This window comes from Pyrus communis, chromosome 6, assembly GCF_963583255.1.
Source record: "Pyrus communis chromosome 6, drPyrComm1.1, whole genome shotgun sequence".
Lineage (NCBI taxonomy): Eukaryota > Viridiplantae > Streptophyta > Magnoliopsida > Rosales > Rosaceae > Pyrus > Pyrus communis.
In genome coordinates, this window is record NC_084808.1 from 13,278,048 (window position 1) to 13,350,136 (window position 72,089).

Consider the following 72,089-nt stretch of genomic DNA (forward strand, 5'->3'; position numbering starts at 1 on the left):
GAGATTTTATCCTCTTCCCCTTTCTTCCCGCCAACACATCTTCAGTTTGGATAAACAACACTGTGAAGGCAACCGGCGACATCTTCAGTTTGGATAGACAGCATTGGAGCCGTAGACTCAGCTGACCGATGAGCACCTTCAGTTTGGATAGACAGCACTGTTTCAAGGTTGACTGGTTATTTATTTAAGTCTCGGTCAACAAAGATTTTCGAGTCCTTGTTGGTAGAGGTTATCTCATCAGTCTTCTTGGCGAAGTAAGGTGTTACAGGTTATTAGACTCGGCACATTGAATGCCAAGTTTTGCTTTATGATTGGATATTCACAGGTACATTTTAGAGTTCGGCACTTTGGCGACTGAACCACATTTATCATCAAGACATTTATCTCTTTTGAGTATTTGTGTCTGTACAATTTGATACCAGTTCGGTGTATTTATACTCTCATGAACATAATTACTGTGTCCGAGCCTAGCGTTGACGATTTATGAATTTTGCAGAACTAGCAGCCTTGTCTTCAGGCTCTAGAACCCGAAGGCCGAGACATGTTCCTTCCTCACCCGTAATCGCAAGATTAAAAAGCCAACAGCGTGCCTAACGCACATCAACATATTTTACTCTCTGGCCGATCTCAGCCGACGAGTTGGCACGCCCTGCACACAACCGAATGACGTAGTTATCTTATTAGTTACTTGGCCTGTGCACCGCGTAGGTTTGGTAATTTTTAGGGTCAACATTTTGGCACGCCCGGTGGGACCCATTGCTAAAACTACAAAGTTCATGACCATTGAAACACAATCAGTTAAAAAAAAAGAGTCATGGGTAAGTCAACGACTAATCTTCCACCTACAGTTCAAAGCACAGGACAAGATGGCTTGCCACATGCACAGAATCCTTCCGCTACCATGACACCTGAAGCCACAAGTACAACACACCGAGAAACGGAAGTTAATCTCGGCGGTCAGACCCAAGATTCAAAAATCCCCATCAAAATGACAAAAGGCATTTTTGTTAAAAGATTAGTGGAGGATTGTGACAAGGACTGTGATGAGGTCTCTGGTCCACCATCTAGATCTTTTCTCCACAATTTGAAGAAAAATCCCTGTAATTTAAGCAAATGTTCAGCTAAGAGGTAAAAAACATACTTGAAAAAATGCGCGATAATAGCGCTATGCACAACAGATTGCTCGAAGTTCTAGTCAGTAAAGTCCATGACATTGGACCAGCCGATGAATCCAGGCAACCTCTTATTCTGAAGAATAATCACTGCCAGTAACACATGCTAAGACAGGATCTGCTCGGTTTAAAATGATTGACTTAGAGAAAAGTGGTGGATCAAGCAGCAGATCAGACAAATTTGACCAAGGAGCAGAAACGGCATCTATTGACATGGTCGAAATCCAGAGGATGATTGATTCTGCCTTAAAAAAAGGGGCCAAAGCTTCTAAAGTTCATTCACCCATATCGAGCCTTTGTAGAAAGGTTCGAGTATCATAAGGGGTTCAAGATTCCAAAGTTTAGCATTTTCGTTGTAGAATCATCCTTATCCTCATTAGAACATGTGGCTCGATTCACCGCTCAATATGGAGATGTTAACAGTGAATTTTATAAGCTACGACTATTCAATTTCTCGTTGACCAGCTCAACATTCGCATGGTACACCTCCCACCCAACTCTATCCAAAGTTGGGAGGAATTAGTCGAGAAATTTCATGAGCAATTCTATCGGCCAGGGATGGAAATGTCAGTCTCTTCTTTAGCTAGGATGGCTCAATCATCTGACGAGTCACCAATGAACTATCTAACAAGGTTTAAATCAGCCAAAAACTGGTGCCAAGTACCAGTCGCCGAAGTCGAGTTCGTTAGGATTACCTTGAACGGCCTAGATGTGGAGTGCAAAAAGAAATTCTTAGGGGCAAACTTCTGAGATATGTACGAACTGGTTCAACATGTTGAGCAATACGATTATTTTCTCCAAAAAGAAAAGATCTCGAAATCCTCATCCCGAGGAACGATCTACAAGAACCCTACGGTCAGCTATGCATCGGCCGAAGGGGAGGAGTCCTAATATGCCAATATAGATGCGGTCGAGATTATAATTGACAAACCATATGTCTCCAAAATCTACATCTTTGACATCACCAAGTCTGATGCCATCTTTGACCAGTTATTGCTCGTAAAAATTGTCAAGCTTCGGCCAGGGCATAATATTCCCATAGCGGAAGATTTAAAAGGAAAAACATATTGCAAATACCACAACTTAAACAAGCTTACGAGAAATAATTATGTCCTATTTTGCAATGCCATTCAAAGCTGGATCGACAATGTTAAGCTCAAGTTTCTTAAGAAACATATGGTCGTTAACGCCAATCCTTTCCCTACAACGACAGTAAGCATGGTAAATGCTCATCTACCCGAGGGCAAAGGAAAAGGAAAGGCCGAGTTCGTTCTAATGCAGTTTATCCTTAAACAGAACTCTCGACCACGTTTGAAAATTGATCTCTTTTCGAACGAGCCATCCAAATACTTTTCAAACCCAACTTATGTCGAGTCAATGTCAGACTTCAGCATGGAAGAAACTGATAGGCCCATAGTTTTATGTAGTCGGTGCAAATCGAATGTCATCTTAACTGAGCCGAAGGAACAACCACTTTAACCTAAAGCACCACAACTGACACTTGCACCTACAACAATATCTCAGAAAGTGCTCAGTATAGGCCAACGACAAAGAGTTTTCGATAGACTCGACCCTCAAACACAGAATGGTAAGCCACCCTCAGCCAGACGGTGACTTGATTTAGACATGCCATTTTACAATGAAGATTATTAGGTGCACAACTCTAGCAGCTCAGGTTCATATATGAACTAACGAACCTTCAAGCCACCTGACCCACGCGACCAACGTTGGTATAGCTACAACTCCCTTACCTGTGTATATACCGCGTTGTCTAAGTCTCAAAAATGTCGCCGACAGATAATAGATTGTATGGATCACTGATGAGCGGCCCAGGCTACCTCAGCTACCAAATGGCAGCCGAAAGAAACGGTGGATAACGAAGATGAATGACAACCTCTGGCAATCATGGCCGAGCTGCTCCAAGGAAAGAAAGTGATCGATCATGATTTTGAAACCATAATCGAAGAATTCGATAAGCGAATCAAGCTCATTCTTTGGCCTGGAAAGATAAAAACGTGCATCAAACACTTCTGGAAGGAAGCCGAAAGCAAACTTCCTCCATAACCCCCGCAAGAGCCATTAATTAAAGTTTGACAAAATCTCCACCTGCCGTTTCTCGGCGTAGCTCTAGAATACATACGGGAATTTTACAAGAAGCATTTAGCTAATGATTTGTACAACCTACCAAAAGCATGTCAAGAAGGTCTTGATCTGGCATTAACCTGCCTCGATGCCGAATATATCATCCAAAAGACCACGGATCTAGGAATGAAGGCTAGGTTCCAGCATAAACGCGAGGCCCGAGTTCTCGGCTTTGAGGTAAACCCATATGCTGATATTGATGTTGCCGATCTCCATTTCTCTCTCTAGGACCTCCAATATTTGCGATACCATTTTAAAGTTTTCTTGGTCGTTTCCCTCTTCGCCCTTACGACCAACGAAAAAGACCGTGTGGCGCGTTTAGATATTTATCTAGACATAAGGGACATCTGCGTCGCATATCAGGAACGGACTCATAAGGCTTTACAAGCGCAAGACCAAGTCCTACCGCCGAGCAAGCTAGTGATCGACATTCAAAACAAAACAGCTCCGACAGACATGCCGCATGAACGTATTCTGGCAGCAGCTGAAGATGACCAAACAGGTAATATCCATAAGTAAGATATCTTGCCCAGAGATGCAGAGGACAAGGATCCCGACCCGATGGGCTCTTCGGTTCTCGACAACATGGAAATTAGCATGGTCCATGTCTTACCTGTAGAATTCTGGCCAACCACATCCCAACCAAATTTCCTAGATGGCGACGTGAATGTCGAGGAGGCCACGCAGGTTGATTTTGTGGCCACCGAAGAGATTGAGCAAGTAAGCAAGGAAGATAAACTTAAAGAAGCTCTTGTCGAACTGTTTCCCTTTTCTTCATCCATTAATCTTCATCATTTAAAGCCGTTGTATGTCACGGTCAACATCATGCCTGTTTCTACCATGAAAACACTACATCGCTCCAACGACGAACTCATTCCATCAGGGGTAACCATGAACAGCTTTGTCGGTGACAAATCTCAAACTAAGGAAGTGCTTCGTTTAGAGGTGAATATTGCAGGTCGAAATCACATGACCGCGTTTTTTATAGTCAATTCAAAGACCGAGTATAATGCATTGCTCAGTTATGATTGGATCCACCAGACTAGCTTTATCCCTTTATCATTATATCAAGTCCTTATCTTATGGGATGGTAAATCAGTCGTAGTTCATCAAACCAACAATCAGCCATTTGAAGCTAATATAATTTAGGCTCGCTATTACGATGATCACGTCGGCTACATCACCCTGCAAGGTATTAATGAAGAAGGACAGCCGACTCAGAATTTAGTTTAGAAAGCCATCGAGGTTGGACCCAAGACTGATCACCAGGATTCGGCGAGACTTGGGTTGGCCAACATAATTGACGATCCTGATGTCTGATACCAAACAGGATAGACGTTGGGCTGCAGTTTCATATATCATGGAACGTATGTTGGCTCATTGGTATACTATTTCCAAGTAACCGAATTCTGGCATGAACTTAGTCGAGTTCCTTGCCGAATGAGACAACAGTCCAGTCCTGTCGTTGATAAAGTCCAAGCTACCCCAGTTGAGTTACAAAATAGTCGGCCCTAAGTCAAAGATCCATTGGATGAAATAAATGTTGGAACGACTGATGACCCTCGACCTTTGTTTGTTAGTTCTTTGTTGCCTCAACCTATGAAAGTCGAGCTTTGTAAATTACTCGAAGAATTTAAAGATTGTTTTGCTTGGAGTTACCATGAGATATTTGGCTTGGACCGAATACTTGTCAAACACGAATTACGCATCAAGGCTAGTTGTAAACCTTTTTGCCAACCCCCTTCCTCCCTAGGATAATTCTCAACCGAAGTTCAGCTCAGCATAAAAGATGAACTTATTTGACTTTTCAAAGCTATTTTTATTTGGACAGCTCGATACATCGAATGGTTGGCGAATATTGTCCTAGTTTTAAAGAAAAACGGTGCTTTACATATTTGCACTGATTTTCGTAATTTGAACTTGGCAACCCCTAAAGACAAATATACATTGCCAATTTCAAACTTGTTAATTGACACTGTAGCAAACCACGAGATGTTATCTTTCATGGACGGTCATGATGGTTACAACCAGATTTTCATTGCTGAAGTCAATGTCCACAAAACCACTTTTCATTGCCTTAAGGCACTCAGGACATACGAATAGGTCGTCATGCCTTTTAGACTTAAGAACTCCGGTGCCGCATATCAACGCGCTATGAATATTATTTTTCATGACCTAATTGGCACAGTCGTTGAGCTATATATCGATGATGTTGTGATCAAATCAAAGCATCGCCGATCACATTTAGATGACCTTCGGCAAGCTTTCCTTCGTATGCGTCAGCATAACCTTAAAACGAATCTTGCCAAATGCACCTTTGGTGTATCGGCATACAATCCACCATTATAATAATTCAACAATCTGGGACAATGATACATCACCTATAACTCCATTTGATTATAATTACAATTAGATTTTTCTTAAAAGAAAATAAGTTTCCAAACCGACGTTAAAGCTGTCAATTTGCGCATCATGAACATTACTCAATCAGTGAATTTTTGCTCACCACTTAACTATGGTGTATGCTCACCATACACCTAATCATTCGTCATGTGTCATTTTACCTAACTCTAGCTAACTTTCAAATTAAATGTTACTGTTTCAAATTTTACAAAAAGTAACCAATGTTAAGTGAAAGGACACGTGGCAGGTGATTAAGTACATGGTGAGTATGCACTAAAATTTAGGATGGTGAGCACACATCAAAGTCTTGAATGTGTTTCATTTTTCTATAAACCTGTTTTTCTTTTCCTCTTTTCCTCTTTTTTTTTTTTTTTTTTTTTTTTTACCTGCATGTTTTGAAGAGAAAGGGAAATGGGTTTGATGTCTACATGTATCATTGCTATTTCAGTAATTGGAATGGAGTTAACTAAGTTAGGTCAGCTCAGCTCTAAACATTGAAAAACAGCTAATATTTGAAAACCCTAATAATTTGTACCAATCTTATATATACAAATTAGAAATCTCCTTTTCCTCATCGTCATTATCATTAGATGTTAACATAGAAAATCATCAGTGGAAATATTATAGAAAGTGCTTCCGTGATGAAACTGAAGTGGGGTTAGTCGTTGACGTCGAATTCAATATTTCCATTGAGCCACCAACAAGAATCATGGTTAACACCGATGCTCACTGATCCTTTGCTTCCGCTCATCGGTTGTTCCTCTGGTAGCAGTTGTCACCGTCGTTTTGGTTAAAGTTGTCGATGTTCGTCTTCAAATTCTAGGGTTTGGTTGTCGCTGTTCGTCGATCCTCAAAGGTGATATCTTTCGTCTTATTGTTTCACCGATCTATTCTTGGAGTCTTTGTTGTGAATTCTTGGAGATTTTGTTGTGAATTCTTGGAGTTTTTGTTGTGAATTCTTGGTGCGTTTTTTGTGAAGTCTCGGCAATTGTGTGATTTGCTGATTTCTTAGTCTGATTGTGGAGTTTTTCCTATATCTGGAGTATTCAATTTTTCCTTGAACTGGTAGAAAAGGTGACCCCTGCTCAATTAGCATTAACGCAGTCTCCTATTTCTTCCTTGAAATGGTGAAACTTGATGATTCTAACTTTGTAACTTGGAACTTTTAACTTGAATTGGTACTAGATGGAAATGGAATTCTAGGGTTGAGTGATGGATCTATACCCTGTCCTGTTAACTCTGAGCCTGACATTGGAACTATGGTGAATGAAATTGCTATGTCTAATGCATATAAGATTTGAAAAATTCATGATAAAGCCTTGATGATCCTCATTACTGCTACATTGTCTACTACTGCTTTATCGTGTCATTGGGAGTACATGCTCCAAACAAATATGAATAAATATGTGTGAGAGGTTTGCTAATTTGACAAAAACCAACATTGTGCAACTGAAGATTGATCTTCAAAACATAAAGAAAGGTTCTGAGTCCATTGATGATTATCTGCAACACATTAAATATGCTAGAGACCAATTGGGTACTATTGGTGTTATAATTTCTAATGAAGATATTATCATTATTGCATTGCGTGGGCTTCCCTCTGAATATAATACCATCAAGTCTGTCATTCATGGCAGAGAGAATCTTGTATCTCTTCAAGAACTAAGGTCTCAACTAAAAGTTGAAGAAACAATTTTGGATGAAGTTCCGAAACAAGTACCTTTAATGTCAGCCATGCTTGCTCATACTTCTAGTTCTGTGTATGATGCTGAAGGTACCTCTAGTACTAAGTCTCTCTACATAATCTCCCTTTGGTAGTTCTTCCAATTCTCCAATGGTATATTTACCAATTCTGCATCCATATCAACAGATACGACAACTTCAGCAAATGCAATTTCCTCAAATGACAATGCCTCAGTTGCCTATACCTGGTCCATATAAGTTTGTGTCTCAAATTGGCTCGGGAAGCTATAATAACTTCAAGGGGAACAATTTTAAGTCTAAGGGTAAACGAAAGAAATTTCACTTTGGTGGCACTCACTCTCAGCAACAGTATTTGTATAGGGGCAATATATTTCCCTTTCAACAACATTTTGCTTCCTTAGATCATCAACTGCAGTCTTCTCAAGGGTATCGACCATTGCAAAAATGTCAGATTTATGATAAAAAGGGTCATTCAGCAATAAACTATTTTCAACATGGATGCCAGATTTGTCATTGAGTAGGGCACACTGCTGCCACTTGTTTTGATAAAAATCAACATTCTCCACAAGGTTATCCACTGCATCCACCACAGTATCAACAAATTCCATAGGGTTACTTATCCTCTCGACAGTATTATAGTCACACTTAAAATCCTGGAATATCGCCAGTTTCATAACTAACCACATCTATGGTGCAGTCTTCACTGTTTTCTCCACATTAAGTGTCTTCTCCACCTATTGCTATGAATGCTCGCACTAATACAAGTCCAGCAGCACCTGCATAAGAATTTTGGCTTCTGCATTCTGGCGCCACAAATCATATGACCTCTAATTTGTTAAATCTCAACATGGCAGGACCATATCCTTATACTGAAAGAGTCGCCGGAGTTAATGGTGAAGGTTTACATATTGCTCACATTGGCAATTTTAATCTTCCTGCTCCAAATTATAATTTTCAATTAAATTATGTCCTACATGTTCCAAGATTGTCTCAACATCTTTTGTCTATGCATTAGTTATGTATAGACAAAAATTGTAGATGCATTGTTGATGAGTTGTCTATCTCTATACAGGACAAGGTCACCGAGAAAACATTATTCCACGGATTGAGTAATAATGCAGTGTATCCTCTACCTATCATCAAACCTCCAAAAGTCTCACCAGCAGCATTTCTTGGACAGAAAGTCTCTTCTACGCTATGGCATTGTAGATTGGGACATCCTACCAACTCTATTGTTTGAGCAACTCTAAGTAAAGCTTCCATTCCATTCAGTGAAAAATCTAGTCCACACACATGCACTCCTTGTCTCAAAGGCAAGTTCACCAAGTACCCTTTTTTTGTAACTACTTCAAAATCTATCATTCCTTTTGAAGTAATCCATTCAGATGTGTAGGGACCTGCCCCTAGTGTGTCTTTAGAGGGATATAAGTACTATGTGTCCTTTATAGACGAGTGTACTAGATATACTTGGATCTTTCCACTCATTAATAAAGTTGATGTGTTTGATATCTTTGTACAATTTCAAGTTTATGTTTCAAGCTACTTTGGTGCAAATGTAAAAATTCTGCAAAGAAATGGTGGTGGGGAGTATGTGAGTGCTCAATTTCAAAGATTTCTTAGCTTAAAGGGTATTATTCATCAATTTTCTTGTCCCTATACCCCTGAACAAAATGTGACATGCCCCGATCCCGATATTCCCCAAATACCAGGGTAGGTACGTGCTAGTTGACACCCGAAGGTGACGCAAACCATTTAGAATGCATGAGAACAAGAAATAAATAAGATTTATAAATTTAAATATAATTAATATACAAATTAGGAACGTGTTCAGAGCATACAATTAATTCTATACACTAGAAGAGAAATAATATAAAATTGAATGAACAAAGGAATGGGTCCTACACCGAGAGGACTTAAAGATGCCGATCCAGAAGCGCTTCAATGCCGGGATTGTACGCCTTGAATCTAAATCCTAAGGGGGCGCAAAACAAACATGAGTGGATCAAGTTGATATATATATATATATATATATATATATATATATATATATATATAATACTGAAATAGTTATCAACATACTAACCCCAAAAGTTTTATGAAAACTAATAACATAATAAGTGGTAGGTTTTTTGAAAACCCTATCATGCATAAAATAACACATCTCGTATATAGTGTGATAACTAGTGGTATCAAATAATAATATCTCCCGGCACATGGCTAGCTCCATGTCTCTTAACCCGAAGCTAGAGATTATTTCTCCAGGCCCACATGCCAGCACCATAAACCTTGCTCGTGGCGGAATAATGACCGCTAGCAGCTCTATGTCCCTCGACCCGAAGCCATGGATTATTTCTCCCAGCCCACATGCCAGCACCATAAACCTTGCTCGTGGCGGAATAATGACTACTAGATAAACATAAAACCGCTGAACATAGTCTTTCCAAACATCGATACATATATCTCAAAAACATTTTCATAGTATAAAGTCATCCATCATCTATACTATACAAAAGTATTTAAAAACATGTTCTAAATAGTATATCGCCATCCATCAGATACCCTACAAAGAACATGGGTTCGATAGAAAATATGGTATTCCAAAATATTCTAAGTAAGCATAATATCTCATAAAACATAATCATTAAATCATACTTTTCATGTATGCATTTCTACTATTAAAACATGCATTTTAGAAGGGGTCCACTCACAGATACTTCGTCGTCGTAGAGCCGTACGAAATAGGAATGACGTAATCGCCGATAGTAATTGCACCTAAGCACATAAAGGGTACAATTAATAAAACTATATTCAAACGATTAAATTTGGGAAAACAAACGTCATAAATGGGTCCATGACGTTGAAATTAGCCTAGGAAGGGTCCCAAATGAATACCCAAAAAAGTTAATGAAAAGTCAACGTTGACCGTTGACCTGTCAAAGTCAATGCTGACCGTTGACCGGGTCAAAATCAATGGGTTTGGGTTAAACCGGGTCTAGGTTTGGTTCGAGTTAGGCCTTAGGTTTAGTGGGTCAAAAAGGTTTTGGGCTTAAGGTCAGAAAGGTTTAAGGTGTAGGATGAACGGGCAGAAGGCCTTAGGCTACACAAATAAAGGCTTGGGCTTAAACGCCCAGCCCAGTTCCTTTGGGTTTCAAAAAGAAAATAATTAAATTAAAAATTAAATCTAACCGGTTGGGCTTTAAGGGTAACGGGCCTATGGCCTGGGTTTGGCACTGCCCAAAGGGCCTAGTTCGAATAGTTTGGGCTTGAGAGCCCATTTCTCGCCAGGAAAGAAGGCCGGAGCCTTCTGAGCTCCAGTCGACGGCAACATGCCACCCTAGTTGTCGATCTAGGTACCAAAACGAACGATAAGAAAAGATTAATACTTATGATTCGCTGTGAAACGGCAGAGGATGGCCAAATCTTTGTTCAACAACCACTGAGCTTGCCGGAGTCTAGGTTCAATACTTCGCACGAGTTCCACAGAGACTGAGGAGGGTGGGAGAAAGTTCACGAGAATGGTGGTGGCACTGTGTCGTCGTCGGGGTGCCCTTATAGGTGTGTAGATAGGTGCGTGGGTTCGATCGGAACATGGGAAAAAAAAAAGGGTCTGAAAGAGATGAGAGTGAGTGAAAGGGATAGAGAGCTGAGAGGGAGAGATTAGGGAAAGAGAGAGAGTAAGTGGGTTAGTGGGCTACCATGTGGCAGCATAAGGGAGAGAGGAAATCCAGATAGAGGGTCCGGATTAGATTAGGATAAGGAACCAATTTGTACATTTGAAAAACTTTTAGAGATAAAGTGAAATTACAATTTAAAATTGGGGTGAGGTTTCACAAAATGGTTTGGTAGAGAGAAAAAATAGACATATTGTTGGAACAACCATTACTCTTATTCAACAAGCTTCTTTACCTTCCAAGTTTTGGTATCATGCATGTCCATTACCACCTACCTTATAAATAGGATGCCCACATCTATTCTTGGTATGCAATCTCCTTTTGAGGTTTTATGTCACATCCCACCAAGACTTGATCATTTAAAAGTCTTTGGTTGCTTATGTTATCCTTCCATGAAACCTTATAGATGTGATAAGTGTGAACAAAAAACTGTGAAGTGTATTTTCTTGGGGTATGTTGCTAAGTACAAGGGGTATATATGCTATGCTGTGCACAAAAACAAGTTCATTGTCTCTAGACATGTGTTATTTGATGAAACACAATTTTCTTCTTTGTTCCATACCACACCTCATCTGTCTAAACCATCTTACTAAGTCCTCGGGGTTGACTTTTACTTCTATGGTTCATAATAATTCTTTTCAACACATTCCAATTATTCCAATTCTTTTCCCACATGTTTTTGTTCCATTCTCGAATGCTGATGCACCATCTATTACTCAGTCATTTCCTCTCAATAATGGTGATCTTATCTCTAACTCATCTCTTGCAATGTCAAGTTCCACTTCAGCCTCTTCAAGGTCTTCTGGGTTACATATAGATATCAATAAGTTATATCCAGATACAACTATTTCTCAAGCTCCAGACTTACAGTGTGTGACTATTCTTTCAACCAATAGTCATCCCATGCAAACAATATCTAAGTTTGGAATTGTCAAAAAGAAACAGGCCTTCAATACTGTGTTACATTCAGATCCAGATATTGAACCAACTTTATTCATTGCAACATCAAAGTCAATTTAGTGGAAAAAGGCTATGGTTGAAGAAATAGATGCACTTCTTCAGCAACATACATGGTCCTTGGTTTCCTTGCCTCCCAATAAGAATCTGGTGGGATGCAAGTGGATATACAAGAGCAAAAGAAATCCCAATGGTACCATTCCAAGGCATAAGGCTAGGTTAGTAGCTAAAGGTGTCTCTCAAGAGGCTGGTTTAGATTATCATGAAACTTTTAGTTCGGTAGTTAAGCCAACCACAGTGAGATTAATATTGTCTCTTGCTGTAACTAAAGGGTGGAAACTCAAGCAACTTGATGTCAAGAATGCATTCTTACATGGACTTCTTGATGAAAAGGTCTATATGTCATAACCACAGGGTTTCATTGACAAAGAACATCATGAGTATGTCTATAAATTGGAAAGATCTCTTTATCGACTCAAACAAACTCCTCGATCTTGGAATGACAGGTTCACTATTTTCCTACTGTCATTAGGGTTTAAATCATCATTTGCTGATCTTTCCTTGTTTGTTAAATATGATGGCAAGTCTATTATTATGTTGCTGTTATATGTGGACGATATTATTCTTACTAGTGATAATGATGGGTATATACAAACTGTGGTAACTCAATTGACAAGGGAGTTTGACATAAAAGATTTAGGACTCATCCACTATTTTTTGGGATTGCAAATTAAATATTAGTCTCAAGGAATGTTTGTTCACCAAACAAAGTATGTTCAAGATCTTCTCACCAAGACAAATATGTTACATTGCAAACCCTGTGTTACCCCTTGTCAACCAAATCAAAATCTTTTGAATCATGGCAGCTTATCCTTCTCCAATCTAACTTTATACAGAAGCATTGTTGGTGCATTACAATATCTGACTTTTACTCATCCAGATATTGCATATTCTATCAACTAAGTATGTCAATTTATGCACTTTCTTTTGGAATCTCATTTAATTGTTGTCAAGTGGATACTGCAATATCTCAGATGTACCATAGGTTGGGGAGTTTGCTTGTGCCCTGGTTCTTTGGATTTTAAGGCTTACACAGACATTGACTAAGCTGGGGAGCCTCATGATAGGCGTTCTACAACAGGTTTTGGGGTCTTTCTTAGCTCCAATCCTATTTCCTGGAGTTCTAAAAAGCAACACACTGTCAGTCGATCTTCCACTGAAGCCGATCGAGCAATGGCCATTACAACTGCTGAAATTGTTTGGATTCAACATTGCTCAAAGATTTACATGTTAACAGTTCATTCCCTCTCTCCTTCATTGTGACAAAATCTCTGCCATGGCTTTGGCTACAAATCCAGTTCTGCATTCTAAAGCTAAACACATAAAGTTGATTGTCACTTTGTCAGGGAACGTGTACAATAATGAGTCATTTCCCTTCAGTTTGTTGCATCTGTAGATCAGTATGTAGACATTGTGACAACCCATCCCTAAATTTACGTTTTTATTTATTTTAATCGAGGAAATTGACGAAAATACCCCTAGAGGCACGAACTTTGACTTCCGTGAAGTATTGTCTAAAGAAACGTATGACTTATTCCTTTAGCGCATTTGTGTAGTACTCATTTTTACGAACGCATAGGCGAAAGCCTTTTTCGTGTCTGGATTATAATGGTATAGTTACGGATATTTGAAATTGGTTATTTATATTTTAGATTATAAAATGTTAAACTCCCACCTTGTGGGAAGACTGACCAATTAGATTAAAGGGTAAGGACCAATCAGAAAAAAGGGAGAATAGAAGCAACCAATCAAAAGAGAGAGAGAGAGAGAGAAAGAGAGAAACATCCTTCCCCATTTCTTCAACCCGTGCACACCACAACCCACCAGTGACCTGGGTTATTTCTGGCTAATCTCCACCATCTTTTCAGGCCAACTACACCTATCCATTACTTTGAACTTCTTCCACAACCTCTCATCTACCATTTCCACAAAAAATTAAGGGTTTTTAAGGCCTAAACCGAGTAGAACTTCACCAGAGAAGCCAGAGGTTCTCGACAGCTAATCCGTCGTTTCGACGAGTTTCACCACCTACCACCACCCTTAATCAACTCCCCTTAGAGCCAGGAACAAGACCTAACTAGTGATAAGGGCGTTGGAATACCAGAGAAGTCGAATCAAAGCACACCCTTTATGGGGTTTCTAGCAGTTCGAGGAAGAGTTGGGGCATTTCCCGACCAAATTGTTCGTGATGGCTTGATATTCGTGCTAGGGAGTTGTAGCACGGACCTCAGGTGAGTGGGTCTTTTTCCTTTTTATAGTGTGTGTGTGTGTATATATATACACCTTACAGTTTTCCAGTAATGTTTTAAATTGATTATGCATAGCATGCCGTGATTTAAAAATGTTATATTTAAATATTGCATTGTTACACTTGTGAATTGTATTGTGTGATGCTGAGGAGACTCAGATAAGCTTCTGGTTAGTATTATGTGATTGAATGGGTTGTATTGCATTGGTATGCATACATTTATTTAGAGCTCATCATGGCTGCACCTCGGTATTAGTGCTCTTGCTCGGGGCCAGGGCCAACATTCACGTGATTGTTCACCCCCCGCACCGCACTCTCACCTTGGATCCAAGTCTGGTGCTAGCTTGTCATACAGACCATAATAGGTGGTTTTGACTCGTAGGTGACCCGCAATTTATTACATAGCCTTCACGTGATCGTAGCACTTAAGCGTACATATTTATACCCAGCATGTCGTACATGTTACAGTAGGTGACTCTGACTCGTGTGCTAGCCTAGATTGATGAGCTATATATCCAGTCGTACAGGTCACGCAAGGTGGCTTCGACTGGCATACTATTTTATTTTAGTTGCATATTTGGTTGACATCTTTTAGTGCTAAAATATTATGACACGGCATATATCAATTTTCGCTGGTCTTATGCATTGGTTTTTGTACCTACATAGCATTATTTTCTAGAAACTATACGGGTTTTATGGCGAGGGGTTATAACACTTTCAAAAGGTTTTTATTAAAACTTCATTTTCAGGCCCGCTCATCCTTATTTTTCACCCCTCCAGATTTTAGTTGCTAAACGGTTGTATCGTCAAGGATTCTTAATGAATCTCAATATTGGTGGCCACTTCTGAGGGTGTAATCGTTATCCACTCTAATTTACTTTATTTATACTATGACGTCACGTGTGAAATGGGTTCATTCCCGCTCACCAACGCACTATATTATTTAGGCACTTTTAAATTTAAATTTATTCACATTTTCCAGATCATTACACTTTTTGGCTTCGTCACCTTCCAAGTGTCAGCTAGCACAGCTCGATTCGGAGTCCTAGTGGACATATCGGGTCGGGGTGTGTCAGACATTCTCGCCAAAGGGTTATGTTCTCCTTTATTTACTCATCATTATTCCAATCTTATGCTTGGGGATTCCCAACATAAGATTGAGAGGGAATTTTAGAATATAAAGATTGTAGGTTGCTTGTAATATGACATGTGTCAAAATGTTAGTGGTGGATATGTTATGAGGTGGTTATACTATATGTAACTATAAATAGTGAGAAGCCTTGTAATTATTACACATAGAAATAGAAAAGAAGTTGTTACACATCTCTCTCTCTCTCTCTCTCTCTAAATTCTCTCGTGCACTTTCTCTCTCTAGTTTCTCTGGTTTCTTGATTGTGCTTCTCAGTTGGGTTGACAGTAGTGACAATTGTGGGAAAGGTTGTTAAGGCAGCGAAGGTTGGCATGGTGGGTAATAGGGTGACAGTGGAGGTTGTGGTGGCAATAGTAACAATGATGGAACCTGTGGCGGTGATGGGGTGGGGATGGATTCATATATAAATCAAAACTAATCTGATTCAACATAATGTAACATATTGTTTGTTTATTTTTATTGTTTTGAAAATATTATTACTTGTGTGTAATAGTAATTAAGTTTTTTATTCATTCACAAATCATAATACACTTATACTGTTGGAAGAATGATTATAAAGTCACTCATTTGATGTAATAGCCTTTCGAATGCTCATCATGTTAAACTCTTATTTATTTAATAAAGGGGCAAAGCTTATTAATCACTATTTATCGTATCATGTGTTTAAGCAATAATAGAATCCAAAGAATGTATTCAACCTAAGAGAGACGTGATCTAAGTAAGTTAGATTGATGAGGCCTTTCTCTTATGTTCATTCCTAAAACGCTCCTAGCCATATGATTGTCCATTGGGCATTGACAATCGGCTAAGGCAGTATATTTTATGTTAACTCAAGTGAGAGTATGACTAGTCTCAAGTCATTAAGTGTTAGACACTAAGACTAACACATAGATGCTCGAAAGGGTATTAAGTAAACTGAACAACGGTCAACAGAGAGTTCTAACATACATGTCGTGTAAGAACTCATAAGTTGCAATAATGCAAAGTAGTCTTTTGACTCGAGATCAAGGTTCTAAAATACGCTAGGCGCTAGTCAAACGTCGGGCTGGGGCCTAGCGCCTAGGCGTCTAGGCGGGCCCCTAGGCGAAGTAGGTGGATTTAAGTAATTAAATCTATTATATTTCGTGTAAATAAGTGTCTGTTTATAAAGTTTATATAATTTCATCATAAACTACAAAAATAGAATGACATATATATTATGAAATATTGGAACATAATGAAAACATGGGGAACAAGCGTATAATGTGTGTTCATTTAAGTATGGAATACGTTTCTTACAATTTATTGAAAAAAATGCAAAATGAAAGTTATCTATTTTCTGTCTAAGTGAGTCGCAACCTAGACGGGTGCCTAGGCGGGCGCCTCAGTAGGTCTAGGTGCCCCTTCTTAATTTTCAAACGCTTACGCATTAATCAGGATGGTGGCCAACCGCCTAGTGCCGATTGTTAGAACAGCACTTGAGATACATAGTTGTATAGTGGTTAGGTTCTTGATCTTTGACTATGTTAAAGGCATTACATTGAGAATGTCCATGACATTTAAGCTGCCTAGTCATGTAGACAAGTGAATGTAAAACAATGGATCTCTAACCTTTGATAATGGAAGGAGAATACTATGAAATATGATTTAGGGCTCTTTGGCAAAGCATATGAATGAGATTTAAGAAGTACATTCTAAATCACATCGAAAATAATCATATAGAGAAGTATCACATTAGATAGTAGACATGAAATAAACTATTAGTTAAACAATGTGTTCAAGAGTATTGAATTAGGGAATGACCGTATTGTAAAGTCTAATTTTAAGTGTTTGGCTTTCCTTGTCAAATATTGTATTTGTGTACCACATGCTCAATTTAGTTTTAGACTACATTCTCTGATTATGGGATTCTACTACTGGGATTAAACGTTCAAGGACGTGGCTCCCCTAACTTCAATGGTTTGTTCATGCATGTGCATCTCATATCTTTAATTGTGTTGCATTTTGTCTAGTTTAATTGTCTAGTCAGTTTTGCGCGCTGACTTCCAGCTGTCTAGGCACACAAATTAAGGTAACCTACATGGGCTAACTGATACCCTTCTTCTGGTAATCAGTTTTCGACCATTGATCTACCTAGATCTCTTTCGCAGGCGACAAGTGTCCTTGGGACAAGTTGGCAGATGCTGATTTACTTGGGTATATTTGTTCTCTAGGGTTTCAGTTTGAACTTGGGGGTTTAGAATTTATTTTTAGAGAGAGAAAGTTGCTTTTAAGGCTTTGAGCTTGCATCTTCTCCATTTATAAAACCCTAACTGCTAAAGCTTCCTTATGCATTAAACACCCAATCATTATGTATTAGGTTGCATTGCTTTAAGTTTTTGCATTTATATCTTGCTCTGGCTTTAAGCATTAAATCCAGTTTTAGACCAAGATTTTGGATTCAAGTTAGATTTTTCCTTCAACTGTTTCATTGGAGAATCTAACTGGTCATTTGAATCCATATTTCATATGCATATCATAAAATCATATCATATCATTGATCGTGTTGATCTCGGTGACATAAGGTGATGAGGTCAGGAGGAGCTGCCACTTCGTGAAGACCGAAGGAGTCCATTGTGTAAGGCAAGGTTGCACAAAGGTAAAGCTACTCCATAGATAGGGATTTAGAAATTGAGCTTGTGTGGTCTTTGTATGAACCTTTATTTACACTAGTGGATTGGACTCAGTGGAGAGTCCTCGATTTTTTTAACCCAGATGTGGTTTTTCCGGCCAAAATTATCTTGTGTTCAAGTTATTTTTATTGTGTCACACATCTCACATACACATATATGATACATATATCTATCGAACATTTAAATGGTATGTGCTCACAATCTTGCCTACTTGACACATCAATAACTTGCAAAGTACTGTTGCCTTGCTGACTAGGATAGTTTTTGGGAATTGAAATTGGTAATTGAATCTTTGATTTATTGACTAACAAATTTATTTTAGTTGACTAGCAAGCTTGACAAGTCAATAAATTATAATTTTTATATACATGATATTCTATCTGGTACCAATTTCAATTGGTATCAGTTTAATGCATGCCTATTTTAAAATGTTAAATGTATGTTTGCACGCTCAAATGTTCTTGTATGTTCTTAGTTATGACACAACTTTCCTTCATATACCCTGTTTTCCTATTGTGCATATGAAATATTTAATTAAAAATGAAAACTAACGAAAAGTTCAGAAAAAATTCCCTTTTAATGAAAGACCCTTTATAAATGTATAATGAATAGTACCAGGGAAATGTATAAATGTGATTTTTTATTAAAAATGAACAATACCGGGAGTATTTTGTTAAACCTCCCTAATTAAAATAGAATAATATATAAAAAAAATAAAGTTACTAATGATGTTTTAATTTTTTTTACATCTTAAATGAGATCCAATAAAGATCTGATCTGAACCGAAGTTTATCGATTATGGATCGGCAAGTCATATATGATGATTTGAATATGAAGATTCAGATCATAAATGGATACGGACATGAATAAAAGGCGGATACGATTCGAATTTGATCCTTTTACAAGTGTACGACTCGAAAACATAACCGAAAAAGGAAACATGCTTTGGTGGGTCTACCATTACCCGTGTGAAATTTAGATTCATGAACTTTTTTTTTTTTTGAGGTAGAATAACTCCTTGAACTCATTAAAAGTTATCAATTTCATCCATATTAAAAGATTAAGTTATTCTATTCAATTTTTCATCAGTTTAAGTTACATACTTTGAACGTGACACACTCTAGGTACTACTTCGACAGAGAATTGAAGGGAATAGCTTCAAATCTACTAGTAGGAATAGAATTTGCAGTTTTTAATGCCTTTAAGAACTTATTTTTCTATAAAAATAAAATATAAAAATAAAACTTAATTTTCACTTGGGTAATAATTTAGTGACTAAATCAGCATATTACTCAAATAATTATGGAATTTTGAGTTGGAAAACTTTGTGATTTCTTTGATGGTTTCAATAACCCTGAAATTAAATTAAGAATAAAGTTTTCATAAGAAGGTCCGCTCGTAATCAAAAATGGCAAAAAGAACCCTCACAACAAAGCCTCTAAAAAACACTCTTTTGATGTCTATGATCGGAATGAAATGGATAATTCAGTTAACTCAGTGTATTTTGAATGATGAAGTGGATGCCAACTTCCAAAGTTTGTCCAAGTTGAAGATAAAAGATGCATTAGAACGAAGGAAACTTAACCATCGATTCTTACCAGTTTCGCTAGAATTGGAAATGATAAGTTTCTTCGAAACTAATCCATCTTCTACTTTCAACTTACAGACAATTTCTACCAAAATATCTAAGTTCTGGGATCTCCACTGATTTAGCAACACCAGTTCCAACTTGTGATCTAGAAATCAAACCTCCAGTCTATCCCTCACAATGTAAAACAAGCTTATTTTGTTAACCCAATTCCTGCTTCTTTATAGCAGTAGCAGCAACACCAGAAAGAACTGCATTTATGATACTCTATCGTACGAGGATCCAAATTTTGAATCAACAAACCTAGTGAGCATCTGCTAGAAATTAACAACAAATTGACAGATCAAGATACTGAACTTGAACGAAAGTTCCTAGTGAATCCACAGGGCAGAGCAGCTGCGGTGATAGACTCATTCAATAGATGAAAAATGTTGAACTTCTAAGAAACAAATCTTATGCATCTATTATTATAAGGAACACGCGATCATGATTCGACATCAGAAGTATATTGAGTTTTCCCCAATAACCAAATACTTTGGTCGATGAATACTGCATATTTAATTCCATTCATAAATCTATTTTACAGGTGTTGGGAAATAGCAGTGAGCCTCGGTCACGTAGTTATTAAACATTTCAACATGGTCACAAATATGCTCAAGCTTTTAAGGCTTTAAATTAGACGCAACAAGCATAGTTAATCTCAGTTCATTAGAAAGCAATATACTTCAGCTAAACTTCTTTGCAACAGTTTTGATTTTCCAATTTACAACCCGGTCACATGTATAAAACAGAAACACTGCCAAAGCATCTTTATATAGAGATAAGGTGGAAAGAGGAGATACCAGAGAAGCACAGCTTTCAGATGGAATCAAGGGTCTCGATGTATTGATGCGCCTTAACCCTCCTCTGTATAGCCGTAAAGTCATTGAACATACAGCCTTTTGGAAGATCACAAAGCTTCCTTGATGTCTTATGCTTGACATCATATCTGACCACACTCCCAGGTATCGTTAGCACAATACTCAGCTCCTCTTCTTTTTCTTCTCTAATAAGGCTCACTGCAGAAAACACATAAGGGTTACTGGGTTTAAGGGTAACCATCTTCGGGAAAGCAGCTGCTACAGCATCCAAATCACCATTACACTTCACAAACCAACCGGACCTATCCTGCTGCATTTCAAACACAGTGAACAGAGTAGTCCTTGGACTGCAGATCCCAACAAGATGCAGATGGCCACCTGATTCTCCAAAATGGTCGAAAACCATGGGATACGATCCCAGAGAAAGCACTGGCATTCGTAATCTTTCAAGGCAACCGGTATCCAAATCAAAATATGCCAAAGAGTTTTTCATTTGATGATACCAATAAATTGCCCCATTCCAGTAAACCCCATTGTCAAAATCCACATCATAAGGCACAATGTACAGCCCCTTGCTGCTGGGTCTCCAAGCCTCGGTCTCGGATGAGTATATATCAATTTTGATCAGATGGTTCAGTTCCGACCCGGATTCTTCACTAACAAAAACGACATTGTAGAAGGGTGACTTTGAAGGATCAAAAGCCACATTAACAGCCATCAATCTCTTTCTGGTCGAGCTCTCAAGAACCCGAATTCTTTTCGAGTGCCCGGAAGCAGAATTACAAACATAATAAGAAGTAAACTGAGGTGAATCCATGTGAGGCTTGGAAAAACACATCAACCCATTACAGAAATGATGAATTTTGAGATTGGGGGTGCTTAAAAATTTTGGGTCTTTAACAATTTGGCCACAGCCTCTAAGGGAAATGAACGAAAATTCAGAGTATGGACCTTGAATAATCAGCAGCAAACCCAAAAGATCATTAGGGTTCTTTTGGACGTAATCGATTCTAAATTGGGGGTCAGAGATGAGAGAGTACCATTGTTTAGATACGCACTTGAATCGGTGAAGGGGTCTTGCCGGGAGGCGCATCAGGATCTCTAGCAGGAGGTCAACTGCGCTGGCCACGGCAGCTGCTGCACCAGAATCTGTGGCTTTGCCGCTTCTTCCTCCTCCCCCTCTTGCTCTGCTTTTGACCTCCGGTGCCATTTCTCACGCGCGTGGACTGGTTCAGCTTCGTCAAAGTCTTTTTGTTGGGTTGACACCTGTCAAATGTGACTTGCCAACTCTTGTAAGTGCACAATTTGCATGACAAGTCACTGCTCAACACACTCTACCGGTGACAATAGTGACTTTAGCCCTCCGCTTACAGCATATCTACTCAAGTTAACCATGGTTAATCCATGCATGATGCAAACTATGAACTGCAGTTAAGCGTCTATAGTAAATCCAGATATGCATATTATCGTGTACGGTAATTGTAGATATGCGCATTTGTCATGGTTAATATAAGGCATGACACGTCTTACAGACAAGAACAAATTGAAGACATAATGTTTTACGGATAAGAATAAATTAGAGAAATAGAGACATTACGTCTTACAGATAAGAACAAAATATAGACGTCACGTCTTACAGATAAGAACAAACTAGTGACTTCAATGACCAAATGAGAATAATAATAATTTGGTGCATTGTTATAGCATTTCTACTTATGTTAACCATGAAAAAAATCCATTATGGTAACTATGAATTGCGGTTAAGCGTCTATAGTAAATTCGGATATGCATATTATCATGTATGGTAACTATAGATACACGCATTAGCCATGGCCAACGTAAAGCTTGACGCCTTATAGATACGATCAAATTGGAGACTAAAAAAGACAACAGTAAAAAATAAGTTTATGTTATAAACATTATATTTAAGTGTGATTGTGTAAATCCTATATTAGATTTGATACTAGTTATTCTTCCTTATTAGGACTTGTATTCCTTGGAGGAGAATGATTTTTCCCTCCCTTATTATAATATAAATAAAGGTACTACGTAGGGGGAATAACACATTCTCTACATAACCCTACAAACACATATCTCTCTGTCGTGCCTCTCTCCCCCTTGTCAGATTAAAATAAGTCACAACACGTTATCAACACGCTCCTACTACTGTGCTTAGGAATCTGACGTGGAAGTTTTCTGCATCAAACCAGTTCATCAATTTCATCACGCAATTAGGTTTTTCCAAAACAACGGTTTTTATCGCAATATTTTTGCAGCCTTGATAGCATAAACATTCACCATAATGCATGACCCAACTTTACATTTTTCGAATTTTAGATTCTACATAAATTGTGTATGCATGATATCCATAATTGTCGAATTATGTGAATTGATATTGCCATGAATTGCATTAAATACATGTCCATGCATTGAATTATATGATGAATATGCATGAAATTTAATTAACTTTATAATATGGAATTGAATTAAAAATTACAAAAAAAAAAAAAATTTAAGGGTTTCGTTGGAAACCCAACCATGTCGCTAGGCTCCCTTCCCCGAGCTGAGAAACCCAACCCTGGAGCCACAACTCCAGGACCAAACTCAAAACCTGACGCCTAAACGGCGTCACCTCTCTTGAACCGTCATGTGGCCTGTAACCATGCCCAGCCACCATGGCTACTCCTTGACGACCTTAAGTCATCACTGACAAGTCCTTAACTGAAATTCAATGTTTTTTCATTGAAATTCCAATCGAAAATTTCTAAGATTTTACAAAATTATGGGTTGTCATTGAACCAACAGCCTTCGCCGTGATTTTGGTACCACGATACGACCGCCTGAAGCAGTGGCACCAATTTTCTTCTCCGGCGATTTCATCCAGCTTGCGTTAGGGTGTCTGGATCAAAAACCAAAGCCCACTTGGGCTTGGCTTGTTCTCGACTAGCACCAGCCTTTTGGGTTTTGGAGCTACACTCGACCCAACACCGACCTATTGGCCACAGTGTTCCCACTGCACTGGATCCCAGCCTATGTGCTGGTGCATCCGTGTATGCGTTGCACAAGATTGGTGCCCTTATTTGGGCCATGGCCATCTAGGCCTACGTGTGCAACCCACTTTTGTGCACATGGGCTTCTTGCCCAAGCCCAGCCCACGACTGACACCAACCCAAGTGGGCTTTGGTGTCCCCCTTACGCTCGCGTTGCACAGGATCCCAACCCTACGCTAGTGTATCTGTGTCCTCGCATGCACTCGATCCTAGCCTGCAGTTGGAGTATTGATGCATCGCACCGCGCCGCACCTGATCAGTGCCCTTTCTGGGCTTATGTTTTTTGGCCCAGCTTTTTTGCAACCTGTTTGCTGCTATTGGGCCTGCAACCCCTTGGCCTGGTCAACCTATTACAACTTATTTTTTTGGGCCTGGGTCGCACAATCTCAGTTCACTTAGCCCACCCATGGGCTTTGGTCCATGTTTTTTAGCCCCGAGCTTAATTGGTTATTCTTTTTTTTTTTACACAATTGGGGTTTTATAGTTTTTTACCCACACTTTAATTTTGGCCCATAGTCCAAATAATTACTTCAATTATAATTCTAGACCTGAAGATTTATTTGCATATTTTCTTATTGCATATTTTTGTATATATATTTGTGTTTGTTTGCAAGAACATAAGAACATGAAGTTCATAATTCTTTCGAAACCCAAAGTTTCTAGAAATATGCCTTGTTTGAAAACCTAAAGTTTTCATTGAAAACATCACCCATGAAAACCCGAAGTTTTTTCATGAAACTTTAAACAAATAAATGTCTATCAGAACCTGAATGTTCTACTCCTATGTGAATGGATTGATTTTTTCTCCATTACACTAACCACATTCTTGCCTATTTATTTTGTGATAAGGACATATCGAATTTGAACAAACTGACTTCATTGCTTTAGAGGTCTCGGGAAGAAACTACCTCAAGTGGGTCCAAGATGTGAAACTCCACCGCATTGCAAAGAATTTGCATCCCACCATTGAAGATGAGATGGACAACACGGTTGGCAAAGCTAAGAAAGCCACTGCCATGATCTTCATCCGAATACACATTCATGATGCACTGCAAACTGAGTACCTTGTTGAGGAAGATCCACGAGCACTTTGGGTCGCTTTGGTTGATCGTTTTGATCACCAAAAGGACATCTTCTTGCCTAAAGCAATACATGACTGGAAGCATCTGTACTTCCAAGACTTTAAGTCTGTGAATAAATATAATTATAAAGTTTGTCGAATTCGATCACTTCTAAAGTTCTGTAATGAGAACTTGATCAAAGATGATCTCCTAAAGAATATCTATTTGACCTTCTTTGCTACCAATATTGTCCTACAGCAACAATATAGGACTCATAAGTTCACTAAGTTTTCGGATTTGATCTCTGTTTTACTTCTCACTGAAAATTAGAATCAGTTGTTGATGAAAAATCATCAAGCTCGACCTACTAGGGCGATTCTTGTGCCTGAAGCACATTATAGCATAAACCAACACCTAAGACGCTAACACAGGCGTGGTAAAAATGGCCAAAAGCCGTCCCATCAAGGTTAACAGAGCTAAGACCCATCTAAAGGAGGAAACCGAGCCCAGAAGCACCCTAACCTCCCTCACAGGGCCTCAAACTTCAAGAATAAGGGCAAAGCACCTGACACCATGGATGCGGACATGTGTTACCGCTATGGTTCAAATGACTAATGGTCATTTGTTTGCCATGCTCCCCAGAAGGTCGTAGCTGAATATCATTCTCGTCGTACGAAGTTTAAATCACACTTTGTGCAAGTGGATAAACCGGAGAGTACCAAGATTGAGGTTTCTGACTTCCAAGAGGCTATTACCCCTATGGAAGATTAGACTCTTAGATATGAACTATTTTTAGTTGCATTTTAGAATAATTGGGCCGAATTCCACCTAGTGGCAGAATGCCCCCTTGTTTTTTGGTTTAAGTTTGAACAATTTTCCTTTATGTTTAGATTATTTGTTGGTGATTTGTTTTTGGATATTAAGTTTTTTTAATTAACATCCTTGGATACTTAAATTATTTTGAATGGATATTTGTTTTTAGAACTTTTATGCATGTGACCCATTCAAATTAATTTTTATTTCTAGGTATGACTAGTGGAAAAGTTAGTTGTCTGGCAAATAGTGCAACCACACACACCGTTTTACGTGAACGCATCTATTTTACTAACTTTGTTCATGAGATTACAACTCTGACAACCCTCTCAAGCCCATCTAACTTGATCGAAAGATACAGTAAGACACGTATAATGTTGTCCATTGGTACAATTCTTGACCATCGACGAGACACTTTTTTCTCCACGTTCTAGAAGAATGTTGTTGAATTTCAAGGACATTAGAGATAATAATTACCACGCTGAAACTTATGTAGAAAATGGAGTTGAATTTCTACGCATCACTTCCTACGAATATGGGCCAAAAGCATATTCTAGAGAAGATGAAGTGTATACTATGTGGCCGGCTTTACCTTTGGGACCGCGAATGAAATTACACTTGGCATGATCATTTAGAATACCCTAGATGAACAACGATGCACCGTATCCTCAAATCTTCACATTGGCATCCACTCACCCGAAGTTTCGGTTCGATTCAAGGAATTGCATGTCAAACCTACTCCATGGAAAAGTTTATTAATAAGTCTTCTTATGACAAGATTCGTTCGAATCCTCCTATTTTTCTACAAAGGATTCAAGGGGACATTTGTGGACCGATTCACCTTCCCTGCAGACCATTTAGATATTTTATGGTTTTGGTTGACGCTTCTACACATTGGTCACACGTGTGCTTGTTGTCCACAAGGAATCACACGTGTGCTTGTTGTCGACAAGGAACGCTGCATTCTTCAAACTGTTGGCTCAGGTTATCAAGCTCAAGGCTCACAACCCTGATTATCTGATCAAATCTATTCGATTGGATAATGCTGAAGAAGACACATCTAAAACTTTTTAGGACAATTACATGTCGGTTAGGTTTGAATTTGAACATCGAGTACCCCATATTCACGTCTAAAATGGCCTGGCAGAGGCATTTATTAAGTGCTTACAAATGATTGCTCGATCGTTGGTCATACGCACTAAGCTCCCGATCGTTGCTTCGGGCTATCCAATATTGCACGTAGCCATGTTGGTCTGCCTGAGGCCTGTTACGACCTAACCATATAGCACCCTTTAATTGGTTACCGAATACAAACCCGACATATTGCATCTCCGCGTTTTTGGTTGTGTAGTCTATGTGCAGATTTCGCAGCCTTTATGTACAAAAATGAGGTCTCAGCGAATGATGGAAATCTATATCGGATATGATTCTCCTTCAATTATTCGATACTTAGAACCTTTGACAAGTGATTTGTTTACCGCTTGTTTCAAGGATGGTCATTTCTATGAGACGGTCTTCCCGTCGTTAGGGGAGATAAAAACATCACCGATCTTAAGGAACGACGTAAATTATTATGGACGATTCCCACTTTGTCTCATTTAGATCCTCGCACCGCTCAGTCTGAAACTAAAGTGTAGCGCATATTAGAACTTCAGAGTGTAGCTCAGAGCATGCCAGATGCTTTCACAAATCTAGCGCAAGTGACAAGATCACATATTCCAGCTCCAAATATACGACGGACTTCCCTCAGGGGGAGTATCCTGAAGTATACTTTCTTGATCTTAATGTACTCTTTTTCCCTACGATTAGGAGCATTTTTCCCTTTGGGTTTTTGCTACCTAATGAGGTTTTGACGAGGCACCCACCTTGGGCTGATCACATCCCTAATGACGTCTCGTAGACGTTTCATTTGACTTTGCATTTCTCACGCATTTTTCCTTAGACAATGGATTTTGTCCCTACTTGGGTTTTACCATAGCCATTGGGTTTATTGTGAGACTTAGTTCTATATGGAAGTTCCTACTTTACTTTGAGACTAGCTTGTTCCTAGAGTCTGTGGGAATGTTATAAACATTGTATTTATGTGTGATTGTGTAAATCCTAGATTAGATGTGATACTAGTTATTCTTCCATATTAGGACTTGTATTCCTTGGAGGAGAAGGATTTTTCCCTCCCTTATTACTATAAATAAAGGCATTGCATAGGGAGAATAACGCACAACCCTACAAACACATCTCTCTCTACTCTATCTCTCTGTCGTGCCCCCTCTCTCCCTTGTCAAATTAAAATAAGCCACAACAAATTAATAATAATAATTTGGTGTGGTGTGGTGTGTTTTAAAACTAATGAAAACGTTCCACGAAACAATTTTTAAAGAACTGTTTTGGTTTTTTTTTCATTAATGGCTCGTTTACTAATTCATAACCAAAATGAAGGGAAAGGAATTGAGGAAGAATTGGAATAATGTGGAATCATAATGAAATTCTTATTGAAGTTGTTTACTAAAAATTTCTGGAATCATAGTACGAAAGATATTGATCCATATGAATTGTGTACTCATTCACATGAATTAGAATGAAAACTAATGTGATTACTAAAATATCCTTGTGCCAAGTAATCTGTTTTTATATTAATTTTTTTGTCCCAAATGGATTGGATTAAAACACCTCAAAAAGGGGCCAGAGAACAAAGAGGTCATTCGTTTCTCTCTCGGTCGATAATAACATTATGTTTCTTCGTATCTCCATCGGCTCTTCTAACCGAAGCACCTCTTCCCCTAATACCAACCAGTAGCCTACTTCTCGTCGAAATCCATCGCTGTAGTCCTGACGCCCATTCTTTATTCCACAAAATTTGACGTTAGAGCATTTTTTGGACAACCACAGTGGTTCCAACCTGCACAGATTAAAGACAAGCAAGGACCTCTAAGCCGAGCGTCCGAGTTTGGTGGTTCCCGGCGTAGGCACTCCGATGGTCAAGTCAGATTGTGTCTAAGTATGGGTAGAAATAGTGTTTTAGGGCTTAGAGTGTCTAACCCCTTGAGAGAAGTCGGTTTGTCTATTTATAGGCTGAGAAGAGTCAATCTAAACTCCATGATGTTGCTCTGAGTAGATAGCTTGAGTGGGAGTTGGCAGCAGAACCCCTCCATTCAGACATGTTGTTAGTTAGAATAGTAAGGCCTGTCCTCTGCGTGGCCTGGGTAGACATATCTGCCATGCCAGTCAGCCTGAACGAACATCCCATGTTGCCGAGTAAGTAATGCATCGATCGGACATGACAGTCTCCTGTTTGCGTGGGAGAAGTTGGTATAACTAACAGCCGTCAGTCCATTCCACCTAGAGTGACATCATTTCCTTAGCTGAGCGAATAAGTAAGATCATGTCGGGAACCACGGATTAGGTCATCACCCCATAAGAGATGTATGGTTCTATCCCCACACCTAGTTAGTACTTGCGAAGTGGCTCGATTGTTCACTGTTCTGGTAAGGTGAAAATTAGGGTCTTACATTCACCTTCATCTTCAAAAGCATTCTAAAACTTCAAGTCCAGTCCGAGACAGTTCAGTGCAACAAAAGCACCCTAGAGCTTCAAGCATAAGGGACAGTATCCCTAACCTCAACCATTCTACATCCTGTAATAGATCATTGGCTATGCACATGTTTGAGCCCCTCCTAATGTTGTTGAGTAGTACTATCTCCATGGTCAATTTGTGAGACTAATTTTGGCTTAATTTTATGTATTGCGTAACGCCAAACCCTACAAAAATAACACCTTCATTAATTTGTATAAAAGATGTTTCTCTCCCCCACCACCAAGCAGTTCAAGACCGTTTCTCTCCCCGACCAGATTCGTGAAATCTGCGGCTTACTAGCTATACATTGGGCTTTTGATCCGTCGCATTCACCACACTTCAAAATATTTTTGTGTATGGAAGAAGAAGCAACAGGATCAGGATGTACTTTCGAGTCCCAAATCAACGCTTGGAACCCATCTCCAATACTTTACCACCCGAAACTACACTTCAGCATCAACTGACACGGTCATACCGCAATTCCCTTTACTTCGATATGGACACAAACCTTCCCGGAGTTTGACGTGTCTGTGTTATCTTCGGGAGCCTCGAGGCCATCTGCATTTTGTAATCACAAGCCACATAACTGCCCCCGCTGCAGAGCTTGATGGGCTGGAATTGGTTCAAAATTACTCTGCATGGTCTGTAAAGTACCGTGCCAACCTTGCTGTTTTAACGATATGTATGGGGATTCAAGTGTCTGGTTTCAGGCTTCAGTTATGAGTGTCGTTCGCAGAAAGGAAAGAGGAATCGGAAGAGGCACCGTTTGTGTTTGGCACGGTTATGTCCTACAATTCTTACGCGATGGCAAGCTGAAGAAGTTCATGCGTTTACTTCCATGCCAGGAAGCTATTAATCAGGATTTGAACTACACATCGAAGAGTGTCTTACTATTTGCTTTTGATCAAGTGGGGACTTTTCTAAGTTGTTCTTTCAATCGACGCCATGGTTGTAATGTAACAGTGCTACCAGAAGCTTGGCGGTGTTATGGTCACAGAGAAAAAATTCCGCCTTATATTCACAGATTGAATTGAACCATACATTCAGAAACTACATGATCATGTGAACACGAAAAATTCCTGACGACGAGGAACAAGAATACGTGTACAAAATAATATTTTTGTGTTTAATGATTTTTGGGGTTACAATCTCTCTTAAATTTGGTCATCTGATTCTATCTCCGTAAAATGTAGATTTGTTGATCCAAGGGCCGCCGAGGCTTGATCTTGGATGAAAAGTTGTAAGTTTCTTCAAGGGCCTTCGGGGCTTGACCTTGAATGTTGATGGATGAGCGAATCTTCAATGGCTTTTGGGCTTGATCTTGAAGAACAGTTGGTTTTCTTCAAGGGCCGTCGAGGCTTGATCTTGAATGAACAGTTGGTTTTCTTTAAGGGCTTTTGGGCTTGATTTTGAAGAATAGATGTGTGGATTTGTTTGTTGATCCAAGGGCCGTCGGGGCTTGATCTTGGATGAACAGTTGTTGAACGGATCTTCAAGGGGCGTTGGGCTTGATCTTAAAGAATGGGTGTATGAGTTTGTTAAGGTTGTTGATCCAAAGGGCCGTTGGGGCTTGATCTTAGGATGAACGGATGATGAATGATGAACACTTTCTTCAAGGGGCCGTCGGGGCTTGATCTTGAGTTGGTGGGAGTTCTTCAAAGGCTGTTGGGGCTTGATCTTGAAGGAGGATTTGACGAAGAACGAAGAGTGCTTTCTTGATCCTTCGGAATTCTTAGGAATTTGGATGCTTGAGAGCTTTGGAGTTTCAAAGCTTCAAGGATTTGGGGAATTCTCTTCCAATTTGGGAGTAGAGAAATGTATTTGTGAATTCCTTGATGATATTCCTCTTGATGGAGAAGCCTATTTATAGGTTTTGAGAATGAATCACCACCATTCATTTTTTTGGTGAAGTGAGTGGAGGCTGTAGGTGAAGTAAGTGTGTGAGGTTGGTGAAGTAAGTGGAGGTTGTAGGTGAAGTAAGTGGATGTTGTGGGTGAAGTAAGTGTGTGAGGTTGTAGGTGAAGTAAGTGGATGGTGTGGGTGAAGTAAGTGTGTGAAGTTGGTGAAGTAAATGGATGTTGTGGGTGAAGTAAGTGTGTGAGGTTGTAGGTGAAGTAAATAAATGTTGTAATTTTAATACATTGGTTAACATTTATTTTACTGAAATTTCGATGTCTACAAATGCCCCCACTTCAAGGCGCGTCGTAGACATGTTCTTGTCACGTGTAGAATATGCGTTTTGAAGTCCCTTAATGTAGATGTCAACCCAAGGCCGTCGAGGCTTGATCTTGAATTGGGCTGGAAATTTCTTCAAGGGTCATCGAGGCTTGATCTTGAGTTTGACTGGAAGATTTTCTGGTTTCCTCCAATCTTTGATTTTCCACAGGCTTAATCTTGAATTAGGCTGGAGGATTCTTTTGGTCTCCCCCGAAGGTCTAAACTTACTCCTTTTATCTGAAGTTGAATTTGATTCAAGAGTGGTGAACACTTGATTTTGAATCGGACTTGTGATTTCTTCAAGGGCCATCGAGGCTTGATCTTGAGTGAAAATATGACCATGAGCGGTTTCAGGATTCAGACACATGGCAGGCAAGCACGAGGTAGAGGTGATGACCTGTTTCTTTGTTCAATCTTTCCAATTCATATTTGAAGAGGGTTAGAGGATGACTCAGCATATGCAGTTGTTGCGTTTGCTGACGATCCACAAGATTGATGTTTCATTGTCACTCGTCTTAGTTGTTCTCCAAGCAGATGTGGTCCCTTCTCTGGAAGTGTATCAACCGTTGAAGATGACTACTCGAGAGCAACGCTAGGTAAGCAACCAGGGAATAGATTCCAGGTAGTCGGTTCCAGATCGGAAGACTGACTCCAAGTGCCAGCTGATTGCTCTCTTTCTCTTTACCCTGCGAGTAAAAACAAGGACAAAGGGAAGGACATGGAGAAAGCATGATATGAGATACTTTTGCTTTTTGAAGAAGTGTTGACGATTTAACGGCGTCGCGCGGCGAGGCTTTGCTCTTTGGTGACGGCGCCAGCGGAAGGTTGTTGAGGCTTCTCGAGCTCTTTGATTAGAACAATGACGTCGAGCTTGGATTTGACTTAAACTCTTCTGTCTGGATAGTGCTGCAGGGGAAGGCGTCGTGCTCCAGCAGTTTGTTCCAGCTCCTCATTGATCCTTATGCTTCAATCTTTTGCCATATTTATTCTTGATGCAAGAGTTGAATGCAACCTTTGCATTTAAATGGTGCTTCAGAACATTACTGCTCAGTGACGATGAGTACTTGAGAGCAATGCAAGGTAAGCAACCAGGCAAAGGTTCCAGACAATCAATTCCAGGTCAGAAATTTGATTTCAGGTTCCGACTGATTACTCACTTTTCCCTTATCCTGCAGGTAAGAACAACGGCAAAAGAAAAGACAGGAAAAAGCATGATATGAAATACCTTTGCTTTCGCCCTTGATGATTTGAGATACTTTTGCTTTTGAAGAAGCAGCGAATGAATCAGCACATATATTTGTTGTGTTTGTCTCCACATGCTTCGATCTACCGTTTCCTCCTGCCTCATCTGTACTTCAGGCATTTGGTATCTTCTTTGGGGACGAAGAAAATTGAGTATTTCGAGAGGCTTTGCTGAGAGTGCGCCCTCAAAGGTGAGGAAGAGTTGGGCATTTTTTTTTTTTTTTTGCAGGTCTGCCTTGCCATAAAAGATGAAGGTCGACATATATAGGGATTTCCCAATAGCAAGTGGTGGTACTGTTCCTTTACCATTGTCGACAACTGTTGGGTAATTGAAATAGTAAGATTCACGCGTTCTCAACTTTGTCAGAAATCTTTGACAAAGTTGCTTGTAATGTCTGCAAAGTTGAGGTTACATGTGAAAGGTACTGACAAGTTTTGATCCAGCAAATCCGGCTTTTTGAAATTCAAAGAGTGATGACTCTTCGATTCTTGAATAAGCGGCCCAGCTTTTGAGGTTCGGAGGGTGTTACCTCTTTGATTTCTGAACAAACGCTTCTTCGATTTTTTGAGCAAATGCCTCTTCAATTTATGAATAAACAGCCATGCTGCCCTTTTTTTTTTTATAAAGGCAACAATTGTGTTTCAAAAGCAAATTTAAGAGTTACTGCATGTAGAAGCTACCCTTTTTGTATTTCTGAGATTTTGATTTACCTGACCTTTTTTTCCTTCCTCATTTCTGTAAATGGCTTGCCCGTCTGATCGTCATTTTGATTTGAATGCTGGGGAAGATGTTGACATGCCTGCTGAAGACAACATATGGCACCCATCCTTCGTATCCCATAACGGTCCTCTTACAGTTGGGATAATGACCTCCACGCGTTTTCAACTTTGTCAGAGATCTTTGACAAAGTTGCACGTGTTATCTGAAAAGCCGAGATTGTGTCTGAAGAGTGTTGCCGAACTTTACGCAGGAAAATCCGGCTTTTAAGATTTGAAGAGTGGTGTTTCTTTAATTTTTTTTTTTGAATCGGTGGTTGTGTCGCCTCTCCTTCTATAGAGGTATCGATCACCTCCAACATGCACACACACTTTGAAGATTGCCCATTCGTGAAAATCGTCTCCGGTGTATTTTGTTTTAACGGGCCCTTTGAGATTTTACTTCATCCAACCCTTCTCTTTTAACACCTTTGAAAATGGCTAACCCATCTAACATTTGCTTAGATTTGAGTCTCAGCAGTGATACGGGTGCGCCGCGTCAGGGTAATGTATGGTGCCCGTCTTTCTTATCTTCTAGTGGCCCTCTTACGTGCTTGCAAATAATTATTCGACGAACATGAAGAGGAAGCTTGATCAGCTGTAAGAATCTGAAGGTCGAATTCAAAGTGACCGTCAAAGGCTTGCGGCTTTCTTCCAGAGGCACCTTTTTCCTGCGTCATCTAGCGTTCCACCAAGTATTGAGGTATCGAATGATTTATCTTCGATGCCTCCCGCTCCTGGAGTTTTGCCAAGTAGTGGGGCTTCACGTGAACAACCTTTGTGAAAGCTCCATCTTTTTTTTTTTTTTTGTACGCACTTGTAATTTCTCGGAGATCAATGGACATGCTTTATTTTATTCAGTGTATTGTGCTAAATATAGATAAAACATATATATCACCAAGATGTGTTATTTCCTTTTTTTTTTTTTTTTTGGTGATTTTGATAATGATTTTACCGTACACAGTTTATGCTCTTGCGGGCCAAGAGCGTTTGGTTGTCACCTTTTAGGCTCGTGCGAACGAGGAGCTTTGGTTGTTGTTGCAGTTTCAACTCGTGCAGACAATGAGCTTTTGGTGCCGTTTGCAGTTTCAGCTCATGCAGGCAAGGAGCGTTTGTTCTCACCTTTTAGGCTCGTGCGAACGAGGAGCTTTTTGAATTTGTCAAACGATCTTAGAGAGGCATTCCTTGCAATCTTCATAGCAAGGAATCTTGACTGAGTGATTGAAGAAGTCTTTGGGGAAGAAATCGCGCATCGTGATGGCAACGGACGATCTTTGTGTCATAATTTCATCATCCTCAACATTTTCATGTAGCTTTTAAGGTTGACGGTAGCTGCTTTGCCCCCTTTCCGATTGGTGAACTTGTGGAGGAGACCTATGTTTCTTGTGCATTTTCTTTGGAGTGACATAAGTCCATCCTTCAACTTCACTTGACTTGACTGACATGGTTTTGGAGCATGCCCCCAGCGGTTAAGGTGAAGATTTTGAGTTCAAAGAGCCAGAAGTGACGGTGGTATAGTTTGACTTCACCACATCATTAAGATCTAGCTCGATGATCTCTTTCTGAGCCAACCTCATGATGAGATCTTTTAGCACAAAGCACTTTTCCGTCGGATGACCAATGAAGCGGTGGAATTTACAGTACCTTGGACTGTCAGTACGGTTCATATCTTCCGGCCGTTTGCACTCAGGTAGGTCGATCACCTTTTTGTCAAGCAAGTCTTTCAACATGGCAACCACGTCAGAGTCGGGGAATGGATAAGTCTTCTCCTCAAGCTCCTTCAAAGTGCGTCTACGTATCTCTTGATCACGAAAAGCTTCGGTTTGAATCGCCTTGCCTCGTGTATGGATTTTGACTGGAGTTGTGTTGACCGTCATTGCTTCCTTGGTGGGTTTCCACGCAGCCTTATCCACCTTTGGCCCCAAAACTTTGTCATTCTTGTAGTCGGCGATCTGTTCTTTCTTCCCATGACGGGTGATGCTTAACTCCATATCATGGGCGCGGATGGCTAACTCCTCAAATGTTCGTGGTTTGATGCCTTGAAGGATGTAGTGTAGTCCCCACTGCATGCCTTGAACGCACATCTCAATGGCGGAGGTTTCAGAAAGCCGATCTTTGCAATCTAGGCTTAATGAACGCCATCTATTGATGTAGTCGATGACAGGTTCATCATTCCACCGTTTCGTACTGGTCAGCTCTAGCATGCTTATAGTACGACGAGTGCTGTAGAAACGATTGAGGAATTCCCTTTCTAGCTGGTCCCAACTGTTGATAGACTCAGGTTCGAGGTCAGTGTACCAGTCAAAAGCGTTACTTTTCAGCGAACGCACGAACTGTTTGACGAGGTAGTCTCCCTCTGTCCCAGCATTGTTGCAAGTTTCAATGAAATGGGCGACATGCTGCTTCGGGTTGCCTTTTCCATCGAACTGCATGAATTTTGGGGGCTGATAACCTCTTGGCATCTTCAAAGCATCAATCTTCTTGGAGTAGGGTTTTGAGTACAATACAGAGTCATGTGAACTTCCTTCGTACTGTGTCTTGATAGTGCTTGCAATCATCTCCTGTAATTGCTAGATAGAGAGAGATCTCATGAACGCCGTTGCTTGGTCTAGCTTCAGCTTCTCTTCGACTTTCTCCACTAGAGGCTCTTCTTCTTCGTCGATTTCTTTCTTTAATGGACCAACATTTGGGTCGACTTTCACGTCGAGCTGCGCATCTAGTCGGTTGACAAGTGCGGCAATCTGCAAGTCCTTCTCTTCCACAGTCCGTGTGAGCTTTGCAATTACTTCGCTCATTTGAGCAAGTTGTTCTTCAACAGAGGTGACGCCGATGGTCATGACTTGTGCAACCAATAGACACGACTTTCCTTCAGACATCCATAGTGCTGATGAAGAACCCCATTGGCCATTTTAGGGTGTCATCTTGTGCGCCTCAATAGCATGCTTTGGTGCCCCCAGCATGGTCAGGTTGATGACCGACTCGCGCCTTTGGTGCTGCTTTTGCTTGCTTAGCGGTATCAACTTTGCAGTAGCATGTTGAGGAGTGGTTGTGGCACCAATGGATGCTCTATTCGTGGCGGAAGTGCTCATGCTTCTTCCCTTGGTGGTTGCAAGAATGACTTGTCCCTTGCTTGATGCCATTGATTTTGGAGGTGTGCTTTGGTTTTCTTGAACGGAGAAAGAGATGAGAGGTAGAGATTGTCCCACTGGGCGTGCCAAATTTGTGAACACGAAAAATTCCTGACGACGAGGAACAAGAATACGTGTACAAAATAATATTTTTGTGTTTAATGATTTTTGGGGTTACGATCTCTTTTAAATTTGGTCCTCTGATTCTATCTCCGTAAGATGTAGATTTGTTGATCCAAGGGCCGTCGAGGCTTGATCTTGGATGAGCAGTTGTAAGTTTCTTCAAGGGTCTTCGGGGCTTGATCTTGAATGTTGATGGATGAGTGGATCTTCAAGGGCTTTTGGGCTTGATCTTGAAGAACGGTTGGTTTTCTTCAAGGGTCGTCGAGGCTTGATCTTGAATAAACAGTTGGTTTTCTTCAAGGGCTTTTAGGCTTGATCTTGAAGAATAGATGTGTGGATTTGTTTGTTGATCCAAGGGCTGTCGGGGCTTGATCTTGGATGAACAGTTGTTGAACGGATCTTCAAGGGGCATTGGGCTTGATCTTGAAGAATGGGTGTATAGGTTTGTTGAGGTTGTTGATCTAAAATGCCGTTGGGGCTTGATCTTAGGATGAACGGATGATGAATGATGAACACTTTCTTCAAGGGACCGTCGGGGCTTGATCTTGAGTTGGTGGGAGTTCTTCAAGGGCCGTTGGGGCTTGATCTTGAAGAAGGATTTGACGAAGAACGAAGAGTGCTTTCTTGATCCTTCGGAATTCTTGGGAATTTGGATGCTTGAGAGCTTTGGAGTTTCAAAGCTTCAAGGATTTGGGGAATTCTCTTCCAATTTGGGAGTAGAGAAATGTATTTGTGAATTCCTTGATGATATTCCTCTTGATGGAGAAGCCTATTTATAGGTTTTGAGAATGAATCACCACCATTCATTTTTTTGGTGAAGTGAGTGGAGGTTTTAGGTGAAGTAAGTGGAGGTTGTCGGTTAAGTAAGTGGATGTTGTGGGTGAAGTAAGTGTGTGAGGTTGTAGGTGAAGTAAGTGGATGTTGTGGGTGAAGTAAGTGTGTGAGGTTGTAGGTGAAGTAAATAAATGTTGTAATTTTAATACGTTGGTTAACATTTATTTTACTGAAATTTCGATGTCTACAGATCAATCGTCTAAGTTTGTACAGTCAAATGTATATACTTCGACATGACAGAGGGTGTCAATCCAATGCCTATGCCTCCGTTTCTCAAGGAACATGATCGCATCTCTTATTCAGATAAACCGAATAAATGAGAGGAAACGAACTGGAGGAAATATTACAAAAGGCAGAAGTTTACCATTGATTGTGCAGCATTCTTAAGAGACAAATACAATCCAAACGCAATGCATACCTCTTAACATTACGTTCCATAGATCAACAAAGAAAAGGAAACACCCTCTACCAGGAGAGGGATACTTGCGGTTCAGTAGGGTACATTCTATGACTAGTCCCACAATTATTGTCAAACATTCTCTGATTACTCATAGAAACTTCCTGTATGGTCTGCCTGCATCCTCATCTTGCATGTGCTGTCATCATAGAAAACTCAAATGTTAGCCAATCAGTTGAAAGCAAAGACTGGAATGTCGAAATTGTTTCTGCGGTGATAGTGTGGGCACTCACTCAAACAAGTAATCAACCAAAAAGATAGAGATGCATTATAAATGTTTAATCAACCATGCAAAATACTAGGGATAAATATACTGACTAGTACGTAATCAAAGTTTTTGTAGTAGTATAAAAGAACAAGGGTAAAAGTACTTGATTCTTAATATTAAACCTATCTTTCAAAACAATAAGCCTTTCAATATTACTATTAACTTTCAATATCCGAAGTTTTTGAAAAATCCGACTACTTTGAAGCCTTTACCCTTACAAGTGTTCATCTCTGAAATAAGTACAACTGAAAACTGTGAACATGGAAATACAGAAGTGTCCAACAATGAATATACAGTGAGATATTGTATGCAACGAGAATATAAATCACTAGGCTGGGGGAGGAACAAAATTGGACAAAGGAAAGGACTTACAACAAAAAAGATATCCGGTAATTTGGCAACTGATTGCCGACAAACAAGTTCAAACAATGAAAAAAATAACAGAAATACATTTCACGACACCGCTGATGCAGAAGGACGACTTGCTACGCAAGAGCTTCCATACTGCGACCATACCTTCTAATATACAGCAGCAACAAACAAGAAAAAGAAAAACAATGCAAAACAAGACTCAAATAGAAAACTAACTTAAAACCTATAAACTTCATCTCCCTTTCCCCCCTAAAAGAAAAAACTAATAAGGGAGAAGAAGATTTCAGGCAGGTAACATTAGATTTGATTAAGGCCCGTAAACCCTTGTTCCTACAAAAAGATTTCCGCTCATAGCGACACCTCTTCTACTATCTATGTTAATCATTTACAAAGTCTCAGAGAAAAATCCCTTTAATTTCTCCAACAGAATTCACAACCCAACAAATGCTCTAAAACCCCCACAGTAATGCAGCTCTCCAAATATGGATAAGCGACCGAGGGACATTTCAGACCCATTTTCCCATCTAACCTAGCATTTTCTTACGATTTCAAAGCGAAAGAAAGGCTTCCCAGTCTGCATTTAACTCCTGCAACAAAAGGTTATTCATGCAGAACTCAATTTTATAAAAAAGATGGAATTTGATAAAACCCCTAAAAATGCCAGAGGTTGTTAGCTCAAACACTTCACAAATGATGATTCTACACCAATTTTACGACCCCCAAGCCAGACGAAAAATAAAGAAGAAACATCTGTTCTTTCCCCAAAACACAATTTGGGTCAAAACCTAAATGTTTCAACTTATGAGAAAATTGATATCTTAAAAGTCAAAAAATTTCTGAAAGTTATAAAATCAAATAGAAAACAGTCTAAACCGAGCTACTGAGGAATCAAAAACCAACATATTTCGAACCCTATTGCGATCGATTAGGCAAAATCCAAACGGATCCACGGGATTAATTTCCAAAATTAAACAAATAAATAAATAAACACAAATAACTGAGAGAGAGAAGGAGAGAGAGGGGGTTACGAAGTCTCTGACGATGCCCTTGTAAACCAAGATAGGGAGGGCGATGCCGAAGATGCCAACGAGGGCGAAGTTGCGGCGAGTCCAGCGGAAGTTGTACTCGAGATTTTCTCTCACGGATCCCCACTCCTCTATGAACTTGTTCTTGTTTGCTTCCATTCCTCCCCCCATTTTCTTCTCCTCACTGCTCTCTCTCCTCTCTCTCTCCAACACTCTGTCTATCCGCTCTTTCTAGAGTTGTATCGAATTTACCTCAATTGAATACTCGGGCAAGTCCAGCGCGGGCAACAGGCCCGGACTGGCAACTATTGGAACTTAATCCTATGCCAAAGTGGCGCCAACCCATTCGGACAATTGGGCTAAGGGGAGCCCGTGGGAGATATCAGGCGCAAATCCAAGCCTCGAGTGTTTGAGGGAGAAGTGATGCAAGGCTGGCATCAGTTATATTATAAAAAAAAAGTTTGCGACAAATCTGTGCAAAACACGTGCACGTGGGAGGGGGGTGCTTACCCGACAACATTTCAGGCAGCAAGGCTCGTGTGACAGCCCACTCAGTTGATCCAATAGGCAATTACTATTCATTTCAAGACTGAAGATACAATAGGCAATTACTGTTCATTATAGGTAGTTACTATTCGCTTGAGGGGATTAAATTGCCTATTGCCATGGGAAGCCTTTACATATTGGAACTGATGTTCTTGTGTTTAGCTGCAACGATAACTCAATTCCAACCCCTCACCTCTTTTTCTTTTTCTTCGTTTATTATTTTATTATGTTGCATTAGCAATATTTATTTTAATTTGGTACATTATAAATACCCAAAGATCAAAATTCAAAAAAGACTCTAGGTTTTACAAACCCTAGGAGAACGACTGGTACTCTCTTATAGAAATCTTCAATTTCATTGATTCAAGTTGGTCCCTAGCTTTAAGGAGGGAGACAAAGACTCCGAGTGGGTCTAGGGGTTCATGGTGTGGAATAGTATCCAACCTTTCTTTACGCGGTGTGTTTGTTTTTATGTGTGAGGGTGTATCTGGTTTGAAAGGACCTTAGGTACAATGAAGGATATGTTTACAAAGTTTTCTGGTCGTTTCACAATTATGAACGATGAATAGAAAGTAGTATTTGTGGACAAACAGGAGGCTCTCACTTTGAAATCCAATAAGGTGCTTCTTGTGGGGTCTGTTCTTACCTAGAAAGCAGTGAATAAGGAGGGTTTTAAATAACAGATGCGAAATCATTGAAGACCCAAGGCTAATGTTTTGATATTTGAGTTGGAAAATGATAGATTTGCATTTGGGTTTAACTCTAATCGAGAACGTTCTATGGTACTAAAGGGTGGACCGTTGCTTTACAATAAGCAAGTGCTGCTAGTTCTCGAATAGGCTAATGATGTTTCTAAACCGTTGGCTATGTCGTTGTAGTTTCAGGAGTTTTGGATTCAGATAAAAGGGCTTTTATTCTATTATATGACCAGGCAGATGGGTATGTTCTTGGGCAGCATATGTTCACTGATCAAAGCAGGATGGATGAACAGTTTGGTAGTATTTTACGTGCACGCGTGAAGATTGATGTTACTAAACCATTGCATTAGTGCATGTTATACAACTAAAGGGGTGAGTGATCGAGGTTGATGTTCGTTATGAGAAGCTACCTCTAACGTGTTTTCTTTGTGGCTTGATGGATCATGTGGATGAGTAGTCTGAGAGGTTTATAAGTGTTTGTCATGACAATCTTGCAAAATCGTATGGTAGATGGTTTCAAAATGATGTATTGGGCAAGGATTATAGAAAACCTGCAGGAAAAAAGTTTGGCCTTGGTCTGACCGGGGGATGGTCCATGAAAGCACTTAGACCTCATACCTTTGGTGTGAGGCTATTGGCTACAAAACGTAAGGTGTTTGGACCTGTAGCTCCTCCACATGTGAAGCCTATTGGCTACAAGTAGGTTTTCGTTCTGAAGTGTAATAAGAAGAAAGAAATTGTGCATTTCAAAGCTCGTCTTGTTGCGTAAAGCTTCTCACAACGCCCCAGGATTAACTATGACGAAACTTATTCAACCATTATGGATGTGATTACTTTTCGCTATCTTATCAGTTTGGTAGTTTTCGAAAAATTGAGTATGCAGCTGATGGACGTAGTAAATGTGTATCTTTATGGGGATCTTGATATAGAAATTTATATGAAAGTTCCCGAATGACTTACATTGACTAGATCAAATATTTCCAAACCCCAAAGCACGCTCTTAATTCGACTGAGGCGTTCGCTCTACAGTTTGAAGCAATTAGGAATAATGTGGTATAACTGTTTGAGTGAATACTTGACTAGTCAAGGATATGTGAACAACGAACTATGCCCTTGTGTGTTCATTAAGAAGTCACATTCCGGTTTTGCAATAATTACAATTTATGTCGATGACACGAACCTCATCAGAACTCCTGAAGAGTTCGAGAGAATTGTCACACACCTTAAGTCAGAATTTGGGATGAAAGATCAAGGAAAGACTCGATACTTTCTAGGCCTCGAGATAGAGCACCGTTCGAATGAATCTTAGTACGTCAATCGAACTACACCCAGAATGTGTTGCGCCACTTTTCCACTTTAACGAGGATAAAGCGAATCCTTCGAGTACTTCTGTGATCGTTCGATCGTTAGATGCAAAACGAGATCCCTTTCGTTCGAATGAGGATGATAAAGAGATTTTGGAGCCTAAAGTTCCTTATCTAAGTGTGATAGGCGCTTTATTATACTTAGCTTAATGCACTAGACTTGACATCTCCTTCGTTGTTAATCTTTTGGGAAGATACAGTAATGCACCAACACGCAGACACTGGACTGGTGTTAAAGACATCTTCCGTTACCTCAAGGGTATCACGGATTTGGGCTCGTTCTATCCCTATGGATCCTCGAATAATGCCGCACCCCTTTATCTCTAGTCGATTCTTGCCTTGTTGGTTATGCCGAAGCAGGATACTTATCTGATCTGTACAAAGCACGCTGTCAAACGGGTTATGTCTTTACCGTTAGAGGAATCAGAATCTCTTAGAGGTCAACTAAACAAACCTTAGTTGCCACTTCGTCTAACCATGTTGAAATTCTTGCCCTACATGAAGCAATTTGGGAATGCTTCTGGCTGAGAGCAGTTGTGGGCCATATTCGAAGCTCATGTGATCTTTACCACGTCATTGACGTCTCGATGATGATCTATGAAGACAACGTAACATGCATCGAACAGTTCAAGAAAGGTTACATCAAAGGAGACAACACCATGCACATTGCGCTGAAGTTCTTCTTCTCACATCAACAACAAGAGCATCAGAAGATTGAAGTCACACAAATCCGTTCACACGACAATATGACCGACCTCTTCACCAAATCACTACCAAATGCGACGTTTCAGAAGCTTGTTTAAGGAATAAGTATGCGTAAACTTTCTAAGTTGTAACACTACTAGTTCTCTTTGGAATTATGTCAAACTCATGGAGAGTTTCCTGAAGTATACTTACTTGATCTTAATGTACTCTTTTTCCTTACGATTAAGAGCATTTTTCCCACTGGGTTTTTGCTACCTAACAAGATTTTGACGAGGCACCCACCTTGGGTTGATCATATCCCTAATGACGTTTCGTAGACGTTTCATTTGACTTTACATTTCTCACGCATTGTTCCTTAGCCTAGAGGTTTTGTCCATACTTGGGTTTTACCATAGTCATTGGGTTTTTTTGTGAGACTTGCTTCCATATGCAAGTTCCTACCTTATTTAAGAATAGTGTGTTCCTAGAATCAGTGTCGACGAGTTGACTTCCTTAACTCTACATGATGCCGAATCTACTTGAGTATTTACACACTCAAGGGGGGTGTTATAAATTTCTTATTTAAGTGTGATTATGTAAATCCTAAATTTGATTTGATTCTAATTATTATTTCCTATTAGGATTTGTATTCCTTGGAGGAGAAGGATTTATTCCCTCCATTATTACTATAAATAAAGGCATTGCGTAGGTGGAAGAACACATCCTCTACACAACCCTACAAACATATCTCTTTCTATTTTCTATACGCCGCCAACCCTCTTTCCCTTGTCAGTTAAATATATGCCACAACAATAACTAAATTGCCATGTCTTTTAATTTTGTGTTAGCTTTGATGAAAGGGTTAGAACAATAATTTTATGGAGTTTTGGTTCACAAAAAGAGTTTTATAATACGTAGTCGCTTAGATGATTTAATTTTTTTTTCTTTTGTGAGAGAGAAAGAGAGAGAAAAGAAAAACGACGGCTGTGATGCACGCTACACAACAAGTGGTGTCTGGACACTTGTTAGGGCCCCAACCCCCAAGCAAGCTGATCAATATAATTAGGGTTTGGAGAGAGAGAGGCGCGCAGACTCACACGAGCTCCAGAAGAAAATTTCAATGGCGTCGAAGATATCTCTGAAAACCAAGGGCAAGACTCCGGCGAAGGGCTCCAAGGGCTCGGAGGAGCGCTCGGTGGCTCAGTCCGTGAAGGAGTGGAGCACGTGGACCATGAAGAAGGCCAAGGTCGTCACCCACTACGGCTTCATTCCGCTGGTCATCATCATCGGCATGAACTCGGATCCCAAGCCGCAACTTTCCCAGCTGCTCAGCCCGGTCTGATCTGATCCGGGTCGGATCATTCAAATTCCGTGGTGGGTTTTCGGTATTGTCTTTAATGGGTTAATGGGTCAGTGCCTATTTGTCGAATCTACATGTTCTGGTTATGGGTAGGAGGTATTCGGGTTGAGTTATTTGATTTGAGGAATTTTATGTATGCTTGCTTAAACTGACGAATGGGCACTTTTCACTGAGGATTTTGCCTTTTGTTGTTGGATTTATGGAATATATACAGTTGGGGTTTCTGCTTCCTAATAATTCAATTTGATTGCAATTTGAAGTGTATGATTCATATTGGGTTTCTTAGTTTTGTGTAATGTTATTTCTTTCTTTTGCGAATTGGATTGCTCTCTCCTGCTCTTTCGTGTACAATTTGATTGTCTGCCTTTTCTGTTTGGTATTTCTTTGATTAATTTGTGTTGAGGTTCATAAAGTAAACAATTTGAGACCTCGCATTGGCGTGTGATTCTGTGATGCTATTTTTCGAGAAATTGTTGTACTATCATTGAGTAGTCTTTAGCCGAAGCGTCGTGATTTGGGAAAGAAGTTCCAAGTTTATTGACTTGAATTATTAGATTACCTGGGAGCTCGACATAAAATCACCGGAATTGAATTCTCCACTATTCGACTTAGCTTAGGTAGTCATGACAAACTGTTTTGTGTCACTCATGGCTTGTGGAATAGCTCGAGTTGATAATCAATACTCACTTATAGGGAGAATAAGAATTTCTCATAAGCCGCTAATCAATTGGAATAGTTCAAATTGGTCATTGCATTGTTAATTAGAACATCTTATAAGCATCTTTGTAGCAGTCATTTCTTTCAGGGTAAATTGTTGTTTGGTTGAAAAGCGGCGAGGAACCATTCAAGGAGGAGATCAAGGCCCTTCCTCAAGGGTGATAAACTTTGTTTAACAAAGTAGTGCTTCAAGAGGCTGGATTCAAATCTTTATCCTTTGTATTTAAAGTTTGAAAAGGTTCATTATTCATTAGGCTTTGAAGAAATTGGTTTTGGATTTGTTTTGATTTCTCATTTATGCCCACCCAGTGATTGGGAAAAGCATGGTGTCGTAGCAGTCACCCATGGCATCAACGGCCGATTGAGCGCGAAAAAAAATATATATATTTTTTTTCTTTTTAAAGCTGGACCAAAACGGGAAAAAAACTACGACATCATCTTTTTTTGTTTTTTACCAGGAGGCCTTTAATATAGGCATAATTTTTTTAATTCATAGTCAAAATATCTATGCCTTTAGAGATTTTAATAAAGTTTTCCCTACAATTTTGTTGTTACATGTATTATAACTAACCATTTGTTTGTGCCAAAATTACAAGACTGCCACTGACACGGAATTTCTAAATTCTTCGGACACAAAAAAGCACAAATTTAAATTTTTAGTAAAACAAAATTACCTACAATCTAACATTGTGGATGCCCTTCACATATATTTATAAAATTAAAAAATTAAAAAAAAATGTGATGATACTCTATTTTTTACAATAGTGAGAATAAGAGAATTGTTTCGTTTTGTTGTACAAAAAAAAGACATAGGGGTTCTCTCCTCTTGGGATAAGGGTAGTTCAGCTTAGGTTGACATTGTTGAAACTCATTGTCACCCAAGTAAATAAGCAAACCAACCCACCACCCAAACCATTCTTAGGTAGGTTGGGTTGGGCAAGTTCCATAGTTTGGCCTTAATTATTTTTTCTTGTTTCAAATGTGAGTATCAGTGATAAATATTCAAGGTCCATGTCATATTCAGCCTAAATCATTTGGATTTTGTAACCCCTGGATCTGAAGTCGGTGAAAAAACTATTCACGCTCGACGTGTGAGTAAAAATTAAAATAAAAACAATATAAAACTTCTCTTAAAAAAATAACCTGAAAATCATTACAGGTTTACAGAAAAATAATAAAACTCTCAAATCCCAAATTTAACACAATCTCAGCTTGTCTAGCTCTTGTCTTCCCAAATAACTCATCTGTAAAATAAAAAGTGAGAGATGAGCAACAACCATTGTAGGACCAAATTCTACACAGGCGGTTCCTCTAGCTAGAGTGAGTGATTCCAGTAGATGTGGTGGGCAGTAAATTATTATTATTATTATTATTATTAGGGTAATGACAAGAAGACCACATTTTTAAACCAAATTTGGAAACCAAAAGATGTGGTTATAGATGATTAGATTATGGGAAATTTTATTTGAACTCATATAACCTCTTATTACACCCAACTTACTCTCTACACCCATATAATTTTTAATTAAACTATTGATATCTTTTTAAACCCAAATTTACTACCTAAATCACCCTCACAACCCAATCCAATATGTAAATTTATCTTTACAACCATTCAAAAAATTAAAAACCATAAAATTCATTACACTTTTAAACTTACTGGGTTGACAATATGTAATTGTTGCCAAAGTTTCATTTGCCCAATAGATTAAAAGACTACCTTGAGTTCCTATTTCTTCTAATTTCTTGGTTCATAGCGCACAACAATGGCAACAACTCGTTTCCCCTCGTTGACAACTTTGTTGCTACTGGTCCAATACTCTTGTATATATGTACCCATCTTAAAAATAGGTTCAGTAGCAGGACAAGCCAACTTCAGCACAGACCAGGCTGCCATTCCAATACATATACGTATCACGTATGTGTTGGTTTTTCAGGATTTCTAAACTTGATTGGCAGTAAAGATAGGGGAGTGGTTGTTTGTGCAGGCTAATGCTCTAAAATGTCATATTCTTGTTGTTGTCTTCAACATGTCCTCTTTAATAATTTTGGCTCTAACCCTAAACAATTTAAGTGGTAGTTTACCAAACAATATATGCCAACATCTTCCAAGCATTCAGGGGTTACATTTGCCACGCAACCAATTTGATGGAGGGTGAACATAGGATAAATACTATAGAGTGTTTGATTATTGAATTCACTTTTAAAGTTTATGTTGGGTGTGGAAAGAAGTTATATAGGTTCAAATAAAATTTCCCTTAGATTATTATTAATTGTTGATTAACGTGGTTGTTTCTTATTAGTGACACGTCATTTGGTTTACAAAATTATTAATATTGTTAGAAGAAATGGTGGTGGTTATGGTGGTGCTTTCAATTCTAACATTTCATTGAAAGATGACAAACTCTTTGTTGCTCTCAATGCTCATCACGCTCTATCTCCTACCCAGTTGTGTTTTTTCACTCATTTGTTATTTTGAATTTTTGATCACCCAATTGTTTATTTTGGCTGAATTGAAAAACTCAATTGGTTGTTTTAGGAGGAATTAAATTCCTTTATCCTTTTCATGCTATGTCGATATTGGCTATTTGTTTACTATATGAAATGGGGAAAGGGAATAGAGAGAGAGAGAGAGAGAGAGAGAGAGAGAGAGAGAGAGAGAGAGAGAGAGAGAGAGAGAGAGAGAGAGAGAGAGAGAGAGAGAGAGAGAGAAAGAGAGAAAGAGAGAAAATGGAGTAAGAGAGAAGTGTGAAAATATGCTAAAGATAAGGGGTATTTTCGTAACTTACACTTTTAAGGAAACAAAGCCAACGATGTCATTTTTCATATATATATATTGTTGTAGGCCTATTTGACAGAACTATTCTAAGAGAATAGAGAGGGGGAGGCCAGTGGCAATAAGACAGAGAAGAGAAAGATTTAATTGTGAGGTGTGTGTTGTATCATCCCATTGTGCCCTTATTTATAGTCGTAGGATATGTTAAATCCTTCCCCTTTTATGATTACAACTCTAATAGGATAATAACTACTAAAGGGAATATTCAAAGATATCCCTAGATACACTAGGATTTACACAATCACATTCTTATTCTAAATACGACTACAACACTCCCCCTTGAGTATGTAAATACTCAAACAAAACATCGCATCAGATATTCAGCAGTTGAGGTAAAACAGTTGATGAAGTCAACGGCACAATGGGCGAATGCAAGTCTCAAATATAAAGAAATTATGCATTGGTAGTAAAACTCACAAAACGTCGCTATGGTAAAACCAAAGGCAGGTGAAAACCCATAGACTAAGGAGAAAAGTGAGAAGTATGCATAATGTCTAAAACAAACTTTAAACAAGACGAAAGTAGTGAACTCAATGGAGTATGATCATCCCAGGATGGGTGCCTCATCAAAACCTCGTTAGGTGGCAAAAACCCAGTGGGAAAAATGTTCCTAATCGTAGGAAAAAGAGTACATTAAGATCTAGTGAATATGCTTTAGGATACTCCCCTTGAGTTAGATATAACTTCCAAATAAGAGAACTACAATGAATTCAACTTAGATAATTTATGCATACCAATTCCTTGGACGAGCTTCTGAAAAGTAGACTTGGGCAATGACTTGGTAAAGAGATCGGCCAGGTTGTCTTGGGAACGGATTTGCTTGACTTCAAAGTTCTAATGTTGTTGTTGCTGGTGAGAATAAAAGAACTTTAGCGCTATGTGCTTGGTGTTGTCTCCCTTGATGTATCCCTTATTTAACTGTTTGATACATGCTGCATTGTCTTTAAAGATCGTCATAGGAAGGTCAACGACGGATGTAAGACCACTAGTGCTTTGAATATGTTCCTTGACTACTCTTAACCAAAAGCACTCACGCAATGTTTTAGGCAGGGCGAGGATCTCAGCATGGTTCAAAGAAGTCGTAACTAGTGTTTGTTTCGTAGACCTCCAAGATATAGCGGTGTCTTCAATGGTAAAGACATAAACCATTTGAGAATGTGTACTATGTGGGTCAGGCAGATATCCAGCATCTGCATAACTAACTAGGCAAAAATCAACCCAAGAATCAAGGGAGGTGGTGGCTCCTCTCGATGATTTGTGGGTGTAAAACTAGCCCAAGTCCGTCGTACCCTTAAGGTAGCAGAAAATGTCTTCAACACCATTCCAATGTCTGCGTGTGGGCGCATTGCTGTATCTAGCCAAAAGATTAACAGCGAAGGAGATGTCGGGTCTAATGCATTAAGCCAAGTACAATAAAGCCCCAATTGTACTTAGGTATGGAACTTTAGGCTCCAAAATCTCTTCCTTATCCTTCTTTGGACGGAAAGGATCTCGCTTAGCATCTAGAGTTCGAACGACCATAGGAGTACTCGAAGGCTTCACTTTATCCTCATTAAAACGTCGCAACACCTTTTGGGTGTAGTTTGATTGATGTACTAGAATTCCGTCCGAACAATGCTTAATATCCAAGCCGAGACAATATCGAGTTTTCCCAAGATCTTCATCTCAAATGTCGATTTCAAGTGAATGGTAATTTCCTCAAGCCCTGCGAGAGTTTCAATGAGGTTTATGTTGTCGACATAAACTGTAACTATTACAAATCCAAAATATGACTTCTTTATGAACATGCATGGGCATAATTCGTTATTCACATAACCCTGACTTGTCAAATATTCATTCAGACGGTTATACCACATCAGCTCGGATTGTTTCAATGAAAGTACTTTTGGAACTAGTCAATGGAAGTCTTTTTGGAACTTTCAAGTAGATTTCCATATCTAGATCCTCATAGAGATACGCGGTTACCACATCCATATCTAGATTTCCATATCCTTTTGGAACTTTTTATGACGTCCATTATGAGGGAATACATATCCTCGTAATCAATCCTAGGGCGCTAAGAGAAGCCTTGCACTACGAGGCGTGCTTTGTATCGCACTATTTCATTCTTCTCATTACGATTCCTCACGAAAACCCACTTGTAGCCTGCGGGCTTCACATGTGGTGGAGTATGAGCTAGAAAACGAACACTGCAATGTAGTGTCTGAATCCAAATGTACAAATGACATGTAAGAGGCGTGTGAGTGATGGAAAAAACAAAATCAGGAAACAGACACAGCATTGGAGTGTCTAATCCGTAAAACTATGAGAAATTGAGTGTTAGTTGAAGTGGATGTCAGCTGTAGTGGCAAGTTTTATATTTTTTTTGTTTATTTTAAATGCATTTAAGTATCACAATACGTTATTGACCTATTTACAATTAACATAAATATTATTAATCTATTGTTAATATCTTAACTTTTTATTGATTTTTCACAAAATCACCCAATATATAATTTGATTTTAAATTTTGCGGTTAATTTTGAAAGCATAAGTTGAGCTTATGAACATAAGGAGGACAAAGGAGATATTTTCGATAAAATCACCTGGATTATATCTACAAGCACATAACAAAGGTATTTCTCCATAAAAATTCACTTTCTAAATAAATTCAATAAAGTGGTGCATGCACACCTGAATGTCATAAATTTTACAAATTAGTTGTCGTTTTGTTTGTGGAATTCTCTCTTCATTTTTCCATCATCTCACCCATGATAGAGCCTCCAATCACTGGATGATGATGATGAGTCCCTGTCCTCACCGTCGACCCTAGGATCTACTCATTTACTCATAACCACCGTCCCTAATCGATCCTACTTCGCCGCCTTCATCATCATTCCTAGCAGATCTCTCGTCATCATCCTTGTAAGAATGAAACTAGATCCGGGTCTGTATAAATCTTCCATTTTTTCTCACTGGTTTTTTATTGCAGGAGGTGTTTGAGATCTGCTATTTTCTTTTTTTCCCAATGGATTCTCGGAATTTCTGTGTTGTTTCCATGGATTCTCGAAATCCCTGCAAGATAACGTTCAAGAAACTCACAAGAAAAGAAGAAAAAAATATGCCCCCTCAAAACGCCATTGACGTCCATCTATCTTCATTTTCCTCTTTCTCGGGTTCGGATGATGAAACCCTTCAAACCCATTTCCAACCGAACAAGCTGGCGCATCACCTTGCAACTGCAGCAGCCAATGCCAATGCCGCGGCCATAGTGCATGACAATGCTAACACCTCAATTTCGTCTCTATTTGATCACCTGAATAATCTGGTGTCATTTCCATGGACATATCCGTTTAATCATCCACCTACAGTTTTGTCGTCTGTTGGCGTTTTCACTGTGCAATGTGCCAATTGCTTCAAATGGAGGCTCACTTTGTCGAAAGAGAAGTACGAGGAGATTCGGAGCACATTCTCGAAGTGCCCTTTTACTGTGAAACCGCACGCGAATGGCAGAATTTTGTTTCTTGTGATGACCCAAAAAACATTACTCAGGATGGAAGCAGGCTCTGGGCCATTGATAGGCCCAACATTACTCAGCCCCCGCCCGGGTGGCAATGATTGCTGAGGATCAGAGGTGAAGAAGGCACCCGATTCGTAGACGTGTATGTAATCTATGATGCAACATTATCATATTCATCAGCATTGCCAACATGCAACCTTGTTTTGTGACATGCCCATTTCACTATTTTGTGTATTTAGGTACTATGAATCGCCATCAGGCAAGAAGCTTCGCTCTTCGGTGGAGATCCAGAAGTACGTTTTTGTGATTTTTGCTTAGTTCAGCTTGAATTTCACAATATCATTTGGTTGACAGCTAATTAGCTATGTTGGTTTTGATATTTTCAGGTATTTGCTTCAACATCCTGAGTATCTAGATGCAGGGGTTAACATGTCACAGTTCTTATTTGTGACTCCGAAGCCTTTGCAGGAAAATTATGTGAGGAAGCACCCTGCATATTTGACAAACTCTGCTGATACTCCAAGACTTCTTGCACCTGGTGACGAAGGTATGACATTATGAATTCTTATGCAATGTGTGCTTATGTTCTTTTAGTTGCTTCATTCTAAGTGTGGCTTATGTTAGTGTTTTGCATCAGATCTTTATACAATGGCATGTTTAAAACCAAATTGTCGTCCTAATGAGTGGAAACGCTTCCACTGGTGCCCACTTGCTCAAGACTAAAGTATCTGTCAAGAAAACTAGGGAAGTGTTTGTTGGAAGGCCTTATGTATTTTGTAATATATTTTGGTTTTGCATTCTAGTGATTTACTTAATAGCTATGGTCTCTAAGGCACCTCGATAGAAAGCATGGTCAGTTAATGAGTTTGGAAATTCACACTTGATAATAATGTTGCAAAGTGTGATGTCATTTCCATGTACTGTTCATTCTGTTCCTGCATATCTATTTGGTTTTACGGAACTTTTTTGCTTCTTGGACATGACCGATACAATGACAATTAGTATAATGTAATGTATGAAAATGAGGGAGGGAATAAAGACTTTGAAAAAAGACCTTTGATTTTGGATGTCCTAGTACTTCAGGGATGGTATCTTTCATTGCTTGCACAAAAAGAAATAATGACACAAAACTAATACTATTGTGTCTGTTTGCAGTAAATCCGGTAGCATGGGTTGGTCCAGCTAACGGTCCAGACTTGCAACCTCGTCGGCTAACACTCCCTCCTCTAGAATCAAGGGAACCTCTGTTTGATCCTTTGGTTTGACTAACAAAGAAGCGAGCAACGAACTCCAGCATCAAAGACTTACAGGGTTGATCCAAACATTAGCACATAGTCAAGTCCAGAGGGGCCTGATCAATCTTGAAACAGTACTTATCTACACAACTCCGTCCAAATCGTCCTTGTATGGTGACTGAATGTTCATTTAGTGTTTCCACCTCGTTTTGCTTTTTAGTACATAGTTATATACACTATATCTAGAGAAGAATGGGAAAGGTTTCCAACTCATGTGAGGAAGAAAAGAAAACCGAATTAAAGTTTTGTAGGCTTGATTTCCTGTGATTTTTTTCTTTTTTTCTTTTTTTTTCTTTTTTAAAAAAAAGACATCCATATTGTATCAGCCATGTTAGATCCAAAGACAAACAAATTCACGTGTAAATGGATGGCGGGTATTTTTAGATGCACTTCAAAAGTGGCTTATGAAAAGATTTTCTGCTTTATGCAAGTATACCAGGTTTTTCATTTTTTCTCCTATTGAATTGACAAAGTCATTGAGCAGTCAATCCATCTTATTCAAGATTTTAATGAGTCAATCTTAGTCCAGTAAAGTCGGTAAAGTAGGCAAATATATACCTACTCTCCTTTAACAGGCAGTATTATCTACTTAGGCCATCTCCAACCGAGGGCTGGCAGGAGGGCTCGTTTTAGCCCTCTAGCCCTCTAAGATCCTCTAAGATATTAATATTGTAATGAACAGTACAAGGCCATATTTGCCTCCTTCTCCAACCGAGGGCCAGAGGGCTCGTTTTAGCCCTATCACAAAAAACCATCTCCAACCTAGGGCCAAAGGGCCATAAGGCCAAACACAATTTATTATTTAAAACTACAACTTAAATTCAAATTCAACGGCTAAGTGACGTCAGCTAGCCGTTGGATTTGAATTTTTCTTTTTCTATAAATAGGGTGGATATTGGGCTATAATTCACACATCTTTGAATTCAATCTATTTCAATTCAAGTTTGCAATGAATTCCAACTTTGGATCCTCTTCGAATTCCAACTGGGGGTCCTCATCCAATTCCAAATTGGAAGCAAAATGGGCATAAATGAGACGAGAATATGAGTTATCTGATGAAGAAGTTCAAGTAAGGCGCAACAAACAAAACATAGCAGCAGCCATGGCTACGGCCATGGTGTGTCAGCCAACTGAGGAACAACCTCAATGGGGTGGCTCTATTGCTGGTCGCTCTTACAAACCACGAAACAGAGAAATGTCACATGCCAATCTAATGAACAACTACTTCAACCCCAACTCGGTGTACACAGAAGAGGATTTCAGACATCGCCTCCAGATGAGTTGTCATGTCTTCGAGCGTTTACTTCGTTATGTCCAGTAGGTCAATCTATACTTTCAACAGAAGCGGGACAAAGCAGGCCGCCCTAGTTTCTCACCTCATCAGAAGGTTACTATTGCACTTCGAATGATGGCCTATGGCTCCCCAGCTGATTCAATGGATGAAACCCATGGTATGTCTGAGTCTACATGCCTTGATACTCTTGAACAATTATGTGACACAATTCTTCAGGTTTACAAAGACGAGTACCTTCGCGAGCCAAATCAAGAAAATCTGAATTGGCTCATTCGCAAAGCTGAAGACCATGGGTTTCCAAGCATGATAGAGTCATTAGACTGCATGCATTAGGATTGGAAGAACTGTCCCACTAGATGGCAATGAGGCTTTAGCGGAAGGTCGAGAAAGCCAACTGTTATGTTAGAGGCGGTTGCCTCATATGACACATGGATTTGGCATGCTTTCTTTGGAGCCCCTGGATCCCAAAATGACATTATAGTTCTTGGGCATTCACCCCTCTTCAATAACTTGATGGAAGGTAAAGCACCTCAACTTGACTACTACATCAACAACCGTCAATACAATACGGGGTATTACTTGGCAGATGGCATCTTCCCAAAGTGGGCGACACTTGTCCAAGCAATTCCAAACCCTAGGAATGACACAAAAATAGTTGTTTACCTTACACCAAGAGGCATACCGGAAAGATGTTGAGAGAGCTTTCGGTATTCTACAAGCACGGTGGAAGATTATTAGCGAACCGGCAAGAGGGTGGAGTCGAGAAAATTTGGACTCCATCATGATGTCTTGCATCATATTACATAATATGATAGTGGAGGATGAGCAAGATGGGTATATTGATGGAGAGTCCGATGACGACCAAGAAGATCCAAATAGGTCAAGAAGGGCTCATGCAAAAATATATGATGGGCCTAATTTGCCTTTCAATCCAAGAACTAGTAGTATCTCTATAAATGAGTACATGAAGTGCTATAGAATGATACGCTCTTGTGCTACAAACAAGTATCTACAATAGGATCTTGTTGTACATCTTTGGGCCAAAAGAAGCATGGAGTAGGCGTTTAAGTTTTATGATGTTAAATGTTTCTTTTAATGTTGTTTAAGTTTCATGTTGTTAAATGTTTTTTTTATGTTGTATAATTTGTATGTTGGTTAATGTTATTTAATGTTGTTTCATATTGTTTAATGTTGTTTCATGTTACTTAATTTAATTTAATGTTGTATAATGGCTTAGGAAGTTATAGGAAAAAATATAATTTAAAAAAAATATGAAACAAATTTTGTGAAATAGAAGTTATAGGATAAAAATAGAATTTAAAATAAAATAAAGCAAATTTTGTGAAATAGAAATTATAGGAAAAAATGGAATTTAAAATAAACATGAAACAAATTTTGTAAAATAAAAGTTATAGAAAAAAATAGAATTTAAAAAAAAATATTAAAAATAGAAGTTATAGGAAAAATTTTGTAAAAAAAATAATAATAAAACTATAAAAAAAATAAAATAAAATAAAAGTCAATGCAACGACTAGCTGACGTCATCTAGCCGTTGCATTTGAATTTTTTTCTTAAGCATTCATGTTGGTTATAACCGACAGGAATACATTTATATTAAATAATATAAACGTATTCTTGTCGGTTATAACCAACAGGAAAGCTGATTATTCTGGCCAGCCCCGGGCTAGCTGACTGGCTGTATGCAGCCAACCCTCCAGCCCTCTCCAATTCCGTAGGGCCCTCTCAGATTCCACAGCCCTCTGGCCTAGCCCTTGGTTGGAGACGATTTTCGGGCTATTTTCAACCCTCTGGCCCACTGGACCCTTCGGTTGAAGATGACCTTAAAAGCTGGATAGGTATACCAGATTCCACTAAGTTGTTTTTTTTTTTTTTTAACGATCGATATAATCTACACTTAAAAATGAGGAGTTAGCTTAATCTCATAATGAACCAGTAATAATGTGATTCAAATTTACCTTTAATGAGAATCGCATTTAAAATCTCTTATTTATAAGTAAAAAATATATATATTATTAAATTATAGTACGAAATGCCCGAATTCCAATTAGTTTGTATAGTATAATTTTGCCTGTTTTGTTTGCAGGATATGCTCAGCATCTCAAAAAGCCCAGGCAAATGAGATTTGTTGCGCCACGTAGGCTCGTCCAAAGGACTAGGCAATTACCTAGTAAAATACGGAAATGGATCCTCTCTTGATCCTATCCATCTAATTCTCATGATCTATAAATTTGGATTTTTGAATTTAATTTAACGATTAAAATTATTATAACTTTTAATAAAATCTTCTATTTGTAGCCGACCGTTAGATCAAATTTTAAAGATCCAACTTTACGGATCATAAGGCTCAGGAAGAAATCCGAGAGGAACCTTTCTGTAAAAAACATGTTGCTTGACGCACTTTGGACCCACTAATATTTTATTAAAATGAAACAAGTAATAGATATATAATATAATATATTGCGAATTGCCTCCATTTTGCCTTGTCCTCGAGAAAGCGACGTTTAAAGACAAATGAACCAGCTAAAATGTCACATCAGCCACTAAAGTACAATTTTATCACACCCGCCAGCCTAGCCATTTCACTAAATATAGCTGTGTAAACAATTATTTTTAAATAATCAATGTCAAATCATGCTCATTATCATCCCTAATTTAACAGGCTAATTTAACATGCTAAATATAGTTTCTTAATAATTTATTAATTTTAATTTTATACTTTAAATTTATTAGTTATTAAACTATTTTTGGATGTTTTCAAATCTCACTATTGAATTTAAATCAATTGTTCTGATTAAGGAGCTGAGCCCCAATAAAAAAGTTGAAAGGGGGCTACATTTGGCCATCATGATACATTTTTAGCCAAATAATGATCTTGTGGACTTCATAGGCAAGCATCGGTTAGAGTTAAATTTTTGGACAAATTAGGCCATTTTTTTATTTTTGAACATTTAACCCTCTCCACTGGGATGGCCTTAGTGAACCAAACTAAGAGCCTGTCTAAAATTTACTTGTAGAATGGCTAAAAACGTTTACTTACTAAAAGTGTTTATGATTTGGTTTGGGCCACTAAAAGAGCGTTTTAGAGAAAAACTTGTTAAATAATAAGAAACACTTTCAAGTGGTTTTCCGAAAAAGAATACTTCCCAAGAGGAACCACTTGATATTAAATAAAAAGTTCAAACACGTTTCTAATGAAAGTATTTACAGCAAAAACATTTATAAATTAAAGTGTTTCATTAAGAAGCTATCTAAAACGAATCCTAATTCGAGATTTTGGCAATTTTCTATTTCATAAATTTAGATAATTCCTTCTATCGCTTATATATAAAATAAATTAAAAAAAAAAAAAAAAAGTTTGGCTGGTGCAATTAACCCATGGAAAAGCTAGTATTGACTTGAATGAGGCAATTAAATCCAAATGCCAGTGTTATATATCATTTCTTATATCATTTTTTAATAAATAGGTTGTGTGGTTCAGTAAACTTTTACATCACCATTCTATTCATTTGTGAGTTACTGCTCCTTTTGAACAAGAACGAAATTCGAAATGTAGCCACACTTTGTAGAAAACCAAACTAAGGTGAGAAAATATTTCTAAAAGCATTGATTTTCATTGCTTCATTCCTCTGTATAAATAGTTACATAAAGTTGATGTACAAGAGTGCTATTAGGATTTTAAGTTCCCATCTATATCAGATACAAGAGATAAGAATATTATTATCAAAAGTCAGAATACAATACTAAGTTTAACGTATGTTGGACTCTTGTTTAACAGCCCCCTTGGCGTCGAAGGATGAACAAGTTTGGACCGAAGAAGAAGATGACATGGCTTGTTAAGGCCCTTGGTGAGTAAGTCAGCAAGCTGGTCAACGGAAGGTAAAAAACGAACCTGATGACTGCCCAAAGCTACACGTGCACGGACAAAGTGGTAATCTAACTCAATGCGGCGAGTCCAAGCATGGAATACGGGGTTTGCAGCCATATAAATGGTACTGAGGTTGTCACAGTAGAGGTGAATAGGAAACTGAGCAGCACTAGGTAGGAGAGCCACGAAGTTTCTGCACACGTATGAGATAAAGCTCGATATTCAGACTCAGCGCTAGACTTGGAGACTATTGGTTGCTTCTTGGAACACCATGACACCAGATTACTGCCATGGTAAATTAAATATCCCATTGTTGAGCGACAGGTATCAACACAACCACCCTAATCCGCATCCGAATAAGCAGAAATACGGGAAGGAACAAGTTGGGGACGAAGTAACAACCCATGAGTAAGCGAGCCTTTGATATACCGTAGAATACGTTTAACAGCCAGAATGTATGGCTGGCGAAGATAAGCCATAAACTGGGCGACACTGTTGACGGCGAATGATATGTCCAGCCAGGTTAAGGTCAAGTACTGGAGATAACTAACTAGAGCTCAAAATTCAATAGGGGAGGAGAGCAACAGGCCATCATTGGCCGAGAGGGAAGTCTTGGCAGCAACTGGAGTAGAACATGGCTTGCATTTAACCATGTTTGCTCACTTCAATAAGTCATATGCATATTTTGTTTGGGAAACATGAATCCCAGTAGTGGTTGTTTGTACTTGAATACCCAAAAAATAATGTAAAGGACCTAAGTCCTTTAAGTCAAAAACAGAACCCAAAGCCTGGATAAAGTCTTGTAAAAGTGTGGGATCATTGCCCGTCAAAACTATGTCATCAACGTAGAGGATGAGCACTATAGTATGAGTACCACAGTTGAGAATAAAAAGGGAATTGTCTGGTCGACTTTGAAGGAAGCCGTAGGAAGAGACAAATGAACTAAACCTTGTAAACTAGGCCCGAGGTGCCTGTTTGAGGTCGTAGATGATAGCTTATGAGTGATATGAAAAATGTATAAGGTAATAGCTAGCCCTACACATAGTGGCGAAGTCAGGAATTTTCAGTATGAGGGGTGAAATTTAAAAGTGTAAAAGGTTGAGAGAAAATGTAGACAACCAAATCCTTGTACATAGTAGATAAATATTAATGTTGTTCATAACTACTTGGAATACTCGAAGGAGGATTTGGAGTAACCAAAATATTCGAAGAAAGACTATCCGAAAATATTTGAATAAGGACTATCCATTGTACCCGAAATATTTGAAGAAGGATTTAAGCACTGTTTCTTATAGTATTGTTACATACATTACGTAATTGTACAATAGAAACAAAATAGATAAAAAGCAATTACTCTAAGAGAAGTGTTATTGGCACTCCAAAAATCTCATTATACACTCCTCACAAGTGTATTTTTCTTTCCAAATATAGAAAGTTTGGAGTGCAGAATGAGATTTTTGGAGTGCCAATAACAATTCCCTTACACTAATTCTATCTCTACTAATTAATAAAACACTCATTGTCAACCAAAACCCTATGAAATTACCAGTTTAACCCTCTAATTAAAATAGAACATGAACAAGAAATATGGGGCAAAAATTTAATTTCACACAACCAAATTTTGCTTTTTTTTTCTTCAAAGCCTCACCTACATGTAATCCTAACATATCTCTAATTAAAAAAATAAATTAAAAAAAAATTTCTCACTCCCACATTCTCTATCACTCTCTTCCTCTCTCCTTCTATTTCAAAAACAAAAATAAAATTTTTCTCACACACTTTGTGTGTGCCCATATGCTAGTATCAATTAAACAACTAATGCAAAACACCACTTACAAATTGTAGGTATTATAGTCGTCAAACAATGTGCATAGTTATTATTTTTAGATAAGTATGATAAATGTTTTATATAGAAAATAGATAAGTATACCTAGTTCATAAAATAAAAATTAATTAGAGATGCCTAGGTTCAAATGACATGTGGGCCTGGCAATTCCTGACACAACCTGATAACCCGACACGATGCGACATGAAATTAATAGGTATTTGGATCGATACGATAACGAATCGGGTCGTTATCGGGTAACCCGTTAAGCACCTGCTAAGATAACTGGTTGGTTCAGGTATACAAGTGGATAACACGATACACAATAAACAAAATATTAATTTTATAATTTTATAACCATAAAAAATAAAAAAAAACTATAATAATTATATATATTAATTTAACAATTTTATTCCCCTAAAAACTATAACTATAACTATATATATATATATATATATATATATATTATATTATATTTAAAAAATTGGTGACCATTGGATCGGCTGAGATTTAATGTCAACCATCCATTGTGCATTAGGTTGGAGGCTATCCTTCTCTTCTCTCTCATTCACTGTGATCTTTTCATAATTATTTTGGTAAACTTCTCATAATTTGAATGGTTTTTAATGTTTGGTTTTTCTATACTTAGTTTACGCAGAAGAAAGTTCTAACGTGGAAAACCTTACTGAAAACATCATCAACATAACTCTTGAAGGCAATAGATCAAGCCAAAGTTCCAATACAATTTCCTCATGATGATCGATGAAAATTGAGGATTTTGTAAAAGTAATAACATGCAAGCTTTGAGTTCCATTGGCAAGGTTTAAACTTTTGAGAAAGGTTTCACAACCTTGAAAACAAAAACTTTTTCATTTTGCATATCCTTGCACATTTAATATTTTGTAATAGACTGGTAGGGTATGAACGTTTTTTTATTAGGCTCTTACTTAAACGACAAATATGTTTTAATGTTTTGAAGTAATATTTATGTGGCAATGTGTGGTATGTGCAAATTTAAGAAAAAATATTTTTTTTTCTTAACGGTTCATAACGGGTCGGGTCACTTTACTGTTAAGGACCCGTTAAGATAACGGGTGTGACACGACACGACCCGTTAAGATAATAGGTGTTACACAAAAACGACATGAACAAGACATATACGACCCGTTTGCCAGGCCTACGTGTGGGCCATAAAGGTTAAAGGATTTGTTATATTGGAATAAAACGTCATCGTCCACTTTAAGTGCTCAACCAAACAACATCGTTTGCTAAGATTTGCTTTATAATATTGTTTCTTCTTCCTCCTCTTGACCTGGCCGCCATCGCTGCTCGGGTTTTGCCCTTCCTCACAAGGAGGTTTCAAGTCGTCTGGGTGGGTAAAATGGGCTTCAGTGAAGGGGTTTTTCGGCAGCCAAATGAGCAACTTCCAACTCTTTCCATAACGTATGTCCGCCCATGGCAGCAACAGAAGTTGTAGAACATTCTTACAGGTTTTCCGACTGACGAGAGGGGTGGGTACATGCTCCTAGGCTTATTTTTTTACGATAAGAGGGTGGCCGCCCCTCATTGAGAAGAATTGTTCCTGTGATTTTGTTATAAACCCAAAAGGAAACATCATCACGTATGAACATGCATATATTATCTTTACAAAGTTGATAAATTGATAATAGATGCTGGGATATTTTTGGAACATATAACACATTCTTCAATACAAGTTTGTGATTTGGAGTGTGCAATTGTGAAGTTCCTATATGAGAAATGTGCAAACCTGTACCACTAGCTGTGGTTATTGTATTACTACCTTGATATGGATTTTGCCAATTCTAAGTTGGTTAGCTCAGAAGTCATGTGTGAGGTTGCACTAGTGTCTGCAACCCAAAATTGCTTTGTAAGTGCAAATGGCGGGTGATTAACATGCATTGCAATGAGAGTTGGTGTTGGAGATTTACCTTGATATGCAAAATTTCCTCTATGATAGCATTGGAGAGCTAAATGACCAAATTTCCAGCAAATTTAGCATTGAATTGGAAGATTAGAGCTTGCGTATATTGCATATTTGGCAAGTTAGTATCTTAGATGGATGATTTGGGCAGTTGGCTTGACATGGTCTTGGAGCACCAAGAACTCCAGAACTTCCATTTGGAGGAGGATTATAAGACCTTGGCCTAGATTGGGATGACATTCCTCTTCTTTTTCCTCTATAGTTGTTCCCCTTATAGCCTTCATAATTGAAAGAGCCTTGATATTGACCACCAGAGTTGTAACTAGTAAAACTTGATCCACCACCATTGCTTTTGTAGTTTTGAGTAGTAGTTCCAAAGCTATAACCAAACTCAACAGAATATGATGATTCTTGATCAAGAATTAGTGGTTTTTCCTTGTTTGCTTTAGTGCGAGCAACCATTGCAAAACCAAATGGTGTTGAAGCTTCATAGTATTGACTAATTGTAGTCTCTTATGCCGGTAATTAAGAACAAAAATCTTTCAATGATATACCACTCTCTCTTCCTCTTATGACACCTAAAAGTGTTGAATTCTGCAAGAAGACCTTTGAGTGCAAGGATGATTATATCATCATCTTCAAAAGTGACCCCTGCAGTTGCAAGGTGATCCCTTGCATCCTTGATCTTTTGTTAGTACACATAAACTGATTTAAACCCTTTATTGATGTTCTGAAGCTTAGTTTTCATCTGAAATATTGTAGCTTTTGTTATTGTCGAGAACCTCTTAGCAAGATTGACCCACATTTCATGAGAACATCGACTTCCAATTATGCAGGACATTGCAGTAGTGGACAAAGTTACAATCAACAACTACATAAGAGCATGATCGTGCATTTTCCATACAAGATAATCATCTCTTTCAACTCCTTCAGTGTTGGCTCTATTATTAAATCTTAGAGGAAATTTTTTCTTGGTCCATCAACAAACCCCATAATTCCATGACTCTCGAAGAGTAATGTGATCTGAAAACTCCAAGTTAGATAGTTGGAATCATCTAACTTCATTATAACTGAGGTAGAAATAGTTGATATTAGGTCTGTGATGGGAGACTGAACAATCTTTAACTAATCAACAGTAAACACTGTTGATGCTTTGAAGAATTCTTTCACTGTGACGTTTTAGCAAACAGTTGGTGTGCAGAAGAAGAAGAACAATTTCTTAAAGACTTTGAGGTTGAGGAAAGCCAATTTTATCACAGAACTAGTTGCAAATCAGAGAGTAGAGAAAAGAAATGAAAGCTTTAATGGAGGTGTAGAAGCGCCGGATCACTGCACATCAATGATACCATGTGAAGATTGAAGAAGAAGCTTCAATGGAAGCAGTTGCAGAAACTATGAGTTGCAGAAAGAGAGAGAGAAATTGAGAGTTTTGGAAGATGAGTTTTGTGTTACTTGAGTGAGAAGTAATGTTTACACTTTATCTATGTGTATTGATATTATTACATGGCTTGTAATATAAGCTAAGGTTTGGATAATATCCTAACTAACAACATATTCTAACAGTTTTAACAACCCTTATAACTCCATTTGCATCGTGTGACATCTGTCAGCATCTAGACCCTTGATTCTCCTTCACTCGGATCCTCATCCTTATGCTTGTTCACTCTACTTGGATCCTCATCTTTGTGTTTGTTTATACTCTTATAATAGCAAATATTTTGTCCATAGAAAACTGCTGTTTCATTTGAGCATTACTCTAATACATTTCAAAATTTTATTTTCTCTTGGGCAAGGAATTCTCAGCCTCAGAGAATTTTAACATTAGTTTTTCTTTTTTTGGTGGACAACAAACGAAAATAATTCGATGATTTGTGAGGTTCCTCATTTTTTTAAGTCGTTCTTTGAAATAGACTCTAATAACAAATTAATCATGGAAAAATCAAACAAAAGCAATAAACATGATTAAACAGATTGTGTGAGATGTTAAAAATGATGTGTGTGTTTATCATTTTCTTATTCATTAGAGAGGTCAAAGTCCTGCTTCCTTTGTTCCACAAGAAATTGGTTTTCACACTCTTTTTCACTTTTCACCTCTCCTTTGTTTCCAGCCATTGAATTGTTGAATTGCTTGGGTGAATACGGTCTTCTTAACCACCTCCTATCCTGACTAGTAATATCGGTTATTATAAGACAAACGGCAAAATTTTCTGATCACCAATTTTCTTATGTAGATTGGAATATTGGATCCTTTTAATTTAGTTTGAATATGTCGAATCATTATATTATGGGCCTACATTAGTTCACCTAATGCATAATTTGGATAATATTGGGCCTAAAGTTCTGTCCTTTTCTTTTGGGTTTAAATCGACTAGGCCTGAAACAAAGTGCTGGGACAATTAGGCCCAGGCAAGATACACTTGAATAAACTAATAAAATAATATAATTTCACACGTAGACTAGACTGACCCCTTCATGTTTGCGTATATATTCTCTCTGCCAGTGGCGGAGCCTCTAGGACCATCATCCCGCCTTTTTTATTTTTCTTCTTGTTAATATAACAGATGGTGCTACTCAATGGCGAGGTCAAATTTTTCCAATAGGAGGGGTGGAATTTAAAAGCGTAAAGGGTTCAGAAAAAATGTAGACAACCAAATTTTTATACATAGTAGACAATATTAATGTCATTTATAACTACTTGGAATACTCAAAGGAGGATTTGGAGTAACCGAAATATTCGAAGAAAGACTATCCGAAAATATTCTTAGAATAACTATCCATTGTACCCGGAATATTTGAAGAAGAATTTAAGCACTGTTTCTTATAGTATTATTATGTACATTATGTAATTGTACAATAGAAACAAAATAGGTAAAAAAAACATATTACACTAATTATATATCAATTAAACAACTAATGCAAAACACCAAATTGTAGGTATTATAGTCGTCAAACAATGTGCACAGTTATTATTTTTAGATAAGTATGATAAATGTTTTATATAAAAAAATATATAAGCATACCTAGTTCATAAAAGGGAAAAAAACAAATAAAACATCAAACAGAACGAATAAAAATTAATTAGAGATGCTTGGGTTCAAATGACGCGTGGGCCATAAAGGTCAAAGGATTTGTAATATTTGAATAAAACGTATATTAGTCTATTACATTTAAATTCAAGTTTGCACTCAAGCTAAATTCTTTTCTATTCTAGGTTAGCCTTATTTTTCTATCTATCCCTTTTATTGCAGTGCACTATTCACTTCCCCTCCTTCTTTGGCTCTAACTTATGTTTTAAAAATATTATTGCTTACTTTTTATCTCATATTCAAATTTCTAGGTTCGTTTAATATTTTTAATTCTCTCTATTAAATTCAGAATCTTTCAATTTTTATATAAGTTACTTTAATTTCTCATATTCTACATTTAAATTACCTATATATACGTGAGACGTCATCTCACACATAAAATCATGGCTCCGTTTCTACGTAAAGTTGGCAAGAGTTGGTAAGTCGTATTCACATTTAATGTATAGAATGCAGTTGCCCATGGATTGTGGGGTGCCGCTGCCGCTGCCGCTGCCGCTGCCACGACAATTGAGAAATATGATATATGTATGTAGGCCATTACAATACAATAATTTAGATAAATAAACAAATAAAGGAATCTTACAACCAAGAAAGTGGCTCTGTCTGTCCTCGTCAAGATTTTGACATTTGAAAAGGGATTTAGTTGGAGGATTATCCTAAATAATGCTACTCAATTTGTATATACACACTAAAACATTGTTGATCTGCCAGTGATATAGTGTCAATTATTCTATTGTCCTCTTTATATGTTCCAAGTTTTCTTGTGGCTTCCATGTGGGCTACAAACAAAGAAGGATATGGAAATTGGGATCATTTACTAAAGCCCAATGGTCCAACTACAAGACTATATATGAAACACAACTAATTCCTTCTTTTAAAATAAAAAAAAATGCACTCACTTATTGCAAATAACTTATCATTTAAATTTTATAATCAAAATCGATCAAATCTTGGCTTCATTTGAAGATCCTCTTTATAGAACAGTATTCGAATTGGAACTCAATGTTTGGAACAAATTTTGGAGTGTTATCTTTTATGATAAATTGTTCATTTAATTGATATATTTGGATGATCAAACTATCTCTGATTTGATTGGTTTTCTATAGAGATGACCTTTAATGAAGATGTTTTGATTATAAAATTTATATGTTGATGATACGTTGGGAAGAGATATGTGTATTCCCTATGGGATGATGCAAGTATTATCCAATTTGAACTCATGCACAATGAGTCGGTCATCATTAGGTGTCAGACTCGCTATTTATGAGAGTCGAACTTGAGAAAAATACTATTAGATTGCGTGACAATTCATTTTGTTCATTAGAAAGAAAATACGCAAGTTGAACTCTATGAAGCAAGTTACTTGCAATTCAAATGAAGTGATTAAAGTAAAATTTACACGAATAAAATTGTGAAAATTAAAACAAAATTAAAATGAAACTTCGTTCAAACAATTCAATAAAGACCACAATCATAATTTAACCTTTAAATAAAAAAGAAGATGGTATTTCTATTTCATGTGGTGCCTGACAATCATTATGAACACACGTAGTAGAAGTAGTCGAATGCATATTTTAGATTGATATGTGACATGACATGAGTCCCTCTCCACAAGAGAAGAAAAGGGAGGCATGAGTTTCTGCACCTTTAATCACTTGCAAGTGCTGCCTCTGAATTCACTTAAGCATTATTGGATTTGGATGTGTTTATTGTGATCAGTCGGCATGTGGGATCGATCGAGCGTGAAAAGACACAATGACATGGACTTTGTTTTGCATTTAATGTTTTTTGGTTCGTCTCCCTTGCTAATTGGATCTTTCTTTTTATATTATTCGATACATATATATGTGTGTGGTTCAGTGTGTGCTGTCCATGTCACATATACTTCATATCAATAATATTATGGTTTGTCTGTTTTGATATTTAATTTGTTAAAATTTACCATCTACTTGAAGTGAATTTACTATGTTTTTTTCTACCACAGAGATAAACTCACTCACTTTTGATAAGTGCTACACAATGAATAACAAAGGAGAAATGAATGTTATAATCGTCAGTCAAAATTTTCGAAGCGGTTTTGAATATGGTTATAGCAAAGATGTACCGTACTCTTAACCATCTTCGAATTCATAATTTTCTATATTTATACGATTAATTAGAATCCCCTACATTTTTTTCAACTTGTTTTAGACTAAACAATTGTTCATTTATAAAATTTGATTAAGATGCTTTGATCAATTACCAACTTAGCATTTTTTTTCTATATATATATATATATATATCCACTTAAATTAGCTAACAACCAATTTCCACAATCCAGGATTTTAAATTCGTGACTTTTTATTTAAAATATTAATTGAATTAATTCTTCACTATCATTAAAAAAAGCAACCTTTTATTTCTATTATTATATTTAATTAGTCTCTTTCTTCATTAAAAATGTCATTAATATTTTCGTAAGAAAATTTTACGTATAGTTATATAAAAAATGTATTCAAGTTTATGGTACGTTTGAAAATAAACGTATCGACTTTTGATATATTTAGATTCTGAATGTATCAAGAACAAAATGTATAAATGTACCATATAATCAAACGTACCTGTTAGATCCCGCATCGCCCAGGAGAGTGGATCATCTATGCCTTATATGTACATACTCACCTCCATATAGCACGATGCCTTTTGGGAGTTCACTGGCTTCGGGTTCCATCGGAACTCCGAAGTTAAGCGAGTTCGCGCGAGAGTAATCTCAACCCACTGGGAAGTTCTTGTGTGAGTTCCCAGAAACAAAATCGTGAGGACGTGGTCCGGGCCCAAAGCGGATATTATCGTGTTACAACGGAGTCAAGCCCAGGATGTGGTGGAACCCGAGTCGGGATGTGATAGTACCTATATTAATATAGGTAATCAAACGTGCCAATAATCAAACACACCTCTAATAAAATTGTAAAAAAAAAAAGTTTAATAAAAAATTCCTAAAAGGAACAGATGTTTAATCAAAGAAATTGAAAACTGATGCGCCTGTATTAAAACGCTCCCAATTTCTAATATTATATAGGGTACTTCTATCCACACACTTCTTTTTAGCTCTCACACCCATATGTTAATTTGTGTCATTTGATCTTCTTCAATTCATTTGATCCAACGGTTGAAAATTGAGAAGTGTGTGAGGAAGGTAAAATGAGGTGTGTGAATAGTACCACCCATTATATATTATATACACACATTTTAATTATATTTGTTTCTCTAAAAGAGTTCTTAGATGTGAATTGATGTTTCATGGTTAGGTTCTTGATTTGATAGTATTTTATTTCTAGTCATATGTTTGCATGTTGTTTGACATTATGCGATAAAACGTTTTTCCATTAGTCATTGGAAAATATAATTTTATTATCGATGAAATGGAAAATACACAACTAATGAGGAAATTGTTACCCTATGGTGCAATATTTGTGAAGAAATATTATTTTGTACTTGTTTTGTTTTTCCTCCGTTTTTGAAAGATTCTCCTCTGATGTATTAGTGTTTACCAAAATTCTAAAAGAAGCTCGGCGCTAGTCGGATGGTGAACTGAGGTCTAGCGCCTATGCGCGTGTCTGGGCAGGGCCTCGGCGAGGACTTAGACGGATTTAAGTATATTTATTATCTATCATATAAATACATGCCTATTTATACTTACAAGAATACTAATTGTGTTAGGATACATAAATTACAAAAACGAAAAAAAAAATTGACATACAAATTAAAATATTATAACATACTGAAAAATATGGGGAACAAACATATAATGAGTGTTCATTCAAGTATGTAATAAGTCTCTTACAATTTATTGAGCAAAAATGAAATCCAAAGTAAAGATTATCGATTTCCTATTCAAGTGAGAGTTAGGCAGGCTAAGCGGGTACCTAGGCGAGCTAGATAGACACCTAAAGAGATTTAATCACTATTTCTTAATTTTTAAACGCCTAAAGATTAATCGGGAGTAATGATCGGCCGCTTATCATCTAGCCGGTGCTAGATTGGATTTTAGAACAATCTTTACTAATATAATCATAAAAGATAAATAAACAAACAATTCTAAGGAGAATAATCTAAAAGTCAAGTGAAAAATAAGATGAGTGCAGAATCGAAACACAATTTTGAATCCTGAATAGAGTCGTAATGGAATAAACACAAAAGCTCATCGACAATGAATGCTGGTACCCTGCCGAATTTCATTGATAACTGCACATCTTCTTTTTCCTTTCTTTCTTTTTTGGCCAAATACATCCCATTTTCTCAGATTCTCTACCTACCTTTTTCAATATTTTACGCATTGCAACTTCATATATATACATATATATATATATATGGTCATATTCATCATGCATGTGAAATCCACGTTATATTCCACACGTCAAAGCTAAAGTCCAATATTATTCCAAAGGGGCTGGCTGGCGACACCAGAACCATAGACTTGTCAACTTGTCGCACATGTCCACCCATGGTTTTTAACTCTGGTGCCAACACCAATCAACCACTCCATTTTCTGAACCCTGGGTACAGTCACACCTTACATGTCGAAACCCTATTGGCTCTTTGCCAACCATGTGCTTCTTTTACCCAACATTTATCAAAGACATGTAGGACCATGGGACCCCTAATGGTAGGACAAGTCACAATGATTGGCCCTACCACTTGTAACAACCAAATACCAACACATATTGCACTGTTGCCTTTCTTCTCTACCCACACTATTCTTCTTCTGCCGGTGGTACTAGTACTGTAGACATTGGAATATCTATAGTTCCTTCCAAACTTGGCAACCTCCTTCTGAGTATATATATATATTTTTGGTCCAACCCTTCTGAGAGTATATATACACTTCTTTTAAGTCACTTGAAGGAAGTATCATTTAAGGAAACATTAATCATGCACAGTGCCTCCTTCTAGGGCACTAAAAATGTAAAAGACTTCTTGTTTGTAAAACACGAGCATAGATGTAGTTGCAAAAATTATATGGTGCTTCATAGTATATGATACTTTAGGTTTTTCAGGCGTTAGATATTAATTTTTATGTCTTTTGACCAAAGATCTAATGGTTAAAAAGTTTAGAACATAAGATACTAGAAGCACTATAAAAAAAATCTGTAAGTAGTTGAAAGAAATTGAAGTTCTACATGTAAACATAAAAACTAGGTAACATGAAGCACATGTGATTGTTGAGCTTCACACTTGAAGCTACTCAAATACCATAAAAAAAAAAAAGTTAAGATTTCATAATAAATCAATTAGCGATATAGGGAGTAGATCAATTCCTACAAAGACATGCAAGGTTAGGGCATTTCTTCACATCTCATAGTGGCATGTGTTTACATATATATCTTGTTTGGGAGTCTTTTTGTAGGAAGTATTTCCACCTACAAATTAAAGCTTTTTTTAGAAGTGGTTTTATGATAGCACATCAATACCTAATTAAAACTCCAAGTGCTTTAACTATTGAAAATGCATTGGAAGCACTGAAAAATACTGGTATATAAATGTTCACCAAAAAACAAATAGTTGGTATATAGGACTCATGAACAATGTTTAATTAGCTCTACCAAATGACATGCGATCGAAAGGCCTTTTTTATCAGTCTGGAGGTCTTAGCATTTCTAGAAGTACCTTAAACAAACCCTTAATATAAGATTAAGAGGATCTTGGCTGGGATGTTCTTGTTAAACAAAATGAATCAGAGGGTTTCCCAGCACCAATGAAATGTAATCATGCATATCATCTACCTGAAAACCTAATGCTAAATCAAAAAATGGGGTTTTCATTTGAACACCCATTTCCTTTCAATAAACCCTAATAAACATAAATTATACAATAATTGAAGATCTCCCATCTCTCCAGCTCCGCCTAATGAATCAGATCCCTGAATTAACAATTTGGTTGCACGCATCACTGCAATTTTTAATATGATATTTTCTATTGCCTTTTAAAAAAGTGGTTTGAAATATCATTTGCACAGGTCACTTCTTCACACCTCTTTTTGGTTTCCTAAAATTAATAATAATTATGACAAATTGAGCGGAATAACAGCATTTTTTTGGCCTCAATCAACCGCACATGGGGAGGGAATTAAAAAAGCCATTGTCACAGCGAGGAATGGTATGAAGATGTTGACATTTTAGACATGATGATCTAGTTGGCAAATGTCTTTTTTAGTGCATTATTCACTATAATATTGTTGCTTCTTTTTAATAAATACATAATACTACCTGAACCCATGTTCTTACTCAGAAGTACCTAAATATTCAGTAATTAACATCTTTTAAATAGAATGTCTTCAAATGCTTTGTACTACGATTCAATGGTACTGTTGTTCACTTGTAAGTGAGAGGTTTTATGTTTGATTCTAGTGAGTTTGGAATCAGTTTATTCAAGTGATGATCAAATTATGAGGTAGTATGATTGAGATCTTAGTGTGAAGAGGATACAAAAAAAGTTGTAACTTAACAAATTAAAGTTGGGATGTAAAGAAAGTGTATATATCAGTTATGCTCTTCCATCATTTTTCGCATAAGTGAACAAAAAGAGATCTGTCGTTTGAAGGAAGTACTCCGTGATGCTTATTAGCAACCGGTGTTTGATGGTCTTCGGATTCGAGGTTTGGAAGAGGAGCTTTCACGGCCAATTAAAAAGGAAGAAGTCTATTGGCGTACGAAGTCTCGAGTGCAATGGTTATGTGAAAGTGATAAAAACAGTCGTTTCTTTTGTGCATAAACTTTGAAACAAAGAAGGAGGAGTGCCATTGGTGTACATATGTGAATCAAATCCATGGTATCGCCATTGAGTATTTCACATCTCTATTCACCACGGATCGGCCCACCAATTTCTTGGAGGTCCTGCAATGTGTGCTAACTAGGGTGGGTGAGATGGATAATAATTTGCTAATTGCCCCAAGTGACCAATGTGGAGATTGAAACAGCTATTTATCAAATGCACCCAACAAAATCACCAGGTCCGAATGGATTCAATGCAGGTTTTCACCATCACCATTGGGAGACGGTTGAGGGTGTAGTTATTGGTATGGTAAAATCCTTTTTTAGTTCGGGAAGAATGTTAAAAGATTTGAATCATACTAATATTGTGCTTATTCCTAAAGTGGATCACCCACGAAAATGTCCCATTTCTGGCCGATTTCGCTTTGTAATGTGGTGTACAAAATCATTTCTAAAGTTCTAACGAATAGATTGAAAAGAGTTATCCCTAAAGTCATTAGTCCGAATCAATCAGCGTTTGTGGCAGGAAGGCAAATCTCTGATAATATTTTAGTGGTGCATGAACTCTTACATTCTATGCAACATGGGAATGAGGAGGGTTTTGATTTTATAGCAATGAAATTGGACATGGCAAAAGCTTATGATCGGGTTGAATGGTCCTTTTTGAATGCTATGTTACATAAGTTGGGTTTCGAAAATATGTTTTGCCAATGGGTGATGGAGTGTGTACAAACCGTGTCTTATAGTATGGTTGTGAATGGGGAGACAACGGGTTATATAATGCC

The 72,089-nt window shown here is 38.1% G+C and overlaps 4 protein-coding genes and 1 pseudogene across 4 annotated transcripts; 3 read left to right on the plus strand and 2 right to left on the minus strand.

Moving 5' to 3' along the window:
- Nucleotides 1–20,177: 20,177 nt before the first annotated feature.
- LOC137737701 (F-box protein At5g07610-like) lies at nucleotides 20,178–21,905 on the minus strand. The gene has a single exon (XM_068477246.1). The coding sequence runs from the start codon at nucleotides 21,814–21,816 to the stop codon at nucleotides 20,605–20,607; it is 1,212 nt and encodes a 403-aa protein (XP_068333347.1). The 5' UTR covers nucleotides 21,817–21,905; the 3' UTR covers nucleotides 20,178–20,604.
- Nucleotides 21,906–37,744: 15,839 nt separating this feature from the next.
- LOC137737539 (uncharacterized) lies at nucleotides 37,745–39,787 on the minus strand. Its single transcript, XM_068477054.1, has 2 exons — nucleotides 39,527–39,787; nucleotides 37,745–37,997 (listed from the first exon to the last, which is right to left on the minus strand). The coding sequence occupies exons 1-2, from the start codon at nucleotides 39,692–39,694 to the stop codon at nucleotides 37,950–37,952; spliced, it is 216 nt and encodes a 71-aa protein (XP_068333155.1). The 5' UTR covers nucleotides 39,695–39,787; the 3' UTR covers nucleotides 37,745–37,949.
- Nucleotides 39,788–43,862: 4,075 nt separating this feature from the next.
- Nucleotides 43,863–44,434, plus strand: LOC137737697 (mitochondrial import receptor subunit TOM7-1-like). Its single transcript, XM_068477241.1, has one exon. The coding sequence runs from the start codon at nucleotides 43,936–43,938 to the stop codon at nucleotides 44,155–44,157; it is 222 nt and encodes a 73-aa protein (XP_068333342.1). The 5' UTR covers nucleotides 43,863–43,935; the 3' UTR covers nucleotides 44,158–44,434.
- Nucleotides 44,435–46,658: 2,224 nt separating this feature from the next.
- Nucleotides 46,659–52,492, plus strand: LOC137736066 (methyl-CpG-binding domain-containing protein 2-like; annotated as a pseudogene).
- A 1,060-nt stretch (nucleotides 52,493–53,552) lies between these two features.
- On the plus strand, nucleotides 53,553–54,149 carry LOC137736067 (uncharacterized). The gene is made up of 2 exons (XM_068475405.1): nucleotides 53,553–53,810; nucleotides 53,865–54,149. The coding sequence occupies exons 1-2, from the start codon at nucleotides 53,553–53,555 to the stop codon at nucleotides 54,147–54,149; spliced, it is 543 nt and encodes a 180-aa protein (XP_068331506.1).
- The last annotated feature ends 17,940 nt before the right edge of the window (nucleotides 54,150–72,089 follow it).

What these genes read in the sequence shown, in the direction of transcription:
- LOC137737697 (XM_068477241.1), top strand. Translation starts at nt 43,936, where the DNA reads ATGGCGTCGAAGATATCTCTGAAAACCAAGGGCAAGACTCCGGCGAAG.
- LOC137737539 (XM_068477054.1), bottom strand. Translation starts at nt 39,694, where the DNA reads ATGGGGGGAGGAATGGAAGCAAACAAGAACAAGTTCATAGAGGAGTGG. An exon ending in AGGGCATCGTCAGAGACTTC is followed by an intron (nt 37,998 to 39,526) that starts GTAACCCCCTCT and finishes CTATGATGACAG; the next exon opens with CACATGCAAGATGAGGATGC.
- LOC137737701 (XM_068477246.1), bottom strand. Translation starts at nt 21,816, where the DNA reads ATGGCACCGGAGGTCAAAAGCAGAGCAAGAGGGGGAGGAGGAAGAAGC.
- LOC137736067 (XM_068475405.1), top strand. Translation starts at nt 53,553, where the DNA reads ATGAGACGAGAATATGAGTTATCTGATGAAGAAGTTCAAGTAAGGCGC. An exon ending in GCCTCCAGATGAGTTGTCAT is followed by an intron (nt 53,811 to 53,864) that starts GTCTTCGAGCGT and finishes TACTTTCAACAG; the next exon opens with AAGCGGGACAAAGCAGGCCG.